The sequence below is a fragment of the Passer domesticus genome, chromosome W, assembly GCF_036417665.1.
Source record: "Passer domesticus isolate bPasDom1 chromosome W, bPasDom1.hap1, whole genome shotgun sequence".
Classification (NCBI taxonomy): Eukaryota; Metazoa; Chordata; class Aves; order Passeriformes; family Passeridae; genus Passer; species Passer domesticus.
The window spans coordinates 31,546,064-31,617,483 of record NC_087511.1 but is presented as its reverse complement, the minus strand read 5'-3'; positions in this window follow the sequence as shown (position 1 = coordinate 31,617,483).

Below are 71,420 nucleotides of genomic sequence, written 5' to 3'. Positions count from 1 at the left end.
CTGGACATGAACCATCGCCTTTCCCCAGAGAAAGAAAACTCATCAGGCCAGGTTCCTGATGTCAGTTTGCAGGAGGCACTTGGCACTGTCAAACCAGCCAGAGTTGCCTGTGGTGGTACCTTCGGCCCGGGAGGCATCCTGATCGGTGCGGAATTTCAGCAGGCAGCCGGCCACTCCGGGCCACCGGGCCCTGGACACCAAGAATGGCCTTTCCACAGAGAAAGAAAACTCACCAGGCCAGGTTCCTGATGTCAGTTTGCAGGAGGCACGTGGCACTGTCAAACCAGCCACAGTTGCCTGTGGGGTCACCTTGCATCTGGGACATATCCTGATCTGTGCGGAATTTCAGCAGGCAGCCGGCCACTCCAGGCCACCGGGCCCTGTCTAGGAAACATTCCCTTACCCCAGAGAAACAAAAGTCACCAGGCCAGGTTCCTCATGACTGTTTGCAGGTGGCACCGGCACTGCCAAACCAGCCACAGTTGCCTGTGGGGGCACCTTGCATCTGGGAGGTATCCTGATCCGTGCGGAATTTCAGCAGGCAGGCGGCCACTCCGGGCCACCGGGCCCTGGACATGAACCAACGCCTTTCCCCAGAGAAACGAAAGTCACCAGGCCAGGTTCCTCATGTCTGTTTGCAGGAGGCACTTGGCACTGTCAAACCAGCCACAGTTGCCTGTGGTGGTACCTACGGTCCGGGAGGCATCCTGATCGGTGCGGAATTTCAGCAGGCAGCCGGCCACTCCGGGCCACCGGGCCCTGTCTCGGAAACATTCCCTTACCCCAGAGAAAGAAAATGAACCAGGCCAGGTTCCTGATGTCAGTTTGCAGGAGGCACTTGGCACTGTCAAACCAGCCACAGTTGCCTGTGGTGGTACCTACGGTCCGGGAGGCATCCTGATCGGTGCGGAATTTCAGCATGCAGCCGGCCACTCCGGGCCTCCGGGCCCTGGACACGAACGATGGCTTTTCCACAGAGAAACAAAAGTCACCAGGCCAGGTTCCTGATGTCAGTTTGCAGGAGGCACGTGGCACTGTCAAACCAGCCACAGTTGCCTGTGGGGGCACCTTGCATCTGGGAGGTATCTTGATCCGTGCGGAATTTCAGCAGGCCGCCGGCCACTCCAGGCCACCGGGCCCTTGATAAGAACTATGGCCTTTCCCCAGAGAAACAAAAGTCACCAGGCCAGGATCCTGATGTCAGTTTGCAGGAGGCACTTGGCCCTGTCAAACCAGCCAGAGTTGCCTGTGGGGTCACCTTGCATCTGGGACATATCCTGATCTGTGCGGAATTTCAGCAGGCAGCCGGCCACTCTAGGACACCGGGCCCTGTCTAGGAAACATTCCCTTACCCCAGAGAAACAAAAGTCACCAGGCCAGGTTCCTCATGTCTGTTTGCAGGAGGCACTTGGCACTGTCAAACCAGCCACAGTTGCCTGTGGGGGCACCTTGCATCTGGGACATATCCTGATCTGTGCGGAATTTCAGCAGGCAGCCGGCCACTCCAGGCCACCGGGCCCTGTCTAGGAAACATTCCCTTACCCCAGAGAAACAAAAGTCACCAGGCCAGGTTCCTCATTTCTGTTTGCAGGAGGCACTGGCACTGTCAAACCAGCCACAGTTGCCTGTGGGGGCACCTTGCATCTGGGAGGTATCCTGATCCGTGCGGAATTTCAGCAGGCAGTCGGCCACTCCAGGCCACCGGGCCCTGGACATGAACCAACGCCTTTCCCCAGAGAAACAAAACTCACCAGGCCAGGTTCCTGATTTCAGTTTGTAGGAGGCACGTGGCACTGTCAAACCAGCCAGAGTTGCCTGTGGGGTCACCTTGCATCTGGGACATATCCTGATCTGTGCGGAATTTCAGCAGGCAGCCGGCCACTCCAGGCCACCGGGCCCTGCACATTAACCATCGCCTTTACCCAGAGAAACAAAAGTCACCAGGCCAGGTTCCTCATGACTGTTTGCAGGAGGCACTGGCACTGCCAAACCAGCCACAGTTGCCTGTGGGGGCACCTTGCATCTGGGAGGTATCCTGATCCGTGCGGAATTTCAGCAGGCAGGCGGCCACTCCGGGCCACCGGGCCCTGGACACGAACGATGGCCTTTCCACAGAGAAACAAAACTCAGCAGGCCAAGTTCCTGATGTCAGTTTCCAGGAGGCACATGGCACTGTTGGACCAGCCACAGTTGCCTGTGGTGGTACCTTCGTCCCGGGAGGCATCCTGATCGGTGCGGAATTTCAGCAGGCAGCCGGCCACTCCGGGCCACCGGGCCCTCTCTCGGAAACATTCCCTTTCCCCAGAGAAAGAAAATGAACCAGGCCAGGTTCCTGATGTCAGTTTGCAGGAGGCACTTGGCACTGTCAAACCAGCCACAGTTGCCTGTGGTGGTACCTACGGTCCAGGAGGCATCCTGATCGGTGCGGAATTTCAGCAGGCAGCCGGCCACTCCGGGCCTCCGGGCCCTGGACACGAACGATGGCCTTTCCACAGAGAAACAAAAGTCACCAGGCCAGGTTCCTGATTTCAGTTTGTAGGAGGCACTTGGCACTGTCAAACCAGCCACAGTTGCCTGTGGGGGCACCTTGCATCTGGGAGGTATCCTGATCCGTGCGGAATTTCAGCAGGCAGCCGGCCACTCCAGGCCACCGGGCCCTGGACATGAACGATGGCCTTTCCCCAGAGAAACAAAACTCACCAAGCCAGATTCCCGATGTCAGTTTGCAGGAGGCACGTGGCACTGTCAAACCAGCCACAGTTGCCTGTGGGGGCACCTTGCATCTGGGAGGTATCCTGGTCCGTGCGGAATTTCAGCAGGCAGCCGGCCACTCCGGGCCACCGGGCCCTGGACACGAACGATGGCCTTTCCACAGAGAAACAAAACTCAGCAGGCCAAGTTCCTGATGTCAGTTTGCAGGAGGCACATGGCACTGTTGAACCAGCCAGAGTTGCCTGTGGTGGTACCTTCGTCCCGGGAGGCATCCTGATCGGTGCGGAATTTCAGCAGGCAGCCGGCCACTCCGGGCCTCCGGGCCCTGGACACGAACGATGGCCTTTCCACAGAGAAACAAAACTCACCAGGCCAGGTTCCTGATGTCAGTTTGCAGGAGGCACTTGGCACTGTCAAACCAGCCACAGTTGCCTGTGGGGGCACCTTGCATCTGGGAGGTATCCTGATCCGTGCGGAATTTCAGAAGGCAGCCGCCCACTCCAGGCCACCGGGCCCTGGACATTAACCATCGCCTTTCCCCAGAGAAACAAAACTCACCAGGCCAGGGTCCTGATGTCAGTTTGTAGGAGGCACTGGCACTGTCAAACCAGCCACAGTTGCCTGTGGGGTCACCTTGCATCTGGGACATATCCTGATCTGTGCGGAATTTCAGCAGGCAGCCGGCCATTGCGGGCCACTCCGGGCCCTGGACAGGAACGATGGCCTTTCACCTGAGAAACAAAAGTCAACAGGCCAGGATCCTCATGTCTGTTTGCAGGAGGCACTTGGCACTGTCAAACCAGCCACAGTTACCTGTGGTGATATCTTCGGCCCGGGAGGCATCCTGATCGGTGCGGAATTTCAGCAGGCAGCCTGCCACTCCAGGCCATCGGGCCCTGGACATGAACTATGGCCTTTCCCCAGAGAAACAAAACTCACCATCCAGATTCCTGATGTCAGTTTGCAGGAGGCACATGGCACTGTCAAACCAGCCACAGTTGCCTGTGGGGTCACCTTGCATTTGGGACATATCCTGATCTGTGCGGAATTTCAGCAGGCAGCCGGCCACTCCAGGCCACCGGGCCCTGTCTAGGAAACATTCCCTTACCCCAGAGAAACAAAAGTCACCAGGCCAGGTTCCTCATGACTGTTTGCAGGAGGCACTGGCACTGCCAAACCAGCCACAGTTGCCTGTGGGGGCACCTTGCATCTGGGAGGTATCCTGATCCGTGCGGAATTTCAGCAGGCAGGCGGCCACTCCGGGCCACCGGGCCCTGGACACGAACGATGGCCTTTCCACAGAGAAACAAAACTCAGCTGGCCAAGTTCCTGATGTCAGTTTGCAGGAGGCACTTGGCACTGTCAAACCAGCCACAGTTGCCTGTGGGGGCACCTTGCATCTGGGAGGTATCCTGATCCGTGCGGAATTTCAGCAGGCAGGCGGCCACTCCGGGCCACCGGGCCCTGGACACGAACGATGGCCTTTCCACAGAGAAACAAAACTCAGCAGGCCAAGTTCCTGATGTCAGTTTGCAGGAGGCACATGGCACTGTTGAACCAGCCACAGTTGCCTGTGGTGGTACCTTCGTCCCGGGAGGCATCCTGATCGGTGCGGAATTTCAGCAGGCAGCCGGCCACTCCGGGCCACCGGGCCCTCTCTCGGAAACATTCCCTTACCCCAGAGAAAGAAAATAAACCAGGCCAGGTTCCTGATGTCAGTTTGCAGGAGGTACTTGGCACTGTCAAACCAGCCACAGTTGCCTGTGGTGGTACCTACGGTCCGGGAGGCATCCTGATCGGTGCGGAATTTCAGCAGGCAGCCGGCCACTCCGGGCCTCCGGGCCCTGGACACGAACGATGGCTTTTCCACAGAGAAACAAAAGTCACCAGGCCAGGTTCCTGATGTCAGTTTGCAGGAGGCACGTGGCACTGTCAAACCAGCCACAGTTGCCTGTGGGGGCACCTTGCATCTGGGAGGTATCTTGATCCGTGCGGAATTTCAGCAGGCCGCCGGCCACTCCAGGCCACCGGGCCCTTGATAAGAACTATGGCCTTTCCCCAGAGAAACAAAAGTCACCAGGCCAGGATCCTGATGTCAGTTTGCAGGAGGCACTTGGCACTGTCAAACCAGCCAGAGTTGCCTGTGGGGTCACCTTGCATCTGGGACATATCCTGATCTGTGCGGAATTTCAGCAGGCAGCCGGCCACTCTAGGACACCGGGCCCTGTCTAGGAAACATTCCCTTACCCCAGAGAAACAAAAGTCACCAGGCCAGGTTCCTCATGTCTGTTTGCAGGAGGCACTTGGCACTGTCAAACCAGCCACAGTTGCCTGTGGGGGCACCTTGCATCTGGGACATATCCTGATCTGTGCGGAATTTCAGCAGGCAGCCGGCCACTCCAGGCCACCGGGCCCTGTCTAGGAAACATTCCCTTACCCCAGAGAAACAAAAGTCACCAGGCCAGGTTCCTCATTTCTGTTTGCAGGAGGCACTGGCACTGTCAAACCAGCCACAGTTGCCTGTGGGGGCACCTTGCATCTGGGAGGTATCCTGATCCGTGCGGAATTTCAGCAGGCAGTCGGCCACTCCAGGCCACCGGGCCCTGGACATGAACCAACGCCTTTCCCCAGAGAAACAAAACTCACCAGGCCAGGTTCCTGATTTCAGTTTGTAGGAGGCACGTGGCACTGTCAAACCAGCCAGAGTTGCCTGTGGGGTCACCTTGCATCTGGGACATATCCTGATCTGTGCGGAATTTCAGCAGGCAGCCGGCCACTCCAGGCCACCGGGCCCTGTCTAGGAAACATTCCCTTACCCCAGGGAAACAAAAGTCACCAGGCCAGGTTCCTCATGACTGTTTGCAGGAGGCACTGGCACTGCCAAACCAGCCACAGTTGCCTGTGGGGGCACCTTGCATCTGGGAGGTATCCTGATCCGTGCGGAATTTCAGCAGGCAGCCTGCCACTCCAGGCCATCGGGCCCTGGACATGAACGATGGCCTTTCCCCAGAGAAACAAAACTCACCATCCAGGTTCCTGATGTCAGTTTGCAGGAGGCACATGGCACTGTCAAACCAGCCACATTTGCCTGTGGGGCCACCTTGCATATAGGAGGTATCCTGATCCGTCCGGAATTTCAGCAGGCAGCCAGCCACTCCGGGCCACCGGGCCCTGTCTAGGAAACATTCCCTTACCCCAGAGAAAGAAAATGAACCGGGCCAGGTTCCTGATGTCAGTTTGCAGGAGGCACTTGGCACTGTCAAACCAGCCACAGTTTCCTGTGGTGGTACCTTCGGTCTGGGAGGCATCCTCATCCGTGTGGAATTTCAGCAGGCAGCCGGCCACTCCGGGACACCGGGCCCAGGACACGAACGATGGCCTTTCCCCAGAGAAACAAAACTCACCAAGCCAGGTTCCCGATGTCAGTTTGCAGGGGGCACGTGGCACTGTCAAACCAGCCACAGTTGCCTGTGGGGGCACCTTGCATCTGGGAGGTATCCTGATCCGTGCGGAATTTCAGCAGGCAGCCGGCCACTCCAGGCCACCGGGCCCTGTCTAGGAAACATTCCCTTACCCCAGAGAAACAAAAGTCACCAGGCCAGGTTCCTCATGTCTGTTTGCAGGAGGCACTGGCACTGTCAAACCAGCCACAGTTGCCTGTGGGGGCACCTTGCATCTTGGAGGTATCCTGATCCGTGCGGAATTTCAGCAGGCAGGCGGCCACTCCGGGCCACCGGGTCCTGGACACGAACGATGGTCTTTCACCTGAGAAACAAAACTCACCAGGCCAGGTTCCTCATGTCTGTTTGCAGGAGGCACTTGGCACTGTCAAACCAGCCACAGTTGCCTGTGGTGATATCTTCGGCCCGGGAGGCATCCTGATCGGTGCGGAATTTCAGCAGGCAGCCTGCCACTCCAGGCCATCGGGCCCTGGACATGAACGATGGCCTTTCCCCAGAGAAACAAAACTCACCAAGCCAGGTTCCTTATGTCAGTTTGCAGGAGGCACGTGGCACTGTCAAACCAGCCACAGTTGCCTGTGGGGGCGCCTTGCATATAGGAGGTATCCTGATCGGTGCGAAATTTCAGCAGACAGCCGGCCACTCCGGGCCACTGGGCCCTGTCTAGGAAACATTCCCTTACCCCAGAGTAAGAAAATGAACCAGGCCAGGTTCCTGATGTCAGTTTGCAGGAGGTACTTGGCGCTGTCAAACTAGCCACCGTTGCCTGTGGTGGTACCTTCGTCCCGGGAGGCATCCTGATCGGTGCGGAATTTCAGCAGGCAGCCTGCCACTCCAGGCCATCGGGCCCTGGACATGAACGATGGCCTTTCCCCAGAGAAACAAAACTCACCAAGCCAGGTTCCTGATGTCAGTTTGCAGGAGGCACGTGGCACTGTCAAACCAGCCACAGTTGCCTGTGGGGGCACCTTTCATCTGGGAGGTATCCTGATCCGTGCGGAATTTCAGCAGGCAGCCGGCCACTCCAGGCCACCGGGCCCTGGACACGAAAGATGGCCTTTCCACAGAGAAACAAAACTCACCAGTCCAGGTTCCTGATGTCAGTTTGCAGGACGCACTTGGCACTGTCAAACCAGCCAGAGTTGCCTGTGGGGTCACCTTGCATCTGGGACATATCCTGATCTGTGCGGAATTTCAGCAGGCAGCCGGCCACTCCAGGCCACCGGGCCCTGTCTAGGAAACATTCCCTTACCCCAGGGAAACAAAAGTCACCAGGCCAGGTTCCTCATGACTGTTTGCAGGAGGCACTGGCACTGCCAAACCAGCCACAGTTGCCTGTGGGGGCACCTTGCATCTGGGAGGTATCCTGATCCGTGCGGAATTTCAGCAGGCAGCCTGCCACTCCAGGCCATCGGGCCCTGGACATGAACGATGGCCTTTCCCCAGAGAAACAAAACTCACCATCCAGGTTCCTGATGTCAGTTTGCAGGAGGCACATGGCACTGTCAAACCAGCCACATTTGCCTGTGGGGCCACCTTGCATATAGGAGGTATCCTGATCCGTCCGGAATTTCAGCAGGCAGCCGGCCACTCCGGGCCACCGGGCCCTGTCTAGGAAACATTCCCTTACCCCAGAGAAAGAAAATGAACCGGGCCAGGTTCCTGATGTCAGTTTGCAGGAGGCACTTGGCACTGTCAAACCAGCCACAGTTTCCTGTGGTGGTACCTTCGGTCTGGGAGGCATCCTCATCCGTGTGGAATTTCAGCAGGCAGCCGGCCACTCCGGGACACCGGGCCCAGGACACGAACGATGGCCTTTCCCCAGAGAAACAAAACTCACCAAGCCAGGTTCCCGATGTCAGTTTGCAGGGGGCACGTGGCACTGTCAAACCAGCCACAGTTGCCTGTGGGGGCACCTTGCATCTGGGAGGTATCCTGATCCGTGCGGAATTTCAGCAGGCAGCCGGCCACTCCAGGCCACCGGGCCCTGTCTAGGAAACATTCCCTTACCCCAGAGAAACAAAAGTCACCAGGCCAGGTTCCTCATGTCTGTTTGCAGGAGGCACTGGCACTGTCAAACCAGCCACAGTTGCCTGTGGGGGCACCTTGCATCTTGGAGGTATCCTGATCCGTGCGGAATTTCAGCAGGCAGGCGGCCACTCCGGGCCACCGGGTCCTGGACACGAACGATGGTCTTTCACCTGAGAAACAAAACTCACCAGGCTAGGTTCCTCATGTCTGTTTGCAGGAGGCACTTGGCACTGTCAAACCAGCCACAGTTGCCTGTGGTGATATCTTCGGCCCGGGAGGCATCCTGATCGGTGCGAAATTTCAGCAGACAGCCGGCCACTCCGGGCCACTGGGCCCTGTCTAGGAAACATTCCCTTACCCCAGAGTAAGAAAATGAACCAGGCCAGGTTCCTGATGTCAGTTTGCAGGAGGTACTTGGCGCTGTCAAACTAGCCACCGTTGCCTGTGGTGGTACCTTCGTCCCGGGAGGCATCCTGATCGGTGCGGAATTTCAGCAGGCAGCCTGCCACTCCAGGCCATCGGGCCCTGGACATGAACGATGGCCTTTCCCCAGAGAAACAAAACTCACCAAGCCAGGTTCCTGATGTCAGTTTGCAGGAGGCACGTGGCACTGTCAAACCAGCCACAGTTGCCTGTGGGGGCACCTTTCATCTGGGAGGTATCCTGATCCGTGCGGAATTTCAGCAGGCAGCCGGCCACTCCAGGCCACCGGGCCCTGGACACGAAAGATGGCCTTTCCACAGAGAAACAAAACTCACCAGTCCAGGTTCCTGATGTCAGTTTGCAGGACGCACTTGGCACTGTCAAACCAGCCAGAGTTGCCTGTGGGGTCACCTTTCATCTGGGAGGTATCCTGATCCGTGCGTAATTTCAGCAGGCAGCCGGCCACGCCAGGCCACCGGGCCCTGTCTAGGAATCATTCCCTTACCCCAGAGAAACAAAACTCACCAGGCCAGGTTCCTCATGTCTGTTTGCAGGAGGCACTGGCACTGCCAAACCAGCCACAGTTGCCTGTGGGGGCACCTTGCATCTGGGAGGTATCCTGATCCGTGTGGAATTTCAGCAGGCAGCCGGCCACTCCGGGCCACACCGGGCCCTGGACAGGAACGATGGCCTTTCACCTGAGAAACAAAAGTCAACAGGCCAGGTTTCTCATGTCTGTTTGCAGGAGGCACTTGGCACTGTCAAACCAGCCACAGTTACCTGTGGTGATATCTTCGGCCCGGGAGGCATCCTGATCGGTGCGGAATTTCAGCAGGCAGCCTGCCACTCCAAGCCATCGGGCCCTGGGCATGAACAATGGCCTTTCCCCAGGGAAACAAAACTCACCAAGCCAGGTTCCTGATGTCAGTTTGCAGGAGGCACATGGCACTGTCAAACCAGCCATAGTTGCCTGTGGGGTCACCTTGCATCTGGGAGGTATCCTGATCCGTGCGGAATTTCAGCAGGCAGCCGCCCACTGAGGGCCACCGGGCCCTGGACATGAACCATGGCTTTTCCCCAGAGAAACAAAAGTCACCAGGCCAGGATCCTGATGTCAGTTTGCAGGAGGCACTTGGCACTGTCAAACCAGCCACAGTTGCCTGTGGGGGCACCTTTCATCTGGGAGGTATCCTGATCCGTGCGGAATTTCAGCAGGCAGCCGGCCACTCCAGGCCACCGGGCCCTGGACATGAACCATGGCTTTTCCCCAGAGAAACAAAACTCACCAGGCCAGGTTCCTCATGTCTGTTTGCAGGAGGCACTTGGCACTGTCAAACCAGCCACAGTTGCCTGTGGTGGTACCTTCGTCCCGGGAGGCATCCTGATCGGTGCGTAATTTCAGCAGGCAGCCAGCCACTCCGGGCCACCGGGACCTGGACACGAACAATGGCCTTTCCACAGAGAAACAAAACTCACCAGGCCAGGTTCCTGATGTCAGTTTGCAGGAGGCACTTGGCACTGTCAAACTAGCCACAGTTGCCTGTGGGGGCACCTTTCATCTGGGAGGTATCCTGATCCGTGCGGAATTTCAGCAGGCAGCCGGCCACTCCGGGCCTCCGGGCCCTGGACACGAACGATGGCCTTTCCACAGAGAAACAAAACTCACCAGGCCAGGTTCCTGATGTCAGTTTTCAGGAGGCACTTGGCACTGTCAAACTAGCCACAGTTGCCTGTGGGGTCACCTTGCATCTGGGAGGTATCCTGATCCGTGCGGAATTTCAGCAGGCAGCCGCCCACTGCGGGCCACCGGGCCCTGGACATGAACCATGGCTTTTCCCCAGAGAAACAAAACTCACCAGGCCAGGATCCTGATGTCAGTTTGCAGGAGGCACTTGGCACTGTCAAACCAGCCACAGTTGCCTGTGGGGGCACCTTTCATCTGGGAGGTATCCTGATCCGTGCGGAATTTCAGCAGGCAGCCGCCCACTGCGGGCTACCGGGCCCTGGACATGAAAGATGGCCTTTCCCCTGAGAAAGAAAACTCACCAGGCCAGGTTCCTGATGTCAGATTGCAGGAGGCACTTGGCACTGTCAAACCAGCCACAGTTGCCTGTGGTGGTACCTTCGTCCCGGGAGGCATCCTGATCGGTGCGTAATTTCAGCAGGCAGCCAGCCACTCCGGGCCACCGGGACCTGGACACGAACAATGGCCTTTCCACAGAGAAAGAAAACTCACCAGGCCAGGTTCCTGATGTCAGTTTGCAGGAGGCACGTGGCACTGTCAAACCAGCCACAGTTGCCTGTGGGGGCACCTTGCATATAGGAGGTATCCTGATCGGTGCGGAATTTCAGCAGGCAGCCGGCCACTCCGGGCCACCGGGCCCTGTCTAGGAAACATTCCCTTACCCCAGAGAAAGAAAACTCACCAGGCCAGGTTCCTGATGTCAGTTTGCAGGAGGCACTTGGCACTGTCAAACCAGCCCCAGTTGCCTGTAGTGGTACCTTCGTCCCGGGAGGTATCCTGATCGGTGCGGAATTTCAGCAGGCAGCCGGCCACTCCGGGCCTCCGGGCCCTGGACACGAACGATGGCCTTTCCACAGAGAAACAAAACTCACCAGGCCAGGCTCCTGATGTCAGTTTTCAGGAGGCACTTGGCAATGTCAAACTAGCCACAGTTGCCTGTGGTGGCACCTTTCATCTGGGAGGTATCCTGATCCGTGCGGAATTTCAGCAGGCAGCCGCCCACTGCGGGCCACCGGGCCCTGGACATGAACCATGGCTTTTCCCCAGAGAAACAAAACTCACCAGGCCAGGTTCCTCATGTCTGTTTGCAGGAGGCACTTGGCACTGTCAAACCAGCCACAGTTGCCTGTGGTGGTACCTTCGTCCCGGGAGGCATCCTGATCCGTGCGGAATTTCAGCAGCCAGCCGGCCACTCCAGGCCACCGGGCCCGGACTAGGATCCATCCCCTTTCCCCAGAGAAAGAAAATGAACCAGGCCAGGTTCCTGATGTCAGTTTGCAGGAGGCACTTGGCACTGTCAAACCAGCCACAGTTGCCTGTGGTGGTACCTTCGTTCCGGGAGGCATCCTGATCGGTGCGGAATTTCAGCAGGCAGCCGGCCACTTGAGGCCACCGGGCCCTGGACACGAACGATGGCCTTTCCCCAGAGAAACAAAACTCACCAGCCCAGGCAACTGATGTCAGTTTGCAGGTGGCACTTGGCACTGTCAATCCAGCCACAGTTGCCTGTGGTGGTACCTTCGGCCCGGGAGGTATCCTGATCGGTGCGGAATTTCAGCAGGCAGCCGGCCACTCCGGGCCTCCGGGCCCTGGACGCGAACGATGGCCTTTCCACAGAGAAACAAAACTCACCAGGCCAGGTTCCTGATGTCAGTTTTCAGGAGGCACTTGGCAATGTCAAACTAGCCACAGTTGCCTGTGGTGGCACCTTTCATCTGGGAGGTATCCTGATCTGTGCGGAATTTCAGCAGGCAGCCGGCCACTCCGGGCCTCCGGGCCCTGGACACGAACGATGGCCTTTCCACAGAGAAACAAAACTCACCAGGCCAGGTTCCTGATGTCAGTTTTCAGGAGGCACTTGGCACTGTCAAACTAGCCACAGTTGCCTGTGGGGTCACCTTGCATCTGGGAGGTATCCTGATCCGTGCGGAATTTCAGCAGGCAGCCGCCCACTGCGGGCCACCGGGCCCTGGACATGAACCATGGCTTTTCCCCAGAGAAACAAAACTCACCAGGCCAGGATCCTGATGTCAGTTTGCAGGAGGCACTTGGCACTGTCAAACCAGCCACAGTTGCCTGTGGGGGCACCTTTCATCTGGGAGGTATCCTGATCCGTGCGGAATTTCAGCAGGCAGCCGCCCACTGCGGGCCACCGGGCCCTGGACATGAACCATGGCTTTTCCCCAGAGAAACAAAACTCACCAGGCCAGGTTCCTCATGTCACTTTGCAGGAGGCACTTGGCACTGTCAAACCAGCCACAGTTGCCTGTGGTGGTACCTTCGTCCCGGGAGGCATCCTGATCGGTGCGTAATTTCAGCAGGCAGCCGGCCACTCCGGGCCACCGGGACCTGGACACGAACAATGGCCTTCCCACAGAGAAAGAAAACTCACCAGGCCAGGTTCCTGATGTCAGTTTGCAGGAGGCACGTGGCACTGTCAAACCAGCCACAGTTGCCTGTGGGGGCACCTTGCATATAGGAGGTATCCTGATCGGTGCGGAATTTCAGCAGGCAGCCGGCCACTCCGGGCCACCGGGCCCTGTCTAGGAAACATTCCCTTACCCCAGAGAAAGAAAACTCACCAGGCCAGGTTCCTGATGTCAGTTTGCAGGAGGCACTTGGCACTGTCAAACCAGCCCCAGTTGCCTGTAGTGGTACCTTCGTCCCGGGAGGTATCCTGATCGGTGCGGAATTTCAGCAGGCAGCCGGCCACTCCGGGCCTCCGGGCCCTGGACACGAACGATGGCCTTTCCACAGAGAAACAAAACTCACCAGGCCAGGCTCCTGATGTCAGTTTTCAGGAGGCACTTGGCAATGTCAAACTAGCCACAGTTGCCTGTGGTGGCACCTTTCATCTGGGAGGTATCCTGATCCGTGCGGAATTTCAGCAGGCAGCCGCCCACTGCGGGCCACCGGGCCCTGGACATGAACCATGGCTTTTCCCCAGAGAAACAAAACTCACCAGGCCAGGTTCCTCATGTCTGTTTGCAGGAGGCACTTGGCACTGTCAAACCAGCCACAGTTGCCTGTGGTGGTACCTTCGTCCCGGGAGGCATCCTGATCCGTGCGGAATTTCAGCAGCCAGCCGGCCACTCCAGGCCACCGGGCCCGGACTAGGATCCATCCCCTTTCCCCAGAGAAAGAAAATGAACCAGGCCAGGTTCCTGATGTCAGTTTGCAGGAGGCACTTGGCACTGTCAAACCAGCCACAGTTGCCTGTGGTGGTACCTTCGTTCCGGGAGGCATCCTGATCGGTGCGGAATTTCAGCAGGCAGCCGGCCACTTGAGGCCACCGGGCCCTGGACACGAACGATGGCCTTTCCCCAGAGAAACAAAACTCACCAGCCCAGGCAACTGATGTCAGTTTGCAGGTGGCACTTGGCACTGTCAATCCAGCCACAGTTGCCTGTGGTGGTACCTTCGGCCCGGGAGGTATCCTGATCGGTGCGGAATTTCAGCAGGCAGCCGGCCACTCCGGGCCTCCGGGCCCTGGACGCGAACGATGGCCTTTCCACAGAGAAACAAAACTCACCAGGCCAGGTTCCTGATGTCAGTTTTCAGGAGGCACTTGGCACTGTCAAACTAGCCACAGTTGCCTGTGGGGGCACCTTTCATCTGGGAGGTATCCTGATCCGTGCGGAATTTCAGCAGGCAGCCGCCCACTGCGGGCCACCGGGCCCCGGTCAGGAACGATGGCCTTTCCCCAGAGAAACAAAACTCACCAGGCCAGGTTCCTGATGTCAGTTTGCAGGAGGCACTAGGCACTGTCAAACCACCCACAGTTGCCTGTGGGGGCACCTTGCCTCTGGGAGGTATCCTGATCCGTGCGGAATTTCAGCAGGCAGCCGCCCACTGCGGGCCACCGGGCCCTGGACATGAACCATGGCTTTTCCCCAGAGAAACAAAACTCACCAGGCCAGGTTCCTGATGTCAGTTTGCAGGAGGCACGTGGCACTGTCAAACCAGCCACAGTTGCCTGTGGGGGCACCTTTCATCTGGGAGGTATCCTGATCCGTGCGGAACTTCAGCAGGCAGCCGACCACTCCAGGCCACCGGGCCCCGGTCAGGAACGATGGCCTTTCCCCAGAGAAACAAAACTCACCAGGCCAGGTTCCTGATGTCAGTTTGCAGGAGGCACGTGGCACTGTCAAACCAGCCACAGTTGCCTGTGGGGGCACCTTTCATCTGGGAGGTATCCTGATCCGTGCGTAATTTCAGCAGGCAGCCGGCCACTCCGGGCCACCGGGCCCTTGATAAGAACTATGGACTTTCCCCAGAGAAACAAAAGTCACCAGGCCAGGATCCTGATGTCAGTTTGCAGGAGGCACTTGGCACGGTCAAACCAGCCCCAGTTGCCTGTGGGGGCACCTTTCATCTGGGAGGTATCCTGATCCGTGCGTAATTTCAGCAGGCAGCCGGCCACTCCGGGCCATCGGGCCCTGGACATGAACGATGGCCTTTCCCCGGAGAAACAAAACTCACCAAGCCAGGTTCCTGATGTCAGTTTGCAGGAGTCACTTGGCACTGTCAAACCAGCCACAGTTGTCTGGGGGGGCACCATGCATCTGGGATGTATCCTAATCGGTGCGGAATTTCAGCAGGCAGCCGGCCACTCCGGGCGACCGGGCCCTGGACACGAACGATGGCCTTTCCCCAGAGAAACAAAAGTCACCAGGCCAGGTTCCTGATGTCAGTTTGCAGGAGGCACTTGGCACTGTCAAACCAGCCACAGTTGCCTGTGGGGGCACCTTGCATCTAGGACGTATCCTGATCCGTACGGAATTTCAGCAGGCAATCGCCCACTCCGGGCCACCGGGCCTCTCCCCTGAGGAACCATGGCCTTTCCCTTAGAAACAAAAGTCACCAGGCCAGGTTCTTGCTGTCAGTTTGCAGGCGGCACTTGGCACTGTCAAACCAGCCACAGTTGCCTGTCGTGGTTCCTTCAGTCCGGGAGCCATCCTGATCGGTGCGGAATTTCAGCAGGCAGCCGGCCACTCCAGGCCCTCGGGCCCTGGACACGAAAGATGGCCTTTCCCCTGAGAAAGAAAACTCACCAGGCCAGGTTCCTGATGTCAGTTTGCAGGAGGCACTTGGCACTGTCAAACCAGCCACAGTTGCCTGTGGGGGCACCTTGCATATAGAACGTATCCTGATCCGGGCGGAATTTCAGCAGGCAGCTGGCCACTCCCGGCCACCGGGCCCTGGACAAGAACCATGGCTTTTCCCCAGAGAAATAAAACTCACCAGGCCAGGTTCCTGATGTCAGTTTGCAGGAGGCACTTGGCTCTGTCAAACCAGCCACAGTTGCCTGTGGGGGCACCTTGCATGTAGGAGGTATCCTGATCCGTGCGCAATTTCAGCAGGCAGCCGGCCACTCTGGGCCACCGGGACCTGGATATCAGCCATGGCCTTTCCCTTAGAAACTAAAGCCACCAGGCCAGGTACCTGATGTCAGTTTGCTGGAGGCACTTGGCTCTGTCAAACCAGCCACAGTTGCCTGTGGGGGCACCTTGCATCTGGGATGTATCCTAATCGGTGCGTAATTTCAGCAGGCAGCCGGCCACTCCGGGCCACCGGGCCCTGGACATGAAAGATGGCCTTTCCCCTGAGAAAGAAAACTCACCAGGCCAGGTTCCTGATGTCAGTTTGCAGGAGGCACTTGGCACTGTCAAACCAGTCACAGTTTTCTGTGGGGGCACCTTGCATCTAGGACGTGTCCTGATCCGGGCGGAATTTCAGCACGCAGCCGGCCACTCCGGGCCACCGGGCCCTGGACACGAACGATGGCCTTTCACCTAAGAAACAGAACTCACCAGGCCAGGTTCCTCATCTCTGTTTGCAGGTGGCTCTTGGCACGGTCAAACCAGCCACAGTTGCCTGCGGTGCTACCTTCGGCCCCGGAGGCATCCTGATCGGTGCGGAATTTCAGCAGGCAGCCAGCCACTCTAGGCCACCGGGCCCTGGATACGAACGATGGCCTTTCCCCTGAGAAACAAAAGTCACCAGGCCAGGTTCCTGATGTCAGTTTGCAGGAGGCACTTGGCACTGTCAAACCAGCCACAGTTGCCTGTGGGGGCACCCTGCATCTAGGACGTATCCTGATCGGTGTGGAATTTCAGCAGGCAGCCGGCCACTCCAGGCCACCGGGCCCTGGCTATGAAACATCGCCTTTCCCCTGAGAAACAAAACTCACCAGGCAAGGTTCCTGATGTCAGTGTGCAGGAGGCACTTGGCACTGTCAAACCAGCCACAGTTGCCTGTGGGGGTACCTTGCATGTAGGAGGTATCCTGATCCCTGCGCAATTTCAGCAGGCAGCCGGCCACTCCGGGCCACCGGGCCCTGGATTTAAACCATGGCCTTTCCCTTAGAAACTAAAGTCACCAGGCCAGGTTCCTGCTGTAAGTTTGCAGGAGGCACTTGGCACTGTCAAACCAGCCACAGTTGCCTGTGGGGGCACCTTCGGTCCGGGAGGCATCCTGATCGGTGCGGAATTTAAGAAGGCAGCCGGCCACTCCAGGACATCGGGCCCTGGACAAGAACGATGGCCTTTCCCCTGAGAAACAAAACACACCAGGCCAGGTTCCTGATGTCAGTTTGCAGGAGGCACTTGGCACTGTCAAACCAGCCACAGTTGCCTGTGGGGGCACCCTGCATCTAGGACGTATCCTGATCCGTACGGAATTTCAGCCGGCAGCCGGCCACTCCCGGCCACCGGGCCCTGGACATGAACCATGGCCTCTCCCCAGAGAAACAAAACTCACCAAGCCTGGTTCCTGATGCCAGTTTGCAGGAGTCACTTGGCACTGTCAAACCAGCCACAGTTGCCTGTGGGGGCACCTGGCATCTGGGATGTATCCTAATCGGTGCGGAATTTCAGCAGGCAGCCGGCCACTCCGGGCCACCGGGCCCTGGACATGAACGATGGCCTTTCCCCAGAGAAACAAAACTCACCAGGCCAGGTTCCTGATGTCAGTTTGCAGGAGGCACTTGGCACTGTCAAACCAGCCACAGTTGCCTGTGGGGGCACCTTGCATCTAGGACGTATCCTGATCCCTACGGAATTTCAGCAGGCAGCCGCCCACTCCGGGCCACCGGGCCTTTCCCCTGAGGAACCATGGCCTTTCCCTCAGAAACAAAAGTCACCAGGCCAGGTTAAAGATGTCAATTTGCAGGAGGCACTTGGCACTGTCAAACCAGCCACAGTTGCCTGTGGTGGTACCTTCGGTCTGGGAGGGATCCTGATCGGTGCGGAATTTCAGCAGGCAGCCGGCCACTCCAGGCCATCGGGCCCTGGACAAGAACGATGGCCTTTCCCCTGAGAAACAAAACTCACCAGGCCAGGTTCCTCATGTCTGTTTGCAGGAGTCACTTGGCACTGTCAAACCAGCCACAGTTGCCTGTGGGGGCACCTTGCATCTCGGACGTATCCTGATCCGTGTGGAATTTCAGCAGGCAGCCGGCCACACCCGGCCACCAGGCCCTGGACATGAACCATGGCCTTTCCCCAGAGAAACAAAACTCACCAGGCCAGGTTCCTGATGTCAGTTTGCAGGAGGCACTTGGCGCTGTCAAAGCAGCCACAGTTGCCTGTGGGGGCACCTTGCATCTAGGACGTATCCTGATCCGTACGGAATTTCAGCAGGCAGCCGCCCACTCCGGGCCACCGGGCCTTTCCCCTGAGGAACCATGGCCTTTCCCTCAGAAACAAAAGTCGCCAGGCCAGGTTCCTGCTGTCAGTTTGCAGGCGGCACTTGGCACTGTCAAACCAGCCACAGTTGCCTGTCGTGGTTCCTTCAGTCTGGGAGGCATCCTGATCCGTGCGGAATTTCAGCAGCCAGCCGGCCACTCCAGGCCATCGGGCCCTGGATATCAATAATGGCCTTTCCCTTAGAAACTAAAGCCACCAGGCCAGGTTCCAGATGTCAATTTGCAGGAGGCACTTGGCACTGTCAAACCAGCCACAGTTGCCTGTGGTGGCACCTTCGGTGCGGGAGGCATCCTGATCCGGCCGGAATTTCAGCAGGCAGCCGGCCACTTTGGGCCAGTGGGCCGTAAACACGAACGATGGCCTTTCCCCAGAGAAACAAAAGTCACCAGGCCAGGTTCCTGATGTCAGTTTGCAGGAGGCACTTGGCACTGTCAAACCAGCCACAGTTGCCTGTGGGGGCACCTTGCATGTAGGAGGTATCCTGATCCGTAAGGAATTTCAGCAGGCAGCCGCCCACTCCAGGCCACCGGGCCCGGGATCTAAACCATGGCCTTTCCCTTAGAAACTAAAGTCACCAGGCCAGGTTCCAGATGTCAATTTGAAGGAGGCACTTGGCGCTGTCAAACCAGCCACAGTTGCCTGTGGTGGTACCTTCGGCCCGGGAGGCATCCTGATCGGTCTGGAATTTCAGCAGGCAGCCGGCCACTCCGGGCCACCGGGCCCTGGACAGGAACGATGGCCTTTCCCCTGACCAGCAAAATTCAGCAGGCCAGGTTCCTGATGTCAGTTTGCAGGAGGCACTTGGCACTGTCAAACCAGCCACAGTTGCCTGTGGGGGCACCTTGCATGTAGGAGGTATCCTGATCCCTGCGCAATTTCAGCAGGCAGCCGGCCACTCCGGGCCACCGGGCCCTGGATCTAAACCATGGCCTTTCCCTTACAGACTAAAGTCACCAGGCCAGGTTAAAGATGTCAATTTGCAGGAGGCACTTGGCGCTGTCAAACCAGCCACAGTTGCCTGTGGTGGTACCTTCGGTCTGGGAGGGATCCTGATCGGTGCGGAATTTCAGCAGGCAGCCGGCCACTCCAGGCCATCGGGCCCTGGACAAGAACGATGGCCTTTCCCCTGAGAAACAAAACTCACCAGGCCAGGTTCCTCATGTCTGTTTGCAGGAGTCACTTGGCACTGTCAAACCAGCCACAGTTGCCTGTGGGGGCACCTTGCATCTCGGACGTATCCTGATCCGTGTGGAATTTCAGCAGGCAGCCGGCCACACCCGGCCACCAGGCCCTGGACATGAACCATGGCCTTTCCCCAGAGAAACAAAACTCACCAGGCCAGGTTCCTGATCTCAGTTTGCAGGAGGCACTTGGCGCTGTCAAACCAGCCACAGTTGCCTGTGGGGGCACCTTGCATCTAGGACGTATCCTTATCCGTACGGAATTTCAGCAGGCAGCCGCCCACTCCGGGCCACCGGGCCTTTCCCCTGAGGAACCATGGCCTTTCCCTCAGAAACAAAAGTCGCCAGGCCAGGTTCCTGCTGTCAGTTTGCAGGCGGCACTTGGCACTGTCAAACCAGCCACAGTTGCCTGTCGTGGTTCCTTCAGTCTGGGAGGCATCCTGATCCGTGCGGAATTTCAGCAGCCAGCCGGCCACTCCAGGCCATCGGGCCCTGGATATCAATAATGGCCTTTCCCTTAGAAACTAAAGCCACCAGGCCAGGTTCCAGATGTCAATTTGCAGGAGGCACTTGGCACTGTCAAACCAGCCACAGTTGCCTGTGGTGGTACCTTCGGTGCGGGAGGCATCCTGATCCGGCCGGAATTTCAGCAGGCAGCCGGCCACTTTGGGCCAGTGGGCCGTAAACAAGAACGATGGCCTTTCCCCAGAGAAACAAAAGTCACCAGGCCAGGTTCCTGATGTCAGTTTGCAGGAGGCACTTGGCACTGTCAAACCAGCCACAGTTGCCTGTGGGGGTACCTTGCATGTAGGAGGTATCCTGATCCGTAAGGAATTTCAGCAGGCAGCCGCCCACTCCAGGCCACCGGGCCCGGGATCTAAACCATGGCCTTTCCCTTAGAAACTAAAGTCACCAGGCCAGGTTCCAGATGTCAATTTGAAGGAGGCACTTGGCGCTGTCAAACCAGCCACAGTTGCCTGTGGTGGTACCTGCGGCCCGGGAGGCATCCTGATCGGTCTGGAATTTCAGCAGGCAGCCGGCCACTCCGGGCCACCGGGCCCTGGACAGGAACGATGGCCTTTCCCCTGAGAAAGATAACTCACCAGGCCAGGTTAGTGATGTCAGTTTGCAGGAGGCACTTGGCACTGTCAAACCAGCCACAGTTGCCTGTGGGGGCACCTTGCATCTAGGACGTATCCTGATCCGTACGGAATTTCAGCAGGCAGCCGCCCACTCCGGGCCACCGGGCCTTTCCCCTGAGGAACCATGGCCTTTCCCTTAGAAACAAAAGTCACCAGTCCAGGTTCCTGATGTCAGTTTGCAGGAGGCACTTGGCACTGTCAAACCAGCCACAGTTGCCGGTCGTGGTTCCTTCGGTCCGGGAGGCATCCTGATCGGTGTGGAGTTTCAGCAGGCAGCCGGCCACTCCGGGCCACCAGGCCCTGGACACGAACGATGGCCTTTCACCTAAGAAACAGAACTCACCAGGCCAGGTTCCTGATGTCAGTTTGCAGGAGGCACTTGGCACTGTCAAACCAGCCACAGTTGCCTGTGGGGGCACCTTGCATATAGGACGTATCCTGATCCGGGCGGAATTTCAGCAGGCAGCCGGCCACTCCGGGCCACCGGGCCCTATCTAGGAACCTTCCCCTTTCCCCAGAGAAACAAAAGACACCAGGCCAGGTTCCTGCTGCCAGTTTGCAGGCGGCACATGGCACTGTCAAACCAGCCCCAGTTGCCTGTGGGGGCACCTTGCATATAGGACGTATCCTGATCCGTGCGGAATTTCAGCAGGCAGCCGGCCACTCGAGGCCATCGGGCCCTGGACACGAACGATGGCCTTTCCCCAGAGAAACAAAACTCACCAGGCCAGGTTCCTGATGTCAGTTTGCAGGAGGCACTTGGCACTGTCAAACCAGCCACAGTTGCCTGTGGGGGCACCTTGCATCTGGGAGGTATCCTGATCGGTGCGGAATTTCAGCAGGCAGCCGGCCACTCCGGGCCACCGGGCCCTGGACACGAACGATGGCCTTTCCCCTGAGAAACAAAACTCACCAGGCCAGGTTCCTCATGTCTGTTTGCAGGAGGCACTTGGCACTGTCAAACCAGCCACAGTTGCCTCTGGGGGCACCTTTCATCTGGGCGGCATCCTGATCCGTGCGGAATTTCAGCAGGCAGCCGGCCACTCTGGGCCACCGGGCGCTAAACACGAACGATGGCCTTTCCCCAGAGAAACAAAACTCAACAAGCCAGGATCCTGATGTCAATTTGCTGGAGGCACTTGGCACTGTCAAACCAGCCACAGTTGCCTGTGGGGGCACCTTGCATATAGGAGGTATCCTGATCCATAGGGAATTTCAGCAGGCAGCCGGCCACTCCAGGCCACCGGGCCCTGGCTATGAAACATCGCCTTTCCCCCGAGAAACAAAAGTCACCAGGCCAGGTTCCTCATGTCTGTTTGCAGGAGGCACTTGGCACTGCCAAACCAGCCACAGTTGCCTGTGGGGGCACCTTTCATCTGGGCGGCATCCTGATCCGTGCGGAATTTCAGCAGGCAGCCGGCCACTCCAGGCCACCGGGCGCTAAACACGAACGATGGCCTTTCCCCAGAGAAACAAAAGTCACCAGGCCAGGATCCTGCTGTCAGTTTGCAGGCGGCACTTGGCACTGTCAAACCAGCCACAGCTGCCTGTGGTGGCACCTTGCATCTGGGACATATCCTGATCTGCGTGGAAGTTCAGCAGGCAGCCGGCCACTCGGGGCCACCCGGCCCCGGACAGGAACGATGGCCTTTCCCCAGAGAAACAAAACTCACCAGGCCAGGTTCCTGATGTCTGTTTGCAGGAGGCACGTGGCACTGTCAAACCAGCCACAGTTGCCTGTGGTGGTACCTTCGGTGCGGCAGGCATCCTGATCCGGGCGGAATTTCAGCAGGCAGCCTGCCACTTTGGGCCGCTGTGCCCTAAACACGAACGATGGCCTTTCCCCTGAGAAAGAAAACTCACCAGGCCAGGTTCCTGATGTCTGTTTGCAGGAGGCACTTGGCACTGTCAAACCAGCCACAGTTGCCTGTGGGGGCACCTTGCATCTAGGACGTATCCTGATCCATGCGGAATTTCAGCAGGCAGCCGGCCACTCCCGGCCACCGGGCCCTGGATATCAACCATGGCCTTTCCCTTAGAAACTAAAGCCACCAGGCCACGTTCCAGATGTCAATTTGCAGGAGGCACTTGGCACTGTCAAACCAGCCGCAGTTGCCTGTGGTGGTACCTTCGGTGCGGCAGGCATCCTGATCCGGGCGGAATTTCAGCAGGCAGCCTGCCACTTTGGGCCGCTGTGCCCTAAACACGAACGATGGCCTTTCCCCTGAGAAAGAAAACTCACCAGGCCAGGTTCCTGATGTCAGTTTGCAGGAGGCACTTGGCACTGTCAAACCAGCCACAGTTGCCTGTGGGGGTACCTTGCATCTAGGACGTATCCTGATCTGGGCGGAATTTCAGCAGGCAGCTGGCCACTCCCGGCCACCGGGCCCTGGACAAGAACCATGGCTTTTCCCCAGAGAAATAAAACTCACTAGGCCAGGTTCCTGATGTCAGTTTGCTGAAGGCACTTGGCACTGTAAAACCCGCCACAGTTGCCTGTGGGGGCACCTTGCATGTAGGAGGTATCCTGATCCATGCGCAATTTCAGCAGGCAGCCGGCCACTCCGGGCCACCGGGCCCTGGATCTAAACCATGGCCTTTCCCGTAGAAACTAAAGTCACCAGGCTAGGTTCCAGATGTCAATTTGCAGGAGGCACTTGGCGCTGTCAAACCAGCCACAGTTGCCTGTGGTGGTACCTTCGGTCCGGGAGGGATCCAGATCGGTGTGGAATTTCAGCAGGCAGCCGGCCACTCCGGGCCACCGGGCCCTGGACACGAACGATGGCCTTTCCCCTGAGAAACAAAATTCAGCAGGCCTGGTTCCTGATGTCAGTTTGCAGGAGGCACTTGGCACTGTCAAACCAGCCACAGTTGCCTGTGGGGGCACCTTGCATCTGGGAGGTATCCTGATCCGTGCGGAATTTCAGCAGGCAGCCGGCCACTCCGGGCCACCTGGCCCTGGACACGAACGATGGCCTTTCCCCTGAGAAACAAAACTCACCAGGCCAGGTTCCTCATGTCTGTTTGCAGGAGGCACTTGGCGCTGTCAAACCAGCCACAGTTGCCTGTGGGGGCACCTTTCATCTGGGCGGCATCCTGATCCGTGCGGAATTTCAGCAGGCAGCCGGCCACTCCAGGCCACCGGGCGGTAAACACGAACGATGGCCTTTCCCCAGAGAAACAAATCTCAACAGGCCAGGATCCTGATGTCAATTTGCTGGAGGCACTTGGCACTGTCAAACCAGCCACAGTTGCCTGTAGTGGTACCTTCGCTCTGGGAGGCATCCTGATCCGTGCGGAATTTAAGCAGGCAGCCGGCCACTCCGGGGCACCGGGCCCTGGCTAGGAAACATTCCCTTACCCCAGAGAAACAAAACTCACCAGGCCAGGTTCCTGATGTCAGTTTGCAGGAGGCACTTGGCACTGTCAAACCAGCCACAGTTGCCTGTGGGGACGCCTTTCATCTGGGAGGTATCCTGATCCATACGGAATTTCAGCAGGCAGCCGGCCACTCCGGGACACCGGGCCCTGGCTATGAAACATCGCCTTTCCCCAGAGAAACAAAAGTCACCAGGCCAGGTCCCTGATGTCAGTTTGCAGGAGGCACTTGGCACTGTCAAACCAGCCACAGTTGCCTGTGGGGGCACCTTCAGACCGGGAGGCATCCTGATCGGTGCGGAATATCATCAGGCAGCCCGCCACTCCAGGCCACCGGGCCCTGGACACGAGCGATGGCCTTTCCCCTGAGAAACAAAACTCACCAGGCCAGGTTCCTGATGTCTGTTTGCAGGAGGCACGTGGCACTGTCAAACCAGCCACAGTTGCCTGTGGTGGTTCCTTCGGCCCGGGAGGCATCCTGATCCATGCGGAATTTCAGCAGGCAGCCGGCCACTCCGGGCCACCGGACCCTGGCTAGGAACCATCCCCTTTCCCCAGAGAAACAAAAGTCACCAGGCCAGGTTCCTGCTGTCAGTTTGCAGGCGGCACTTGGCACTGTCAAACCAGCCACAGTTGCCTGTCGTGGTACCTTCGGTCCGGGAGGCATCCTGATCGGTGCAGAATTTCAGCAGGCAGCCGGCCACTCCAGGCCACCGGGCCCTGGACACGAACGATGCCCTTTCCCCTGAGAAACAAAAATCACCAGGCCAGGTTCCTCATGTCTGTTTGCAGGAGGCACTTGGCACTGTCAAACCAGCCCCAGTTGCCTGTGGGGGCACCTTGCATCTAGGACGTATCCTGATCCGGGCGGAATTTCAGCAGGCAGCTGGCCACTCCCGGCCACCGGGCCCTGGACAAGAACCATGACTTTTCCCCAGAGAAATAAAACTCACTAGGCCAGGTTCCTGATGTCAGTTTGCAGGAGGCACTTGGCACTGTCAAACCAGCCACAGTTGCCTGTGGGGGCACCTTGCATGTAGGAGGTATCCTGATCCGTGCGCAATTTCAGCAGGCGGCCGGCCACTCCAGGCCACCGGGCCCTGGATATAAACCATGGCCTTTCCCTTACAAACTAAAGTCACGAGGCCAGGTTCCAGATGTCAATTTGCAGGAGGCACTTGGCGCTGTCAAACCAGCCACAGTTGCCTGTGGTGGTACCTTCGGTCCGGGAGGGATCCATATCGGTGTGGAATTTCAGCAGGCAGCCGGCCACTCCAGGCCACCGGGCCCTGGACAGGAACGATGGCCTTTCCCCTGAGAAACAAAACTCACCAGGCCAGGTTCCTGATGTCAGTTTGCAGGAGGCACTTGGCACTGTCAAACCAGCCACAGTTGCCTGTGGGGGCACCTTGCATATAGGACGTGTCCTGATCCGTGCGGAATTTCAGCAGGCAGCCGGCCACTCCGGGACACCGGGCCCTGGCTAGGAACCATCCCCTTTCCCCAGAGAAACAAAAGTCACCAGGCCAGGTTCCTGCTGTCTGTTTGCAGGCGGCACTTGGCACTGTCAAACCAGCCACAGTTGCCTGTCGTGGTACCTTCAGTCCGGGAGGTATCCTGATCGGTGCGGAATTTCAGCAGGCAGCCGGCCGCTCCCGGACACCGGGCCCTGGACATGAACGATGGCCTTTCCCCTGAGAAAGAAAACTCACCAGGCCAGGTTCCTGATGTCAGTTTGCAGGAGGCACTTGGCACTGTCAAACCAGCCACATTTGCCTGTGGGGGCACCTTGCATCTAGGACGTATCCTGATCCGAGCGGAATTTCAGCAGGCAGCTGGCCACTCCCGGCCACCGGGCCCTGGACAAGAACCATGGCCTTTCCCCAGAGAAATAAAACTCACTAGGCCAGGTTCCTGATGTCAGTTTGCAGGAGGCACTTGGCACTGTCAAACCAGCCACAGTTGCCTGTGGGGGCACCTTGCATGTAGGAGGTATCCTGATCCGTGCGCAATTTCAGCAGGCAGCCGGCCACTCCGGGCCACCGGGCCCTGGATCTAAACCATGGCCTTTCCCTTACAGACTAAAGTCACCAGGCCAGGTTCCAGATGTCAATTTGCAGGAGGCACTTGGCGCTGTCAAACCAGCCACAGTTGCCTGTGGTGGTACCTTCGGTCCGGGAGGGATCCAGATCGGTGTGGAATTTCAGCAGGCAGCCGGCCACTCCGGGCCACCGGGCCCTGGACACGAACGATGGCCTTTCCCCTGAGAAACAAAATTCAGCAGGCCTGGTTCCTGATGTCAGTTTGCAGGAGGCACTTGGCACTGTCAAACCAGCCACAGTTGTCTGTGGGGGCACCTTGCATCTGGCAGGTATCCTGATCCGTGCGGAATTTCAGCAGGCAGCCGGCCACTCCGGGCCACCTGGCCCTGGACACGAACGATGGCCTTTCCCCAGAGAAACAAAACTCACCAGGCCAGGTTCCTCATGTCTGTTTGCAGGAGGCACTTGGCGCTGTCAAACCAGCCACAGTTGCCTGTGGGGGCACCTTTCATCTGGGCGGCATCCTGATCCGTGCGGAATTTCAGCAGGCAGCCGGCCACTCCAGGCCACCGGGCGGTAAACACGATCGATGGCCTTTCCCCAGAGAAACAAATCTCAACAGGCCAGGATCCTGATGTCAATTTGCTGGAGGCACTTGGCACTGTCAAACCAGCCACAGTTGCCTGTAGTGGTACCTTCGCTCTGGGAGGCATCCTGATCCGTGCGGAATTTAAGCAGGCAGCCGGCCACTCCGGGGCACCGGGCCCTGGCTACGAAACATTCCCTTACCCCAGAGAAACAAAACTCACCAGGCCAGGTTCCTGATGTCAGTTTGCAGGAGGCACTTGGCACTGTCAAACCAGCCACAGTTGCCTGTGGGGGCACCTTGCATATAGGACGTATCCTGATCCGGGCGGAATTTCAGCAGGCAGCTGCCACTCCCGGCCACCGGGCCCTGGACAAGAACCATGGCTTTTCCCCAGAGAAATAAAACTCACTAGGCCAGGTTCCTGATGTCAGTTTGCAGGAGGCACTTGGCACTGTCAAACCAGCCACAGTTGCCTGTGGGGGCACCTTGCATGTAGGAGGTATCCTGATCCGTGCGCAATTTCAGCAGGCAGCCGGCCACTCCAGGCCACCGGGCCCTGGATCTAAACCATGGCCTTTCCCTTACAAACTAAAGTCACCAGGCCAGGTTCCAGATGTCAATTTGCAGGAGGCACTTGGCGCTGTCAAACCAGCCACAGTTGCCTGTGGTGGTACCTTCGGTCCGGGAGGGATCCTGATCGGTGTGGAATTTCAGCAGGCAGCCGGCCACTCCGGGCCACCGGGCCCTGGACAGGAACGATGGCCTTTCCCCTGAGAAACAAAATTCAGCAGGCCAGGTTCCTGATGTCAGTTTGCAGGAGTCACTTGGCACTGTCAAACCAGCCACAGTTGCCTGTGGGGGCACCTTGCATATAGGACGTGTCCTGATCCGTACGGAATTTCAGCAGGCAGCCGGCCACTCCGGGACACCGGGCCCTGGCTAGGAACCATCCCCTTTCCCCAGAGAAACAAAAGTCACCAGGCCAGGTTCCTGCTGTCTGTTTGCAGGCGGCACTTGGCACTGTCAAACCAGCCACAGTTGCCTGTCGTGGTACCTTCAGTCCGGGAGGTATCCTGATCGGTGCGGAATTTCAGCAGGCAGCCGGCCGCTCCCGGACACCGGCCCCTGGACAAGAACCATGGCCTTTCCCCAGAGAAATAAAACTCACTAGGCCAGGTTCCTGATGTCAGTTTGCAGGAGGCACTTGGCACTGTCAAACCAGCCACAGTTGCCTGTGGGGGCACCTTGCATGTAGGAGGTATCCTGATCCGTGCGCAATTTCAGCAGGCAGCCGGCCACTCCAGGCCACCGGGCCCTGGACAAGAACCATGGCTTTTCCCCAGAGAAATAAAACTCACTAGGCCAGGTTCCTGATGTCAGTTTGCAGGAGGCACTTGGCACTGTCAAACCAGCCACAGTTGCCTGTGGGGGCACCTTGCATGTAGGAGGTATCCTGATCCGTGCGGAATTTCAGCAGGCAGCCGGCCACTCCGGGCCACCGGGCCCTGGACAAGAACCATGGCTTTTCCCCAGAGAAATGAAACTCACTAGGCCAGGTTCCTGATGTCAGTTTGCAGGAGGCACTTGGCACTGTCAAACCAGCCACAGTTGCCTGTGGGGGCACCTTGCATGTAGGAGGTATCCTGATCCGTGCGCAATTTCAGCAGGCAGCCGGCCACTCCGGGCCACCGGGCCCTGGACAAGAACCATGGCTTTTCCCCAGAGAAATAAAACTCACTAGGCCAGGTTCCTGATGTCAGTTTGCTGAAGGCACTTGGCACTGTCAAACCAGCCACAGTTGCCTGTGGGGGCACCTTGCATGTAGGAGGTATCCTGATCCATTCGCAATTTCAGCAGGCAGCCGGCCACTCCGGGCCACCGGGCCCTGGATCTAAACCATGGCCTTTCCCTTACAGACTAAAGTCACCAGGCCAGGTTCCAGATGTCAATTTGCAGGAGGCACTTGGCGCTGTCAAACCAGCCACAGTTGCCTGTGGTGGTACCTTCGGTCCGGGAGGGATCCAGATCGGTGTGGAATTTCAGCAGGCAGCCGGCCACTCCGGGCCACCGGGCCCTGGACACGAACGATGGCCTTTCCCCTGAGAAACAAAATTCAGCAGGCCTGGTTCCTGATGTCAGTTTGCAGGAGGCACTTGGCACTGTCAAACCAGCCACAGTTGCCTGTGGGGGCACCTTGCATCTGGCAGGTATCCTGATCCGTGCGGAATTTCAGCAGGCAGCCGGCCACTCCGGGCCACCTGGCCCTGGACACGAACGATGGCCTTTCCCCTGAGAAACAAAACTCACCAGGCCAGGTTCCTCATGTCTGTTTGCAGGAGGCACTTGGCGCTGTCAAACCAGCCACAGTTGCCTGTGGGGGCACCTTTCATCTGGGCGGCATCCTGATCCGTGCGGAATTTCAGCAGGCAGCCGGCCACTCCAGGCCACCGGGCGGTAAACACGATCGATGGCCTTTCCCCAGAGAAACAAATCTCAACAGGCCAGGATCCTGATGTCAATTTGCTGGAGGCACTTGGCACTGTCAAACCAGCCACAGTTGCCTGTAGTGGTACCTTCGCTCTGGGAGGCATCCTGATCCGTGCGGAATTTAAGCAGGCAACCGGCCACTCCGGGGCACCGGGCCCTGGCTACGAAACATTCCCTTACCCCAGAGAAACAAAACTCACCAGGCCAGGTTCCTGATGTCAGTTTGCAGGAGGCACTTGGCACTGTCAAACCAGCCACAGTTGCCTGTGGGGGCACCTTGCATATAGGACGTATCCTGATCCGGGCGGAATTTCAGCAGGCAGCTGCCACTCCCGGCCACCGGGCCCTGGGCAAGAACCATGGCTTTTCCCCAGAGAAATAAAACTCACTAGGCCAGGTTCCTGATGTCAGTTTGCAGGAGGCACTTGGCACTGTCAAACCAGCCACAGTTGCCTGTGGGGGCACCTTGCATGTAGGAGGTATCCTGATCCGTGCGCAATTTCAGCAGGCAGCCGGCCACTCCAGGCCACCGGGCCCTGGATCTAAACCATGGCCTTTCCCTTACAAACTAAAGTCACCAGGCCAGGTTCCAGATGTCAATTTGCAGGAGGCACTTGGCGCTGTCAAACCAGCCACAGTTGCCCGTGGTGGTACCTTCGGTCCGGGAGGGATCCTGATCGGTGTGGAATTTCAGCAGGCAGCCGGCCACTCCGGGCCACCGGGCCCTGGACAGGAACGATGGCCTTTCCCCTGAGAAACAAAATTCAGCAGGCCAGGTTCCTGATGTCAGTTTGCAGGAGTCACTTGGCACTGTCAAACCAGCCACAGTTGCCTGTGGGGGCACCTTGCATATAGGACGTGTCCTGATCCGTACGGAATTTCAGCAGGCAGCCGGCCACTCCGGGACACCGGGCCCTGGCTAGGAACCATCCCCTTTCCCCAGAGAAACAAAAGTCACCAGGCCAGGTTCCTGCTGTCAGTTTGCAGGCGGCACTTGGCACCGTCAAACCAGCCACAGCTGCCTGTGGGGGCACCTTGCATCTGGGATGTATCCTAATCGGTGCGGAATTTCAGCAGGCAGCCGGCCACTCCGGGCCACCGGGCCCTGGACACGAACGATGGCCTTTCCCCTGGGAAACAAAACTCACCCGGCCAGGTTCCTGATGTCAGTTTGCAGGAGGCACTTGGCACTGTCAAACCAGCCACAGTTGCCGGTGGGGGCACCTTGCATCTGGGATATATCCTAATCGGTGCGGAATTTCAGCAGGCAGCCGGCCACTCCGGGCCACAGGGCCCTGGACATGAACGATGGCCTTTCCCCTGAGAAAGAAAACTCACCAGGCCAGGTTCCTGATGTCAGTTTGCAGGAGGCACTTGGCACTGTCAAACCAGCCACAGTTGCCTGTGGGGGCACCTTGCATCTAGGACGTATCCTGATCCGGGCGGAATTTCAGCAGGCAGCTGGCCACTCCCGGCCACCGGGCCCTGGACAAGAACCTTGGCTTTTCCCCAGAGAAATAAAACTCACTAGGCCAGGTTCCTGATGTCAGTTTGCTGAAGGCACTTGGCACTGTCAAACCAGCCACAGTTGCCTGTGGGGGCACCTTGCATGTAGCAGGTATCCTGATCCATGCGCAATTTCAGCAGGCAGCCGGCCACTCCGGGCCACCGGGCCCTGGACACGAACGATGGCCTTTCCCCTGAGAAACAAAATTCAGCAGGCCTGGTTCCTGATGTCAGTTTGCAGGAGGCACTTGGCACTGTCAAACCAGCCACAGTTGCCTGTGGGGGCACCTTGCATCTGGCAGGTATCCTGATCCGTGCGGAATTTCAGCAGGCAGCCGGCCACTCCGGGCCACCTGGCCCTGGACACGAACGATGGCCTTTCCCCTGAGAAACAAAACTCACCAGGCCAGGTTCCTCATGTCTGTTTGCAGGAGGCACTTGGCGCTGTCAAACCAGCCACAGTTGCCTGTGGGGGCACCTTTCATCTGGGCGGCATCCTGATCCGTGCGGAATTTCAGCAGGCAGCCGGCCACTCCAGGCCACCGGGCGGTAAACACGAACGATGGCCTTTCCCCAGAGAAACAAATCTCAACAGGCCAGGATCCTGATGTCAATTTGCTGGAGGCACTTGGCACTGTCAAACCAGCCACAGTTGCCTGTAGTGGTACCTTCGCTCTGGGAGGCATCCTGATCCGTGCGGAATTTAAGCAGGCAGCCGGCCACTCCGGGGCACCGGGCCCTGGCTAGGAAACATTCCCTTACCCCAGAGAAACAAAACTCACCAGGCCAGGTTCCTGATGTCAGTTTGCAGGAGGCACTTGGCACTGTCAAACCAGCCACAGCTGCCTGTGGGGGCACCTTGCATCTGGGATGTATCCTAATCGGTGCGGAATTTCAGCAGGCAGCCGGCCACTCCGGGCCACCGGGCCCTGGACACGAACGATGGCCTTTCCCCTGGGAAACAAAACTCACCAGGCCAGGTTCCTGATGTCAGTTTGCAGGAGGCACTTGGCACTGTCAAACCAGCCACAGTTGCCGGTGGGGGCACCTTGCAGTTGGGATATATCCTAATCGGTGCGGAATTTCAGCAGGCAGCCGGCCACTCCGGGCCACAGGGCCCTGGACATGAACGATGGCCTTTCCCCTGAGAAAGAAAACTCACCAGGCCAGGTTCCTGATGTCAGTTTGCAGGAGGCACTTGGCACTGTCAAACCAGCCACAGTTGCCTGTGGGGGCACCTTGCATCTAGGACGTATCCTGATCCGGGCGGAATTTCAGAAGGCAGCTGGCCACTCCCGGCCACCGCGCCCTGGACAAAAACCATGGCTTTTCCCCAGAGAAATAAAACTCACTAGGCCAGGTTCCTGATGTCAGTTTGCTGAAGGCACTTGGCACTGTCAAACCAGCCACAGTTGCCTGTGGGGGCACCTTGCATGTAGGAGGTATCCTGATCCATGCGCAATTTCAGCAGGCAGCCGGCCACTCCGGGCCACCGGGCCCTGGATCTAAACCATGGCCTTTCCCTTACAAACTAAAGTCACCAGGCCAGGTTCCAGATGTCAATTTGCAGGAGGCACTTGGCGCTGTCAAACCAGCCACAGTTGCCTGTGGTGGTACCTTCGGTCCGGGAGGGATCCAGATCGGTGTGGAATTTCAGCAGGCAGCCGGCCACTCCGGGCCACCGGGCCCTGGACACGAACGATGGCCTTTCCCCTGAGAAACAAAATTCAGCAGGCCTGGTTCCTGATGTCAGTTTGCAGGAGGCACTTGGCACTGTCAAACCAGCCACAGTTGCCTGTGGGGGCACCTTGCATCTGGCAGGTATCCTGATCCGTGCGGAATTTCAGCAGGCAGCCGGCCACTCCGGGCCGCCTGGCCCTGGACACGAACGATGGCCTTTCCCCTGAGAAACAAAACTCACCAGGCCAGGTTCCTCATGTCTGTTTGCAGGAGGCACTTGGCGCTGTCAAACCAGCCACAGTTGCCTGTGGGGGCACCTTTCATCTGGGCGGCATCCTGATCCGTGCGGAATTTCAGCAGGCAGCCGGCCACTCCAGGCCACCGGGCGGTAAACACGAACGATGGCCTTTCCCCAGAGAAACAAATCTCAACAGGCCAGGATCCTGATGTCAATTTGCTGGAGGCACTTGGCACTGTCAAACCAGCCACAGTTGCCTGTAGTGGTACCTTCGCTCTGGGAGGCATCCTGATCCGTGCGGAATTTAAGCAGGCAGCCGGCCACTCCGGGGCACCGGGCCCTGGCTAGGAAACATTCCCTTACCCCAGAGAAACAAAACTCACCAGGCCAGGTTCCTGATGTCAGTTTGCAGGAGGCACTTGGCACTGTCAAACCAGCCACAGTTGCCTGTGGGGACGCCTTTCATCTGGGAGGTATCCTGATCCATACGGAATTTCAGCAGGCAGCCGGCCACTCCAGGCCACCGGGCCCTGGCTATGAAACATCGCCTTTCCCCAGAGAAACAAAACTCACCAGGCCAGGTTCCTGATGTCAGTTTGCAGGAGGCACTTGGCACTGTCAAACCAGCCACAGTTGCCTGTGGGGGCACCTTCAGACCGGGAGGCATCCTGATCGGTGCGGAATATCATCAGGCAGCCCGCCACTCCAGGCCACCGGGCCCTGGACACGAACGATGGCCTTTCCCCTGAGAAACAAAACTCAACAGGCCAGGATCCTGTTGTCAATTTGCTGGCGGCACTTGGCACTGTCAAACCAGCCACAGCTGCCTGTGGGGGCACCTTGCAGATGGGACATATCCTGATCTGTCTGGAAGTTCAGCAGGCAGCCGGCCACTCCGGGACACCGGGCCCTGGCTAGGAACCATCCCCTTTCCCCAGAGAAACAAAAGTCACCAGGCCAGGTTCCTGCTGTCTGTTTGCAAGCGGCACTTGGCACTGTCAAACCAGCCACAGTTGCCTGTCGTGGTACCTTCAGTCCGGGAGGTATCCTGATCGGTGCGGAATTTCAGCAGGCAGCCGGCCGCTCCCGGACACCGGGCCCTGGCTAGGAACCATCCCCTTTCCCCAGAGAAACAAAAGTCACCAGGCCAGGTTCCTGCTGTCAGTTTGCAGGCGGCACTTGGCACTGTCAAACCAGCCACAGCTGCCTGTGGGGGCACCTTGCATCTGGGATGTATCCTAATCGGTGCGGAATTTCAGCAGGCAGCCTGCCACTCCGGGCCACCGGGCCCTGGACACGAACGATGGCCTTTCCCCCGGGAAACAAAACTCACCAGGCCAGGTTCCTGATGTCAGTTTGCAGGAGGCACTTGGCACTGTCAAACCAGCCACAGTTGCCGGTGGGGGCACCTTGCATCTGGGATATATCCTAATCGGTGCGGAATTTCAGCAGGCAGCCGGCCACTCCGGGCCACCGGGCCCTGGATCTAAACCATGGCCTTTCCCTTACAGACTAAAGTCACCAGGCCAGGTTCCAGATGTCAATTTGCAGGAGGCACTTGGCGCTGTCAAACCAGCCACAGTTGCCTGTGGTGGTACCTTCGGTCCGGGAGGGATCCAGATCGGTGTGGAATTTCAGCAGGCAGCCGGCCACTCCGGGCCACCGGGCCCTGGACACGAACGATGGCCTTTCCCCTGAGAAACAAAATTCAGCAGGCCTGGTTCCTGATGTCAGTTTGCAGGAGGCACTTGGCACTGTCAAACCAGCCACAGTTGCCTGTGGGGGCACCTTGCATCTGGCAGGTATCCTGATCCGTGCGGAATTTCAGCAGGCAGCCGGGCACTCCGGGCCACCTGGCCCTGGACACGAACGATGGCCTTTCCCCTGAGAAACAAAACTCACCAGGCCAGGTTCCTCATGTCTGTTTGCAGGAGGCACTTGGCGCTGTCAAACCAGCCACAGTTGCCTGTGGGGGCACCTTTCATCTGGGCGGCATCCTGATCCGTGCGGAATTTCAGCAGGCAGCCGGCCACTCCAGGCCACCGGGCGGTAAACACGAACGATGGCCTTTCCCCTGAGAAACAAATCTCAACAGGCCAGGATCCTGATGTCAATTTGCTGGAGGCACTTGGCACTGTCAAACCAGCCACAGTTGCCTGTAGTGGTACCTTCGCTCTGGGAGGCATCCTGATCCGTGCGGAATTTAAGCAGGCAGCCGGCCACTCCGGGGCACCGGGCCCTGGCTAGGAAACATTCCCTTACCCCAGAGAAACAAAACTTACCAGGCCAGGTTCCTGATGTCAGTTTGCAGGAGGCACTTGGCACTGTCAAACCAGCCACAGTTGCCTGTGGGGGCACCTTGCATATAGGACGTGTCCTGATCCGTGCGGAATTTCAGCAGGCAGCCGGCCACTCCGGGACACCGGGCCCTGGCTAGGAACCATCCCCTTTCCCCAGAGAAACAAAAGTCACCAGGCCAGGTTCCTGCTGTCTGTTTGCAGGCGGCACTTGGCACTGTCAAACCAGCCACAGTTGCCTGTCGTGGTACCTTCAGTCCGGGAGGTATCCTGATCGGTGCGGAATTTCAGCAGGCAGCCGGCCGCTCCCGGACACCGGGCCCTGGCTAGGAACCATCCCCTTTCCCCAGAGAAACAAAAGTCACCAGGCCAGGTTCCTGCTGTCAGTTTGCAGGCGGCACTTGGCACTGTCAAACCAGCCACAGCTGCCTGTGGGGGCACCTTGCATCTGGGATGTATCCTAATCGGTGCGGAATTTCAGCAGGCAGCCGGCCACTCCGGGCCACAGGGCCCTGGACATGAACGATGGCCTTTCCCCAGAGAAACAAAAGTCACCAGGCCAGGTTCCTGCTGTCAGTTTGCAGGCGGTACTTGGCACTGTCAAACCAGCCACAGCTGCCTGTGGGGGCACCTTGCATCTGGGATGTATCCTAATCGGTGCGGAATTTCAGCAGGCAGCCGGCCACTCCGGGCCACCGGGCCCTGGACACGAACGATGGCCTTTCCCCTGGGAAACAAAACTCACCAGGCCAGGTTCCTGATGTCAGTTTGCAGGAGGCACTTGGCACTGTCAAACCAGCCACAGTTGCCGGTGGGGGCACCTTGCATCTGGGATATATCCTAATCGGTGCGGAATTTCAGCAGGCAGCCGGCCACTCCGGGCCACCGGGCCCTGGATCTAAACCATGGCCTTTCCCTTACAGACTAAAGTCACCAGGCCAGGTTCCAGATGTCAATTTGCAGGAGGCACTTGGCGCTGTCAAACCAGCCACAGTTGCCTGTGGTGGTACCTTCGGTCCGGGAGGGATCCAGATCGGTGTGGAATTTCAGCAGGCAGCCGGCCACTCCGGGCCACCGGGCCCTGGACATGAACGATGGCCTTTCCCCTGAGAAACAAAATTCAGCAGGCCTGGTTCCTGATGTCAGTTTGCAGGAGGCACTTGGCACTGTCAAACCAGCCACAGTTGCCTGTGGGGGCACCTTGCATCTGGCAGGTATCCTGATCCGTGCGGAATTTCAGCAGGCAGCCGGCCACTGCGGGCCACCTGGCCCTGGACACGAACGATGGCCTTTCCCCTGAGAAACAAAACTCACCAGGCCAGGTTACTCATGTCTGTTTGCAGGAGGCACTTGGCGCTGTCAAACCAGCCACAGTTGCCTGTGGGGGCACCTTTCATCTGGGCGGCATCCTGATCCGTGCGGACTTTCAGCAGGCAGCCGGCCACTCCAGGCCACCGGGCGGTAAACACGAACGATGGCCTTTCCCCAGAGAAACAAATCTCAACAGGCCAGGATCCTGATGTCAATTTGCTGGAGGCACTTGGCACTGTCAAACCAGCCAGAGTTGCCCGTGGTGGTTCCTTCGGCCCGGGAGGCATCCTGATCCGTGCGGAATTTCAGCAGGCAGCCGGCCACTCCGGGCCACCGTGCCCTGGCTAGGAACCATCCCCTTTCCCCAGAGAAACAAAAGTCACCAGGCCAGGTTCCTGATGTCAGTTTGCAGGAGGCACGTGGCACTGTCAAACCAGCCACAGTTGCCTGTGGTGGTACCTTCGGCCCGGGAGGCATCCTGATCGGTGCGAAATTTCAGCAGGCAGCCGGCCACTCCGGGCCACCAGGCCCTCTCTAGGAAACATTCCCTTACCCCAGAGAAAGAAAATGAACCAGGCCAGGTTCCTGATGTCAGTTTGCAGGCGGCACTTGGCACTGTCAAACCAGCCACAGTTGCCTGTTGTGGTTCCTTCAGTCCGGGAGCCATCCTGATCGGTGCGGAATTTCAGCAGGCAGCCGGCCACTCCAGGCCATCGGGCCCTGGACACGAAAGATGGCCTTTCCCCTGAGAAAGAAAACTCACCAGGCCAGGTTCCTGATGTCAGTTTGCTGGAGGCACTTGGCTCTGTCAAACCAGCCACAGTTGCCTGTGGGGGCACGTTGCATGTAGGAGGTATCCTGATCCGGGCGGAATTTCAGCAGGCAGCTGGCCACTCCCGGCCACCGGTCCCTGGACAAGAACCATGGCTTTTCCCCAGAGAAATAAAACTCACCAGGCCAGGTTCCTGATGTCAGTTTGCTGGAGGCACTTGGCTCTGTCAAACCAGCCACAGTTGCCTGTGGGGGCACCTTGCATGTAGGAGGTATCCTGATCCGTGCGCAATTTCAGCAGGCAGCCGGCCACTCTGGGCCACCGGGCCCTGGATATCAGCCATGGCCTTTCCCTTAGAAACTAAAGCCACCAGGCCAGGTTCCTGATGTCAGTTTGCAGGAGGCACTTGGCACTGTCAAACCAGCCACAGTTGCCTGTGGGGGCACCGTGCATGTAGGAGGTATCCTAATCGGTGCGGAATTTCAGCAGGCAGCCGGCCACTCCGGGCCACCGGGCCCTGGACATGAACGATGGACTTTCCCCTGAGAAACAAAAGTCACCAGGCCAGGTTCCTGATGTCAGTTTGCAGGAGGCACTTGGCACTGTCAAACCAGCCACAGTTGCCTGTGGGGGCACCTTGCATCTAGGACGTATCCTGATCCGGGCGGAATTTCAGCAGGCAGCCCGCCACTCTGGGCCACCGGGCCCTGGATATCAACCATGGCCTTTCCCTTAGAAACTAAAGCCACCAGGCCAGGTTCCTGATGTCAGTTTGCAGGAGGCACTTGGCACTGTCAAACCAGCCACAGTTGCCTGTGGGGGCACCTTGCATGTAGGAGGTATCCTGATCCGTGCGCAATTTCAGCAGGCAGCCGGCCACTCCAGGCCACCGGGCCCTGGATCTAAACCATGGCCTTTCCCCTGAGAAACAAAACTCACCAGGCCAGGTTCCTGATGTCAGTTTGCAGGAGGCACGTGGCACTGTCAAACCAGCCACAGTTGCCTGTGGGGGCACCTTGCATCTGGGATGTATCCTAATCGGTGCGGAATTTCAGCAGGCAGCCGGCCACTCCAGGCCATCGGGCCCTGGACACGAAAGATGGCCTTTCCCCTGAGAAAGAAAACTCACCATGCCAGGTTCCTGATGTCAGTTTGCAGGAGGCACTTGGCACTGTCAAACCAGCCCCAGTTGCCTGTGGGGGCACCTTGCATCTGGGAGGTATCCTGATCCGTGCGTAATTTCAGCAGGCAGCTGGCCACTCCCGGCCACCGGTCCCTGGACAAGAACCATGGCTTTTCCCCAGAGAAATAAAACTCACCAGGCCAGGTTCCTGATGTCAGTTTGCAGGAGGCACTTGGCACTGTCAAACCAGCCACAGTTGCCTGTGGGGGCACCTTGCATCTAGGACGTATCCTGATCCGGGCGGAATTTCAGCAGGCAGCCGGCCACGCCAGGCCACCGGGCCCTGGCTACGAAACATGGCCTTTCCCCTGAGAAACAAAAGTCACCAGGCCAGGTTCTTGCTGTCAGTTTGCAGGAGGCACTTGGCACTGTCAAACCAGCCACAGTTGCCTGTGGGGGCACCTTCGGTCCAGGAGGCATCCTGATCCATGCGCAATTTCAGCAGGCAGCCCGCCACTCTGGGCCACCGGGCCCTGGATATCAACCATGGCCTTTCCCTTAGAAACTAAAGGCACCAGGCCAGGTTCCTGATGTCAGTTTGCAGGAGGCACTTGGCACTGTCAAACCAGCCACAGTTGCCTGTGGGGGCACCTTGCATGTAGGAGGTATCCTGATCCGTGCAGAATTTCAGCAGGCAGCCGGCCACTCCGGGCCACCGGGCCCTGGACACGAACGATGGCCTTTAACCTAAGAAACAGAACTCACCAGGCCAGGTTCCTCATCTCTGTTTGCAGGTGGCACTTGGCACTGTCAAACCAGCCACAGTTGCCTGTGGGGGCACCTTTCATCTGGGAGGTATCCTGATCCATGCGGAATTTCAGCAGGCAGCTGGCCACTCCAGGCCACCGGGCCCTGGACATGAAACATCGCCTTTCCCCTGAGAAACAAAACTCACCAGGCCAGGTTCCTGATGTCAGTTTGCAGGAGGCACGTGGCACTGTCAAACCAGCCACAGTTGCCTGTGGGGGCACCTTGCATCTGGGATGTATCCTAATCGGTGCGGAATTTCAGCAGGCAGCCGGCCATTCCGGGCCAACGGGCCCTGGACATGAAAGATGGCCTTTCCCCTGAGAAAGAAAACTCACCAGGCCAGGTTCCTCATGTCTGTTTGCAGGAGGCACTTGGCACTGTCAAACCAGCCACAGTTTTCTGTGGGGGCACCTTGCATCTAGGACGTATCCTGATCCGGGCGGAATTTCAGCGGGCAGCCGGCCACTCCGGGCCACCGGGCCCTGGACACGAACGATGGCCTTTCACCTAAGAAACAGAACTCACGAGGCCAGGTTCCTCATCTCTGTTTGCAGGAGGCACTTGGTACTGTCAAACCAGCCACAGTTGCCGGTGGTGGTACCTACGGTCCGGGAGGCATCCTGATTGGTGCGGAATTTCAGCAGGCAGCCGGCCACTCCAGGCCATCGGGCCCTGGACACGAACGATGGCCTTCCCCTGAGAAACAAAACTCACCATGCCAGGTTCCTGATGTCAGTTTGCAGGAGGCACTTGGCACTGTCAAACCAGCCCCAGTTGCCTGTGGGGGCACCTTGCATCTGGGAGGTATCCTGATCCGTGCGTAATTTCAGCAGGCAGCCGGCCACTCCGGGCCACCGGGCCCTTGATAAGAACTATGGACTTTCCCCAGAGAAACAAAAGTCACCAGGCCAGGGTCCTGATGTCAGTTTGCAGGAGGCACTTGGCACTGTCAAACCAGCCCCAGTTGCCTGTGGGGGCACCATGCATCTGGGATGTATCCTAATCGGTGCGGAATTTCAGCAGGCAGCCGGCCACTCCGGGCCACCGGGCCCTGGACACGAAAGATGGCCTTTCCCCAGAGAAACAAAAGTCACCAGGCCAGGTTAGTGATGTCAGTTTGCAGGAGGCACTTGGCACTGTCAAACCAGCCACAGTTGCCTGTGGGGGCACCTTGCATCTAGGACGTATCCTGATCCCGACGGAATTTCAGCAGGCAGCCGCCCACTCCGGGCCACCGGGCCTTTCCCCTGAGGAACCATGGCCTTTCCCTTAGAAACAAGAGTCACCAGGCCAGGTTCTTGCTGTCAGTTTGCAGGCGGCACTTGGCACTGTCAAACCAGCCACAGTTGCCTGTTGTGGTTCCTTCAGTCCGGGAGCCATCCTGATCGGTGCGGAATTTCAGCAGGCAGCCGGCCACTCCAGGCCATCGGGCCCTGGACACGAAAGATGGCCTTTCCCCTGAGAAAGAAAACTCACCAGGCCAGGTTCCTGATGTCAGTTTGCAGGAGGCACTTGGCACTGTCAAACCAGCCACAGTTGCCTGTGGGGGCACCTTGCATATAGAACGTATCCTGATCCGGGCGGAATTTCAGCAGGCAGCTGGCCACTCCCGGCCACCGGTCCCTGGACAAGAACCATGGCTTTTCCCCAGAGAAATAAAACTCACCAGGCCAGGTTCCTGATGTCAGTTTGCTGGAGGCACTTGGCTCTGTCAAACCAGCCACAGTTGCCTGTGGGGGCACCTTGCATGTAGGAGGTATCCTGATCCGTGCGCAACTTCAGCAGGCAGCCGGCCACTCTGGGCCACCGGGCCCTGGATATCAGCCATGGCCTTTCCCATAGAAACTAAAGCCACCAGGCCAGGTTCCTGATGTCAGTTTGCAGGAGGCACTTGGCACTGTCAAACCAGCCACAGTTGCCTGTGGGGGCACCTTGCATGTAGGAGGTATCCTAATCGGTGCGGAATTTCAGCAGGCAGCCGGCCACTCCGGGCCACAGGGCCCTGGACATGAACGATGGACTTTCCCCTGAGAAACAAAAGTCACCAGGCCAGGTTCCTGATGTCAGTTTGCAGGAGGCACTTGGCACTGTCAAACCAGCCACAGTTGCCTGTGGGGGCACCTTGCATCTAGGACGTATCCTGATCCGGGCGGAATTTCAGCAGGCAGCCGGCCACTCCAGGCCACCGGGCCCTGGCTACGAAACATGGCCTTTCCCCAGAGAAACAAAAGTCACCAGGCCAGGTTCTTGCTGTCAGTTTGCAGGAGGCACTTGGCACTGTCAAACCAGCCACAGTTGCCTGTGGGGGCACCTTCGGTCCGGGAGGCATCCTGATCGGTGCGGAATTTCAGCAGGCAGCCCGCCACTCTGGGCCACCGGGCCCTGGATATCAACCATGGCCTTTCCCTTAGAAACTAAAGCCACCAGGCCAGGTTCCTGATGTCAGTTTGCAGGAGGCACTTGGCACTGTCAAACCAGCCACAGTTGCCTGTGGGGGCACCTTGCATGTAGGAGGTATCCTGATCCGTGCAGAATTTCAGCAGGCAGCCGGCCACTCCGGGCCACCGGGCCCTGGACACGAACGATGGCCTTTAACCTAAGAAACAGAACTCACCAGGCCAGGTTCCTCATCTCTGTTTGCAGGTGGCACTTGGCACTGTCAAACCAGCCACAGTTGCCTGTGGGGGCACCTTTCATCTGGGAGGTATCCTGATCCGGGCGGAATTTCAGCAGGCAGCTGGCCACTCCAGGCCACCGGGCCCTGGACATGAAACATCGCCTTTCCCCTGAGAAACAAAACTCACCAGGCCAGGTTCCTGATGTCAGTTTGCAGGAGGCACGTGGCACTGTCAAACCAGCCACAGTTGCCTGTGGGGGCACCTTGCATCTGGGATGTATCCTAATCGGTGCGGAATTTCAGCAGGCAGCCGGCCATTCCGGGCCAACGGGCCCTGGACATGAAAGATGGCCTTTCCCCTGAGAAAGAAAACTCACCAGGCCAGGTTCCTGATGTCAGTTTGCAGGAGGCACTTGGCACTGTCAAACCAGCCACAGTTTTCTGTGGGGGCACCTTGCATCTAGGACGTATCCTGATCCGGGCGGAATTTCAGCGGGCAGCCGGCCACTCCGGGCCACCGGGCCCTGGACACGAACGATGGCCTTTCACCAAAGAAACAGAACTCACCAGGCCAGGTTCCTCATCTCTGTTTGCAGGTGGCTCTTGGCACGGTCAAACCAGCCACAGTTGCCTGCGGTGCTACCTTCGGCCCGGGAGGCATCCTGATCGGTGCGGAATTTCAGCAGGCAGCCAGCCACTCTAGGCCACCGGGCCCTGGATAGGAACGATGGCCTTTCCACAGAGAAACAAAACTCACCAGGCCAGGTACCTGATGTCAGTTTGCAGGAGGCACTTGGTACTGTCAAACCAGCCACAGTTGCCTGTGGGGGCACCTTGCATATAGAACGTATCCTGATCCGGGCGGAAGTTCAGCAGGCAGCTGGCCACTCCCGGCCACCGGTCCCTGGACAAGAACCATGGCTTTTCCCCAGAGAAATAAAACTCACCAGGCCAGGTTCCTGATGTCAGTTTGCTGGAGGCACTTGGCTCTGTCAAACCAGCCACAGTTGCCTGTGGGGGCACCTTGCATGTAGGAGGTATCCTGATCCGGGCGGAATTTCAGCGGGCAGCCGGCCACTCCGGGCCACCGGGCCCTGGACACGAACGATGGCCTTTCACCAAAGAAACAGAACTCACCAGGCCAGGTTCCTCATCTCTGTTTGCAGGTGGCTCTTGGCACGGTCAAACCAGCCACAGTTGCCTGCGGTGCTACCTTCGGCCCGGGAGGCATCCTGATCGGTGCGGAATTTCAGCAGGCAGCCAGCCACTCTAGGCCACCGGGCCCTGGATAGGAACGATGGCCTTTCCACAGAGAAACAAAACTCACCAGGCCAGGTACCTGATGTCAGTTTGCAGGAGGCACTTGGTACTGTCAAACCAGCCACAGTTGCCTGTGGGGGCACCTTGCATATAGAACGTATCCTGATCCGGGCGGAATTTCAGCAGGCAGCTGGCCACTCCCGGCCACCGGTCCCTGGACAAGAACCATGGCTTTTCCCCAGAGAAATAAAACTCACCAGGCCAGGTTCCTGATGTCAGTTTGCTGGAGGCACTTGGCTCTGTCAAACCAGCCACAGTTGCCTGTGGGGGCACCTTGCATGTAGGAGGTATCCTGATCCGTGCGCAATTTCAGCAGGCAGCCGGCCACTCTGGGCCACCGGGCCCTGGATATCAGCCATGGCCTTTCCCTTAGAAACTAAAGCCACCAGGCCAGGTTCCTGATGTCAGTTTGCAGGAGGCACTTGGCACTGTCAAACAAGCCACAGTTGCCTGTGGGGGCACCGTGCATGTAGGAGGTATCCTAATCGGTGCGGAATTTCAGCAGGCAGCCGGCCACTCCGGGCCACCGGGCCCTGGACATGAACGATGGACTTTCCCCTGAGAAACAAAAGTCACCAGGCCAGGTTCCTGATGTCAGTTTGCAGGAGGCACTTGGCACTGTCAAACCAGCCACAGTTGCCTGTGGGGGCACCTTGCATCTAGGACGTATCCTGATCCGGGTGGAATTTCAGCAGGCAGCCCGCCACTCTGGGCCACCGGGCCCTGGATATCAACCATGGCCTTTCCATTAGAAACTAAAGCCACCAGGCCAGGTTCCTGATGTCAGTTTGCAGGAGGCACTTGGCACTGTCAAACCAGCCACAGTTGCCTGTGGGGGCACCTTGCATGTAGGAGGTATCCTGATCCGTGCAGAATTTCAGCAGGCAGCCGGCCACTCCGGGCCACCGGGCCGTGGACATGAAACATCGCCTTTCCCCTGAGAAACAAAACTCACCAGGCCAGGTTCCTGATGTCAGTTTGCAGGAGGCACGTGGCACTGTCAAACCAGCCACAGTTGCCTGTGGGGGCACCTTGCATCTGGGATGTATCCTAATCGGTGCGGAATTTCAGCAGGCAGCCGGCCATTCCGGGCCAACGGGCCCTGGACATGAAAGATGGCCTTTCCCCTGAGAAAGAAAACTCACCAGGCCAGGTTCCTCATGTCTGTTTGCAGGAGGCACTTGGCACTGGCAAAACAGCCAAAGTTTTCTGTGGGGGCACCTTGCATCTAGGACGTATCCTGATCCGGGCGGAATTTCAGCGGGCAGCCGGCCACTCCGGGCCACCGGGCCCTGGACATGAACGATGGCCTTTCACCTAAGAAACAGAACTCACGAGGCCAGGTTCCTCATCTCTGTTTGCAGGAGGCACTTGGCACTGTCAAACCAGCCACAGTTGCCTGCGGTGCTACCTTCGGTCCGGGAGGGATCCTGATCGGTGTGGAATTTCAGCAGGCAGCCGGCCACTCCGGGCCACCGGGCCCTGGACAGGAACGATGGCCTTTCCCCTGAGAAACAAAATTCAGCAGGCCAGGTTCCTGATGTCAGTTTGCAGGAGTCACTTGGCACTGTCAAACCAGCCACAGTTGCCTGTGGGGGCACCTTGCATATAGGACGTGTCCTGATCCGTACGGAATTTCAGCAGGCAGCCGGCCACTCCGGGACACCGGGCCCTGGCTAGGAACCATCCCCTTTCCCCAGAGAAACAAAAGTCACCAGGCCAGGTTCCTGCTGTCAGTTTGCAGGCGGCACTTGGCACCGTCAAACCAGCCACAGCTGCCTGTGGGGGCACCTTGCATCTGGGATGTATCCTAATCGGTGCGGAATTTCAGCAGGCAGCCGGCCACTCCGGGCCACCGGGCCCTGGACACGAACGATGGCCTTTCCCCTGGGAAACAAAACTCACCCGGCCAGGTTCCTGATGTCAGTTTGCAGGAGGCACTTGGCACTGTCAAACCAGCCACAGTTGCCGGTGGGGGCACCTTGCATCTGGGATATATCCTAATCGGTGCGGAATTTCAGCAGGCAGCCGGCCACTCCGGGCCACAGGGCCCTGGACATGAACGATGGCCTTTCCCCTGAGAAAGAAAACTCACCAGGCCAGGTTCCTGATGTCAGTTTGCAGGAGGCACTTGGCACTGTCAAACCAGCCACAGTTGCCTGTGGGGGCACCTTGCATCTAGGACGTATCCTGATCCGGGCGGAATTTCAGCAGGCAGCTGGCCACTCCCGGCCACCGGGCCCTGGACAAGAACCTTGGCTTTTCCCCAGAGAAATAAAACTCACTAGGCCAGGTTCCTGATGTCAGTTTGCTGAAGGCACTTGGCACTGTCAAACCAGCCACAGTTGCCTGTGGGGGCACCTTGCATGTAGCAGGTATCCTGATCCATGCGCAATTTCAGCAGGCAGCCGGCCACTCCGGGCCACCGGGCCCTGGACACGAACGATGGCCTTTCCCCTGAGAAACAAAATTCAGCAGGCCTGGTTCCTGATGTCAGTTTGCAGGAGGCACTTGGCACTGTCAAACCAGCCACAGTTGCCTGTGGGGGCACCTTGCATCTGGCAGGTATCCTGATCCGTGCGGAATTTCAGCAGGCAGCCGGCCACTCCGGGCCACCTGGCCCTGGACACGAACGATGGCCTTTCCCCTGAGAAACAAAACTCACCAGGCCAGGTTCCTCATGTCTGTTTGCAGGAGGCACTTGGCGCTGTCAAACCAGCCACAGTTGCCTGTGGGGGCACCTTTCATCTGGGCGGCATCCTGATCCGTGCGGAATTTCAGCAGGCAGCCGGCCACTCCAGGCCACCGGGCGGTAAACACGAACGATGGCCTTTCCCCAGAGAAACAAATCTCAACAGGCCAGGATCCTGATGTCAATTTGCTGGAGGCACTTGGCACTGTCAAACCAGCCACAGTTGCCTGTAGTGGTACCTTCGCTCTGGGAGGCATCCTGATCCGTGCGGAATTTAAGCAGGCAGCCGGCCACTCCGGGGCACCGGGCCCTGGCTAGGAAACATTCCCTTACCCCAGAGAAACAAAACTCACCAGGCCAGGTTCCTGATGTCAGTTTGCAGGAGGCACTTGGCACTGTCAAACCAGCCACAGCTGCCTGTGGGGGCACCTTGCATCTGGGATGTATCCTAATCGGTGCGGAATTTCAGCAGGCAGCCGGCCACTCCGGGCCACCGGGCCCTGGACACGAACGATGGCCTTTCCCCTGGGAAACAAAACTCACCAGGCCAGGTTCCTGATGTCAGTTTGCAGGAGGCACTTGGCACTGTCAAACCAGCCACAGTTGCCGGTGGGGGCACCTTGCAGTTGGGATATATCCTAATCGGTGCGGAATTTCAGCAGGCAGCCGGCCACTCCGGGCCACAGGGCCCTGGACATGAACGATGGCCTTTCCCCTGAGAAAGAAAACTCACCAGGCCAGGTTCCTGATGTCAGTTTGCAGGAGGCACTTGGCACTGTCAAACCAGCCACAGTTGCCTGTGGGGGCACCTTGCATCTAGGACGTATCCTGATCCGGGCGGAATTTCAGAAGGCAGCTGGCCACTCCCGGCCACCGCGCCCTGGACAAAAACCATGGCTTTTCCCCAGAGAAATAAAACTCACTAGGCCAGGTTCCTGATGTCAGTTTGCTGAAGGCACTTGGCACTGTCAAACCAGCCACAGTTGCCTGTGGGGGCACCTTGCATGTAGGAGGTATCCTGATCCATGCGCAATTTCAGCAGGCAGCCGGCCACTCCGGGCCACCGGGCCCTGGATCTAAACCATGGCCTTTCCCTTACAAACTAAAGTCACCAGGCCAGGTTCCAGATGTCAATTTGCAGGAGGCACTTGGCGCTGTCAAACCAGCCACAGTTGCCTGTGGTGGTACCTTCGGTCCGGGAGGGATCCAGATCGGTGTGGAATTTCAGCAGGCAGCCGGCCACTCCGGGCCACCGGGCCCTGGACACGAACGATGGCCTTTCCCCTGAGAAACAAAATTCAGCAGGCCTGGTTCCTGATGTCAGTTTGCAGGAGGCACTTGGCACTGTCAAACCAGCCACAGTTGCCTGTGGGGGCACCTTGCATCTGGCAGGTATCCTGATCCGTGCGGAATTTCAGCAGGCAGCCGGCCACTCCGGGCCGCCTGGCCCTGGACACGAACGATGGCCTTTCCCCTGAGAAACAAAACTCACCAGGCCAGGTTCCTCATGTCTGTTTGCAGGAGGCACTTGGCGCTGTCAAACCAGCCACAGTTGCCTGTGGGGGCACCTTTCATCTGGGCGGCATCCTGATCCGTGCGGAATTTCAGCAGGCAGCCGGCCACTCCAGGCCACCGGGCGGTAAACACGAACGATGGCCTTTCCCCAGAGAAACAAATCTCAACAGGCCAGGATCCTGATGTCAATTTGCTGGAGGCACTTGGCACTGTCAAACCAGCCACAGTTGCCTGTAGTGGTACCTTCGCTCTGGGAGGCATCCTGATCCGTGCGGAATTTAAGCAGGCAGCCGGCCACTCCGGGGCACCGGGCCCTGGCTAGGAAACATTCCCTTACCCCAGAGAAACAAAACTCACCAGGCCAGGTTCCTGATGTCAGTTTGCAGGAGGCACTTGGCACTGTCAAACCAGCCACAGTTGCCTGTGGGGACGCCTTTCATCTGGGAGGTATCCTGATCCATACGGAATTTCAGCAGGCAGCCGGCCACTCCAGGCCACCGGGCCCTGGCTATGAAACATCGCCTTTCCCCAGAGAAACAAAACTCACCAGGCCAGGTTCCTGATGTCAGTTTGCAGGAGGCACTTGGCACTGTCAAACCAGCCACAGTTGCCTGTGGGGGCACCTTCAGACCGGGAGGCATCCTGATCGGTGCGGAATATCATCAGGCAGCCCGCCACTCCAGGCCACCGGGCCCTGGACACGAACGATGGCCTTTCCCCTGAGAAACAAAACTCAACAGGCCAGGATCCTGTTGTCAATTTGCTGGCGGCACTTGGCACTGTCAAACCAGCCACAGCTGCCTGTGGGGGCACCTTGCAGATGGGACATATCCTGATCTGTCTGGAAGTTCAGCAGGCAGCCGGCCACTCCGGGACACCGGGCCCTGGCTAGGAACCATCCCCTTTCCCCAGAGAAACAAAAGTCACCAGGCCAGGTTCCTGCTGTCTGTTTGCAAGCGGCACTTGGCACTGTCAAACCAGCCACAGTTGCCTGTCGTGGTACCTTCAGTCCGGGAGGTATCCTGATCGGTGCGGAATTTCAGCAGGCAGCCGGCCGCTCCCGGACACCGGGCCCTGGCTAGGAACCATCCCCTTTCCCCAGAGAAACAAAAGTCACCAGGCCAGGTTCCTGCTGTCAGTTTGCAGGCGGCACTTGGCACTGTCAAACCAGCCACAGCTGCCTGTGGGGGCACCTTGCATCTGGGATGTATCCTAATCGGTGCGGAATTTCAGCAGGCAGCCTGCCACTCCGGGCCACCGGGCCCTGGACACGAACGATGGCCTTTCCCCCGGGAAACAAAACTCACCAGGCCAGGTTCCTGATGTCAGTTTGCAGGAGGCACTTGGCACTGTCAAACCAGCCACAGTTGCCGGTGGGGGCACCTTGCATCTGGGATATATCCTAATCGGTGCGGAATTTCAGCAGGCAGCCGGCCACTCCGGGCCACCGGGCCCTGGATCTAAACCATGGCCTTTCCCTTACAGACTAAAGTCACCAGGCCAGGTTCCAGATGTCAATTTGCAGGAGGCACTTGGCGCTGTCAAACCAGCCACAGTTGCCTGTGGTGGTACCTTCGGTCCGGGAGGGATCCAGATCGGTGTGGAATTTCAGCAGGCAGCCGGCCACTCCGGGCCACCGGGCCCTGGACACGAACGATGGCCTTTCCCCTGAGAAACAAAATTCAGCAGGCCTGGTTCCTGATGTCAGTTTGCAGGAGGCACTTGGCACTGTCAAACCAGCCACAGTTGCCTGTGGGGGCACCTTGCATCTGGCAGGTATCCTGATCCGTGCGGAATTTCAGCAGGCAGCCGGGCACTCCGGGCCACCTGGCCCTGGACACGAACGATGGCCTTTCCCCTGAGAAACAAAACTCACCAGGCCAGGTTCCTCATGTCTGTTTGCAGGAGGCACTTGGCGCTGTCAAACCAGCCACAGTTGCCTGTGGGGGCACCTTTCATCTGGGCGGCATCCTGATCCGTGCGGAATTTCAGCAGGCAGCCGGCCACTCCAGGCCACCGGGCGGTAAACACGAACGATGGCCTTTCCCCTGAGAAACAAATCTCAACAGGCCAGGATCCTGATGTCAATTTGCTGGAGGCACTTGGCACTGTCAAACCAGCCACAGTTGCCTGTAGTGGTACCTTCGCTCTGGGAGGCATCCTGATCCGTGCGGAATTTAAGCAGGCAGCCGGCCACTCCGGGGCACCGGGCCCTGGCTAGGAAACATTCCCTTACCCCAGAGAAACAAAACTTACCAGGCCAGGTTCCTGATGTCAGTTTGCAGGAGGCACTTGGCACTGTCAAACCAGCCACAGTTGCCTGTGGGGGCACCTTGCATATAGGACGTGTCCTGATCCGTGCGGAATTTCAGCAGGCAGCCGGCCACTCCGGGACACCGGGCCCTGGCTAGGAACCATCCCCTTTCCCCAGAGAAACAAAAGTCACCAGGCCAGGTTCCTGCTGTCTGTTTGCAGGCGGCACTTGGCACTGTCAAACCAGCCACAGTTGCCTGTCGTGGTACCTTCAGTCCGGGAGGTATCCTGATCGGTGCGGAATTTCAGCAGGCAGCCGGCCGCTCCCGGACACCGGGCCCTGGCTAGGAACCATCCCCTTTCCCCAGAGAAACAAAAGTCACCAGGCCAGGTTCCTGCTGTCAGTTTGCAGGCGGCACTTGGCACTGTCAAACCAGCCACAGCTGCCTGTGGGGGCACCTTGCATCTGGGATGTATCCTAATCGGTGCGGAATTTCAGCAGGCAGCCGGCCACTCCGGGCCACAGGGCCCTGGACATGAACGATGGCCTTTCCCCAGAGAAACAAAAGTCACCAGGCCAGGTTCCTGCTGTCAGTTTGCAGGCGGTACTTGGCACTGTCAAACCAGCCACAGCTGCCTGTGGGGGCACCTTGCATCTGGGATGTATCCTAATCGGTGCGGAATTTCAGCAGGCAGCCGGCCACTCCGGGCCACCGGGCCCTGGACACGAACGATGGCCTTTCCCCTGGGAAACAAAACTCACCAGGCCAGGTTCCTGATGTCAGTTTGCAGGAGGCACTTGGCACTGTCAAACCAGCCACAGTTGCCGGTGGGGGCACCTTGCATCTGGGATATATCCTAATCGGTGCGGAATTTCAGCAGGCAGCCGGCCACTCCGGGCCACCGGGCCCTGGATCTAAACCATGGCCTTTCCCTTACAGACTAAAGTCACCAGGCCAGGTTCCAGATGTCAATTTGCAGGAGGCACTTGGCGCTGTCAAACCAGCCACAGTTGCCTGTGGTGGTACCTTCGGTCCGGGAGGGATCCAGATCGGTGTGGAATTTCAGCAGGCAGCCGGCCACTCCGGGCCACCGGGCCCTGGACATGAACGATGGCCTTTCCCCTGAGAAACAAAATTCAGCAGGCCTGGTTCCTGATGTCAGTTTGCAGGAGGCACTTGGCACTGTCAAACCAGCCACAGTTGCCTGTGGGGGCACCTTGCATCTGGCAGGTATCCTGATCCGTGCGGAATTTCAGCAGGCAGCCGGCCACTGCGGGCCACCTGGCCCTGGACACGAACGATGGCCTTTCCCCTGAGAAACAAAACTCACCAGGCCAGGTTACTCATGTCTGTTTGCAGGAGGCACTTGGCGCTGTCAAACCAGCCACAGTTGCCTGTGGGGGCACCTTTCATCTGGGCGGCATCCTGATCCGTGCGGACTTTCAGCAGGCAGCCGGCCACTCCAGGCCACCGGGCGGTAAACACGAACGATGGCCTTTCCCCAGAGAAACAAATCTCAACAGGCCAGGATCCTGATGTCAATTTGCTGGAGGCACTTGGCACTGTCAAACCAGCCACAGTTGCCCGTGGTGGTTCCTTCGGCCCGGGAGGCATCCTGATCCGTGCGGAATTTCAGCAGGCAGCCGGCCACTCCGGGCCACCGTGCCCTGGCTAGGAACCATCCCCTTTCCCCAGAGAAACAAAAGTCACCAGGCCAGGTTCCTGATGTCAGTTTGCAGGAGGCACGTGGCACTGTCAAACCAGCCACAGTTGCCTGTGGTGGTACCTTCGGCCCGGGAGGCATCCTGATCGGTGCGAAATTTCAGCAGGCAGCCGGCCACTCCGGGCCACCAGGCCCTCTCTAGGAAACATTCCCTTACCCCAGAGAAAGAAAATGAACCAGGCCAGGTTCCTGATGTCAGTTTGCAGGCGGCACTTGGCACTGTCAAACCAGCCACAGTTGCCTGTTGTGGTTCCTTCAGTCCGGGAGCCATCCTGATCGGTGCGGAATTTCAGCAGGCAGCCGGCCACTCCAGGCCATCGGGCCCTGGACACGAAAGATGGCCTTTCCCCTGAGAAAGAAAACTCACCAGGCCAGGTTCCTGATGTCAGTTTGCTGGAGGCACTTGGCTCTGTCAAACCAGCCACAGTTGCCTGTGGGGGCACGTTGCATGTAGGAGGTATCCTGATCCGGGCGGAATTTCAGCAGGCAGCTGGCCACTCCCGGCCACCGGTCCCTGGACAAGAACCATGGCTTTTCCCCAGAGAAATAAAACTCACCAGGCCAGGTTCCTGATGTCAGTTTGCTGGAGGCACTTGGCTCTGTCAAACCAGCCACAGTTGCCTGTGGGGGCACCTTGCATGTAGGAGGTATCCTGATCCGTGCGCAATTTCAGCAGGCAGCCGGCCACTCTGGGCCACCGGGCCCTGGATATCAGCCATGGCCTTTCCCTTAGAAACTAAAGCCACCAGGCCAGGTTCCTGATGTCAGTTTGCAGGAGGCACTTGGCACTGTCAAACCAGCCACAGTTGCCTGTGGGGGCACCGTGCATGTAGGAGGTATCCTAATCGGTGCGGAATTTCAGCAGGCAGCCGGCCACTCCGGGCCACCGGGCCCTGGACATGAACGATGGACTTTCCCCTGAGAAACAAAAGTCACCAGGCCAGGTTCCTGATGTCAGTTTGCAGGAGGCACTTGGCACTGTCAAACCAGCCACAGTTGCCTGTGGGGGCACCTTGCATCTAGGACGTATCCTGATCCGGGCGGAATTTCAGCAGGCAGCCCGCCACTCTGGGCCACCGGGCCCTGGATATCAACCATGGCCTTTCCCTTAGAAACTAAAGCCACCAGGCCAGGTTCCTGATGTCAGTTTGCAGGAGGCACTTGGCACTGTCAAACCAGCCACAGTTGCCTGTGGGGGCACCTTGCATGTAGGAGGTATCCTGATCCGTGCGCAATTTCAGCAGGCAGCCGGCCACTCCAGGCCACCGGGCCCTGGATCTAAACCATGGCCTTTCCCCTGAGAAACAAAACTCACCAGGCCAGGTTCCTGATGTCAGTTTGCAGGAGGCACGTGGCACTGTCAAACCAGCCACAGTTGCCTGTGGGGGCACCTTGCATCTGGGATGTATCCTAATCGGTGCGGAATTTCAGCAGGCAGCCGGCCACTCCAGGCCATCGGGCCCTGGACACGAAAGATGGCCTTTCCCCTGAGAAAGAAAACTCACCATGCCAGGTTCCTGATGTCAGTTTGCAGGAGGCACTTGGCACTGTCAAACCAGCCCCAGTTGCCTGTGGGGGCACCTTGCATCTGGGAGGTATCCTGATCCGTGCGTAATTTCAGCAGGCAGCTGGCCACTCCCGGCCACCGGTCCCTGGACAAGAACCATGGCTTTTCCCCAGAGAAATAAAACTCACCAGGCCAGGTTCCTGATGTCAGTTTGCAGGAGGCACTTGGCACTGTCAAACCAGCCACAGTTGCCTGTGGGGGCACCTTGCATCTAGGACGTATCCTGATCCGGGCGGAATTTCAGCAGGCAGCCGGCCACGCCAGGCCACCGGGCCCTGGCTACGAAACATGGCCTTTCCCCTGAGAAACAAAAGTCACCAGGCCAGGTTCTTGCTGTCAGTTTGCAGGAGGCACTTGGCACTGTCAAACCAGCCACAGTTGCCTGTGGGGGCACCTTCGGTCCAGGAGGCATCCTGATCCATGCGCAATTTCAGCAGGCAGCCCGCCACTCTGGGCCACCGGGCCCTGGATATCAACCATGGCCTTTCCCTTAGAAACTAAAGGCACCAGGCCAGGTTCCTGATGTCAGTTTGCAGGAGGCACTTGGCACTGTCAAACCAGCCACAGTTGCCTGTGGGGGCACCTTGCATGTAGGAGGTATCCTGATCCGTGCAGAATTTCAGCAGGCAGCCGGCCACTCCGGGCCACCGGGCCCTGGACACGAACGATGGCCTTTAACCTAAGAAACAGAACTCACCAGGCCAGGTTCCTCATCTCTGTTTGCAGGTGGCACTTGGCACTGTCAAACCAGCCACAGTTGCCTGTGGGGGCACCTTTCATCTGGGAGGTATCCTGATCCATGCGGAATTTCAGCAGGCAGCTGGCCACTCCAGGCCACCGGGCCCTGGACATGAAACATCGCCTTTCCCCTGAGAAACAAAACTCACCAGGCCAGGTTCCTGATGTCAGTTTGCAGGAGGCACGTGGCACTGTCAAACCAGCCACAGTTGCCTGTGGGGGCACCTTGCATCTGGGATGTATCCTAATCGGTGCGGAATTTCAGCAGGCAGCCGGCCATTCCGGGCCAACGGGCCCTGGACATGAAAGATGGCCTTTCCCCTGAGAAAGAAAACTCACCAGGCCAGGTTCCTCATGTCTGTTTGCAGGAGGCACTTGGCACTGTCAAACCAGCCACAGTTTTCTGTGGGGGCACCTTGCATCTAGGACGTATCCTGATCCGGGCGGAATTTCAGCGGGCAGCCGGCCACTCCGGGCCACCGGGCCCTGGACACGAACGATGGCCTTTCACCTAAGAAACAGAACTCACGAGGCCAGGTTCCTCATCTCTGTTTGCAGGAGGCACTTGGTACTGTCAAACCAGCCACAGTTGCCGGTGGTGGTACCTACGGTCCGGGAGGCATCCTGATCGGTGCGGAATTTCAGCAGGCAGCCGGCCACTCCAGGCCATCGGGCCCTGGACACGAACGATGGCCTTCCCCTGAGAAACAAAACTCACCATGCCAGGTTCCTGATGTCAGTTTGCAGGAGGCACTTGGCACTGTCAAACCAGCCCCAGTTGCCTGTGGGGGCACCTTGCATCTGGGAGGTATCCTGATCCGTGCGTAATTTCAGCAGGCAGCCGGCCACTCCGGGCCACCGGGCCCTTGATAAGAACTATGGACTTTCCCCAGAGAAACAAAAGTCACCAGGCCAGGGTCCTGATGTCAGTTTGCAGGAGGCACTTGGCACTGTCAAACCAGCCCCAGTTGCCTGTGGGGGCACCATGCATCTGGGATGTATCCTAATCGGTGCGGAATTTCAGCAGGCAGCCGGCCACTCCGGGCCACCGGGCCCTGGACACGAAAGATGGCCTTTCCCCAGAGAAACAAAAGTCACCAGGCCAGGTTAGTGATGTCAGTTTGCAGGAGGCACTTGGCACTGTCAAACCAGCCACAGTTGCCTGTGGGGGCACCTTGCATCTAGGACGTATCCTGATCCCGACGGAATTTCAGCAGGCAGCCGCCCACTCCGGGCCACCGGGCCTTTCCCCTGAGGAACCATGGCCTTTCCCTTAGAAACAAGAGTCACCAGGCCAGGTTCTTGCTGTCAGTTTGCAGGCGGCACTTGGCACTGTCAAACCAGCCACAGTTGCCTGTTGTGGTTCCTTCAGTCCGGGAGCCATCCTGATCGGTGCGGAATTTCAGCAGGCAGCCGGCCACTCCAGGCCATCGGGCCCTGGACACGAAAGATGGCCTTTCCCCTGAGAAAGAAAACTCACCAGGCCAGGTTCCTGATGTCAGTTTGCAGGAGGCACTTGGCACTGTCAAACCAGCCACAGTTGCCTGTGGGGGCACCTTGCATATAGAACGTATCCTGATCCGGGCGGAATTTCAGCAGGCAGCTGGCCACTCCCGGCCACCGGTCCCTGGACAAGAACCATGGCTTTTCCCCAGAGAAATAAAACTCACCAGGCCAGGTTCCTGATGTCAGTTTGCTGGAGGCACTTGGCTCTGTCAAACCAGCCACAGTTGCCTGTGGGGGCACCTTGCATGTAGGAGGTATCCTGATCCGTGCGCAACTTCAGCAGGCAGCCGGCCACTCTGGGCCACCGGGCCCTGGATATCAGCCATGGCCTTTCCCATAGAAACTAAAGCCACCAGGCCAGGTTCCTGATGTCAGTTTGCAGGAGGCACTTGGCACTGTCAAACCAGCCACAGTTGCCTGTGGGGGCACCTTGCATGTAGGAGGTATCCTAATCGGTGCGGAATTTCAGCAGGCAGCCGGCCACTCCGGGCCACAGGGCCCTGGACATGAACGATGGACTTTCCCCTGAGAAACAAAAGTCACCAGGCCAGGTTCCTGATGTCAGTTTGCAGGAGGCACTTGGCACTGTCAAACCAGCCACAGTTGCCTGTGGGGGCACCTTGCATCTAGGACGTATCCTGATCCGGGCGGAATTTCAGCAGGCAGCCGGCCACTCCAGGCCACCGGGCCCTGGCTACGAAACATGGCCTTTCCCCAGAGAAACAAAAGTCACCAGGCCAGGTTCTTGCTGTCAGTTTGCAGGAGGCACTTGGCACTGTCAAACCAGCCACAGTTGCCTGTGGGGGCACCTTCGGTCCGGGAGGCATCCTGATCGGTGCGGAATTTCAGCAGGCAGCCCGCCACTCTGGGCCACCGGGCCCTGGATATCAACCATGGCCTTTCCCTTAGAAACTAAAGCCACCAGGCCAGGTTCCTGATGTCAGTTTGCAGGAGGCACTTGGCACTGTCAAACCAGCCACAGTTGCCTGTGGGGGCACCTTGCATGTAGGAGGTATCCTGATCCGTGCAGAATTTCAGCAGGCAGCCGGCCACTCCGGGCCACCGGGCCCTGGACACGAACGATGGCCTTTAACCTAAGAAACAGAACTCACCAGGCCAGGTTCCTCATCTCTGTTTGCAGGTGGCACTTGGCACTGTCAAACCAGCCACAGTTGCCTGTGGGGGCACCTTTCATCTGGGAGGTATCCTGATCCGGGCGGAATTTCAGCAGGCAGCTGGCCACTGCAGGCCACCGGGCCCTGGACATGAAACATCGCCTTTCCCCTGAGAAACAAAACTCACCAGGCCAGGTTCCTGATGTCAGTTTGCAGGAGGCACGTGGCACTGTCAAACCAGCCACAGTTGCCTGTGGGGGCACCTTGCATCTGGGATGTATCCTAATCGGTGCGGAATTTCAGCAGGCAGCCGGCCATTCCGGGCCAACGGGCCCTGGACATGAAAGATGGCCTTTCCCCTGAGAAAGAAAACTCACCAGGCCAGGTTCCTGATGTCAGTTTGCAGGAGGCACTTGGCACTGTCAAACCAGCCACAGTTTTCTGTGGGGGCACCTTGCATCTAGGACGTATCCTGATCCGGGCGGAATTTCAGCGGGCAGCCGGCCACTCCGGGCCACCGGGCCCTGGACACGAACGATGGCCTTTCACCAAAGAAACAGAACTCACCAGGCCAGGTTCCTCATCTCTGTTTGCAGGTGGCTCTTGGCACGGTCAAACCAGCCACAGTTGCCTGCGGTGCTACCTTCGGCCCGGGAGGCATCCTGATCGGTGCGGAATTTCAGCAGGCAGCCAGCCACTCTAGGCCACCGGGCCCTGGATAGGAACGATGGCCTTTCCACAGAGAAACAAAACTCACCAGGCCAGGTACCTGATGTCAGTTTGCAGGAGGCACTTGGTACTGTCAAACCAGCCACAGTTGCCTGTGGGGGCACCTTGCATATAGAACGTATCCTGATCCGGGCGGAAGTTCAGCAGGCAGCTGGCCACTCCCGGCCACCGGTCCCTGGACAAGAACCATGGCTTTTCCCCAGAGAAATAAAACTCACCAGGCCAGGTTCCTGATGTCAGTTTGCTGGAGGCACTTGGCTCTGTCAAACCAGCCACAGTTGCCTGTGGGGGCACCTTGCATGTAGGAGGTATCCTGATCCGGGCGGAATTTCAGCGGGCAGCCGGCCACTCCGGGCCACCGGGCCCTGGACACGAACGATGGCCTTTCACCAAAGAAACAGAACTCACCAGGCCAGGTTCCTCATCTCTGTTTGCAGGTGGCTCTTGGCACGGTCAAACCAGCCACAGTTGCCTGCGGTGCTACCTTCGGCCCGGGAGGCATCCTGATCGGTGCGGAATTTCAGCAGGCAGCCAGCCACTCTAGGCCACCGGGCCCTGGATAGGAACGATGGCCTTTCCACAGAGAAACAAAACTCACCAGGCCAGGTACCTGATGTCAGTTTGCAGGAGGCACTTGGTACTGTCAAACCAGCCACAGTTGCCTGTGGGGGCACCTTGCATATAGAACGTATCCTGATCCGGGCGGAATTTCAGCAGGCAGCTGGCCACTCCCGGCCACCGGTCCCTGGACAAGAACCATGGCTTTTCCCCAGAGAAATAAAACTCACCAGGCCAGGTTCCTGATGTCAGTTTGCTGGAGGCACTTGGCTCTGTCAAACCAGCCACAGTTGCCTGTGGGGGCACCTTGCATGTAGGAGGTATCCTGATCCGTGCGCAATTTCAGCAGGCAGCCGGCCACTCTGGGCCACCGGGCCCTGGATATCAGCCATGGCCTTTCCCTTAGAAACTAAAGCCACCAGGCCAGGTTCCTGATGTCAGTTTGCAGGAGGCACTTGGCACTGTCAAACAAGCCACAGTTGCCTGTGGGGGCACCGTGCATGTAGGAGGTATCCTAATCGGTGCGGAATTTCAGCAGGCAGCCGGCCACTCCGGGCCACCGGGCCCTGGACATGAACGATGGACTTTCCCCTGAGAAACAAAAGTCACCAGGCCAGGTTCCTGATGTCAGTTTGCAGGAGGCACTTGGCACTGTCAAACCAGCCACAGTTGCCTGTGGGGGCACCTTGCATCTAGGACGTATCCTGATCCGGGTGGAATTTCAGCAGGCAGCCCGCCACTCTGGGCCACCGGGCCCTGGATATCAACCATGGCCTTTCCATTAGAAACTAAAGCCACCAGGCCAGGTTCCTGATGTCAGTTTGCAGGAGGCACTTGGCACTGTCAAACCAGCCACAGTTGCCTGTGGGGGCACCTTGCATGTAGGAGGTATCCTGATCCGTGCAGAATTTCAGCAGGCAGCCGGCCACTCCGGGCCACCGGGCCGTGGACATGAAACATCGCCTTTCCCCTGAGAAACAAAACTCACCAGGCCAGGTTCCTGATGTCAGTTTGCAGGAGGCACGTGGCACTGTCAAACCAGCCACAGTTGCCTGTGGGGGCACCTTGCATCTGGGATGTATCCTAATCGGTGCGGAATTTCAGCAGGCAGCCGGCCATTCCGGGCCAACGGGCCCTGGACATGAAAGATGGCCTTTCCCCTGAGAAAGAAAACTCACCAGGCCAGGTTCCTCATGTCTGTTTGCAGGAGGCACTTGGCACTGGCAAAACAGCCAAAGTTTTCTGTGGGGGCACCTTGCATCTAGGACGTATCCTGATCCGGGCGGAATTTCAGCGGGCAGCCGGCCACTCCGGGCCACCGGGCCCTGGACATGAACGATGGCCTTTCACCTAAGAAACAGAACTCACGAGGCCAGGTTCCTCATCTCTGTTTGCAGGAGGCACTTGGCACTGTCAAACCAGCCACAGTTGCCTGCGGTGCTACCTTCGGCCCGGGAGGCATCCTGATCGGTGCGGAATTTCAGCAGGCAGCCAGCCACTCTAGGCCACCGGGCCCTGGATACGAACGATGGCCTTTCCACAGAGAAACAAAACTCACCAGGCCAGGTTCCTGATGTCAGTTTGCAGGAGGCACTTGGTACTGTCAAACCAGCCACAGTTGCCTGTGGTGGTACCTACGGTCCGGGAGGCATCCTGATCGGTGCGGAATTTCAGCAGGCAGCCGGCCACTCCAGGCCATCGGGCCCTGGACACGAACGATGGCCTTTCCCCTGAGAAACAAAACTCACCATGCCAGGTTCCTGATGTCAGTTTGCAGGAGGCACTTGGCACTGTCAAACCAGCCCCAGTTGCCTGTGGGGGCACCTTGCATCTGGGAGGTATCCTGATCCGTGCGTAATTTCAGCAGGCAGCTGGCCACTCCCGGACACCGGTCCCTGGACAAGAACCATGGCTTTTCCCCAGAGAAATAAAACTCACCAGGCCAGGTTCCTGATGTCAGTTTGCAGGAGGCACTTGGCACTGTCAAACCAGCCACAGTTGCCTGTGGGGGCACCTTGCATCTAGGACGTATCCTGATCCGGGCGGAATTTCAGCAGGCAGCCGGCCACTCCAGGCCACCGGGCCCTGGCTACGAAACATGGCCTTTCCCCTGAGAAACAAAAGTCACCAGGCCAGGTTCTTGCTGTCAGTTTGCAGGAGGCACTTGGCACTGTCAAACCAGCCACAGTTGCCTGTGGGGGCACCTTCGGTCCGGGAGGCATCCTGATCCATGCGCAATTTCAGCAGGCAGCCCGCCACTCTGGGCCACCGGGCCCTGGATATCAACCATGGCCTTTCCCTTAGAAACTAAAGCCACCAGGCCAGGTTCCTGATGTCAGTTTGCAGGAGGCACTTGGCACTGTCAAACCAGCCACAGTTGCCTGTGGGGGCACCTTGCATGTAGGAGGTATCCTGATCCGTGCAGAATTTCAGCAGGCAGCCGGCCACTCCGGGCCACCGGGCCCTGGACACGAACGATGGCCTTTAACCTAAGAAACAGAACTCACCAGGCCAGGTTCCTCATCTCTGTTTGCAGGTGGCACTTGGCACTGTCAAACCAGCCACAGTTGCCTGTGGGGGCACCTTTCATCTGGGAGGTATCCTGATCCATGCGGAATTTCAGCAGGCAGCTGGCCACTCCAGGCCACCGGGCCCTGGACATGAAACATCGCCTTTCCCCTGAGAAACAAAACTCACCAGGCCAGGTTCCTGATGTCAGTTTGCAGGAGGCACGTGGCACTGTCAAACCAGCCACAGTTGCCTGTGGGGGCACCTTGCATCTGGGATGTATCCTAATCGGTGCGGAATTTCAGCAGGCAGCCAGCCATTCCGGGCCAACGGGCCCTGGACATGAAAGATGGCCTTTCCCCTGAGAAAGAAAACTCACCAGGCCAGGTTCCTCATGTCTGTTTGCAGGAGGCACTTGGCACTGTCAAACCAGCCACAGTTTTCTGTGGGGGCACCTTGCATCTAGGACGTATCCTGATCCGGGCGGAATTTCAGCGGGCAGCCGGCCACTCCGGGCCACCGGGCCCTGGACACGAACGATGGCCTTTCACCTAAGAAACAGAACTCACGAGGCCAGGTTCCTCATCTCTGTTTACAGGAGGCACTTGGCACTGTCAAACCAGCCACAGTTGCCTGCGGTGCTACCTTCGGCCCGGGAGGCATACTGATCGGTGCGGAATTTCAGCTGGCAGCCAGCCACTCTAGGCCACCGGGCCCTGGATACGAACGATGGCCTTTCCACAGAGAAACAAAACTCACCAGGCCAGGTTCCTGATGTCAGTTTGCAGGAGGCACTTGGTACTGTCAAACCAGCCACAGTTGCCTGTGGTGGTACCTACGGTCCGGGAGGCATCCTGATCGGTGCGGAATTTCAGCAGGCAGCCGGCCACTCCAGGCCATCGGGCCCTGGACACGAACGATGGCCTTTCCCCTGAGAAACAAAACTCACCATGCCAGGTTCCTGATGTCAGTTTGCAGGAGGCACTTGGCACTGTCAAACCAGACCCAGTTGCCTGTGGGGGCACCTTGCATCTGGGAGGTATCCTGATCCGTGCGTAATTTCAGCAGGCAGCCGGCCACTCCGGGCCACCGGGCCCTTGATAAGAACTATGGACTTTCCCCAGAGAAACAAAAGTCACCAGGCCAGGTTAGTGATGTCAGTTTGCAGGAGGCACTTGGCACTGTCAAACCAGCCACAGTTGCCTGTGGGGGCACCTTGCATCTAGGACGTATCCTGATCCGTACGGAATTTCAGCAGGCAGCCGCCCACTCCGGGCCACCGGGCCTTTCCCCTGAGGAACCATGGCCTTTCCCTTAGAAACAAAAGTCACCAGGCCAGGTTCTTGCTGTCAGTTTGCAGGCGGCACTTGGCACTGTCAAACCAGCCACAGTTGCCTGTCGTGGTTCCTTCAGTCCGGGAGCCATCCTGATCGGTGCGGAATTTCAGCAGGCAGCCGGCCACTCCAGGCCATCGGGCCCTGGACACGAAAGATGGCCTTTCCCCTGAGAAAGAAAACTCACCAGGCCAGGTTCCTGATGTCAGTTTGCAGGAGGCACTTGGCACTGTCAAACCAGCCACAGTTGCCTGTGGGGGCACCTTGCATATAGAACGTATCCTGATCCGGGCGGAATTTCAGCAGGCAGCTGGCCACTCCCGGCCACCGGTCCCTGGACAAGAACCATGGCTTTTCCCCAGAGAAATAAAACTCACCAGGCCAGGTTCCTGATGTCAGTTTGCTGGAGGCACTTGGCTCTGTCAAACCAGCCACAGTTGCCTGTGGGGGCACCTTGCATGTAGGAGGTATCCTAATCGGTGCGGAATTTCAGCAGGCAGCCGGCCACTCCGGGCCACCGGGCCCTGGACATGAACGATGGACTTTCCCCTGAGAAACAAAAGTCACCAGGCCAGGTTCCTGATGTCAGTTTGCAGGAGGCACTTGGCACTGTCAAACCAGCCACAGTTGCCTGTGGGGGCACCTTGCATCTAGGACGTATCCTGATCCGGGCGGAATTTCAGCAGGCAGCCGGCCACTCCAGGCCACCGGGCCCTGGCTACGAAACATGGCCTTTCCCCAGAGAAACAAAAGTCACCAGGCCAGGTTCTTGCTGTCAGTTTGCAGGAGGCACTTGGCACTGTCAAACCAGCCACAGTTGCCTGTGGGGGCACCTTCGGTCCGGGAGGCATCCTGATCCATGCGCAATTTCAGCAGGCAGCCCGCCACTCTGGGCCACCGGGCCCTGGATATCAACCATGGCCTTTCCCTTAGAAACTAAAGCCACCAGGCCAGGTTCCTGATGTCAGTTTGCAGGAGGCACTTGGCACTGTCAAACCAGCCACAGTTGCCTGTGGGGGCACCTTGCATGTAGGAGGTGTCCTGATCCGTGCAGAATTTCAGCAGGCAGCCGGCCACTCCGGGCCACCGGGCCCTGGACACGAACGATGGCCTTTAACCTAAGAAACAGAACTCACCAGGCCAGGTTCCTCATCTCTGTTTGCAGGTGGCACTTGGCACTGTCAAACCAGCCACAGTTGCCTGTGGGGGCACCTTTCATCTGGGAGGTATCCTGATCCATGCGGAATTTCAGCAGGCAGCTGGCCACTCCAGGCCACCGGGCCCTGGACATGAAACATCGCCTTTCCCCTGAGAAACAAAACTCACCAGGCCAGGTTCCTGATGTCAGTTTGCAGGAGGCACGTGGCACTGTCAAACCAGCCACAGTTGCCTGTGGGGGCACCTTGCATCTGGGATGTATCCTAATCGGTGCGGAATTTCAGCAGGCAGCCGGCCATTCCGGGCCAACGGGCCCTGGACATGAAAGATGGCCTTTCCCCTGAGAAAGAAAACTCACCAGGCCAGGTTCCTGATGTCAGTTTGCAGGAGGCACTTGGCACTGTCAAACCAGCCACAGTTTTCTGTGGGGGCACCTTGCATCTAGGACGTATCCTGATCCGGGCGGAATTTCAGCGGGCAGCCGGCCACTCCGGGCCACCGGGCCCTGGACACGAACGATGGCCTTTCACCAAAGAAACAGAACTCACCAGGCCAGGTTCCTCATCTCTGTTTGCAGGTGGCTCTTGGCACGGTCAAACCAGCCACAGTTGCCTGCGGTGCTACCTTCGGCCCGGGAGGCATCCTGATCGGTGCGGAATTTCAGCAGGCAGCCAGCCACTCTAGGCCACCGGGCCCTGGATACGAACGATGGCCTTTCCACAGAGAAACAAAACTCACCAGGCCAGGTACATGATGTCAGTTTGCAGGAGGCACTTGGTACTGTCAAACCAGCCACAGTTGCCTGTGGGGGCACCTTGCATATAGAACGTATCCTGATCCGGGCGGAATTTCAGCAGGCAGCTGGCCACTCCCGGCCACCGGTCCCTGGACAAGAACCATGGCTTTTCCCCAGAGAAATAAAACTCACCAGGCCAGGTTCCTGATGTCAGTTTGCTGGAGGCACTTGGCTCTGTCAAACCAGCCACAGTTGCCTGTGGGGGCACCTTGCATGTAGGAGGTATCCTGATCCGTGCGCAATTTCAGCGGGCAGCCGGCCACTCCGGGCCACCGGGCCCTGGACACGAACGATGGCCTTTCACCAAAGAAACAGAACTCACCAGGCCAGGTTCCTCATCTCTGTTTGCAGGTGGCTCTTGGCACGGTCAAACCAGCCACAGTTGCCTGCGGTGCTACCTTCGGCCCGGGAGGCATCCTGATCGGTGCGGAATTTCAGCAGGCAGCCAGCCACTCTAGGCCACCGGGCCCTGGATACGAACGATGGCCTTTCCACAGAGAAACAAAACTCACCAGGCCAGGTACCTGATGTCAGTTTGCAGGAGGCACTTGGTACTGTCAAACCAGCCACAGTTGCCTGTGGGGGCACCTTGCATATAGAACGTATCCTGATCCGGGCGGAATTTCAGCAGGCAGCTGGCCACTCCCGGCCACCGGTCCCTGGACAAGAACCATGGCTTTTCCCCAGAGAAATAAAACTCACCAGGCCAGGTTCCTGATGTCAGTTTGCTGGAGGCACTTGGCTCTGTCAAACCAGCCACAGTTGCCTGTGGGGGCACCTTGCATGTAGGAGGTATCCTGATCCGTGCGCAATTTCAGCAGGCAGCCGGCCACTCTGGGCCACCGGGCCCTGGATATCAGCCATGGCCTTTCCCTTAGAAACTAAAGCCACCAGGCCAGGTTCCTGATGTCAGTTTGCAGGAGGCACTTGGCACTGTCAAACCAGCCACAGTTGCCTGTGGGGGCACCGTGCATGTAGGAGGTATCCTAATCGGTGCGGAATTTCAGCAGGCAGCCGGCCACTCCGGGCCACCGGGCCCTGGACATGAACGATGGACTTTCCCCTGAGAAACAAAAGTCACCAGGCCAGGTTCCTGATGTCAGTTTGCAGGAGGCACTTGGCACTGTCAAACCAGCCACAGTTGCCTGTGGGGGCACCTTGCATCTAGGACGTATCCTGATCCGGGCGGAATTTCAGCAGGCAGCCGGCCACTCCAGGCCACCGGGCCCTGGCTACGAAACATGGCCGTTCCCCAGAGAAACAAAAGTCACCAGGCCAGGTTCTTGCTGTCAGTTTGCAGGAGGCACTTGGCACTGTCAAACCAGCCACAGTTGCCTGTGGGGGCACCTTCGGTCCGGGAGGCATCCTGATCGGTGCGGAATTTCAGCAGGCAGCCCGCCACTCTGGGCCACCGGGCCCTGGATATCAACCATGGCCTTTCCCTTAGAAACTAAAGCCACCAGGCCAGGTTCCTGATGTCAGTTTGCAGGAGGCACTTGGCACTGTCAAACCAGCCACAGTTGCCTGTGGGGGCACCTTGCATGTAGGAGGTATCCTGATCCGTGCAGAATTTCAGCAGGCAGCCGGCCACTCCGGGCCACCGGGCCCTGGACACGAACGATGGCCTTTAACCTAAGAAACAGAACTCACCAGGCCAGGTTCCTCATCTCTGTTTGCAGGTGGCACTTGGCACTGTCAAACCAGCCACAGTTGCCTGTGGGGGCACCTTTCATCTGGGAGGTATCCTGATCCGGGCGGAATTTCAGCAGGCAGCTGGCCACTCCAGGCCACCGGGCCCTGGACATGAAACATCGCCTTTCCCCTGAGAAACAAAACTCACCAGGCCAGGTTCCTGATGTCAGTTTGCAGGAGGCACGTGGCACTGTCAAACCAGCCACAGTTGCCTGTGGGGGCACCTTGCATCTGGGATGTATCCTAATCGGTGCGGAATTTCAGCAGGCAGCCGGCCATTCCGGGCCAACGGGCCCTGGACATGAAAGATGGCCTTTCCCCTGAGAAAGAAAACTCACCAGGCCAGGTTCCTCACGTCTGTTTGCAGGAGGCACTTGGCACTGTCAAACCAGCCACAGTTTTCTGTGGGGGCACCTTGCATCTAGGACGTATCCTGATCCGGGCGGAATTTCAGCGGGCAGCCGGCCACTCCGGGCCACCGGGCCCTGGACACGAACGATGGCCTTTCACCTAAGAAACAGAACTCACGAGGCCAGGTTCCTCATCTCTGTTTGCAGGAGGCACTTGGCACTGTCAAACCAGCCACAGTTGCCTGCGGTGCTACCTTCGGCCCGGGAGGCATCCTGATCGGTGCGGAATTTCAGCAGGCAGCCAGCCACTCTAGGCCACCGGGCCCTGGATACGAACGATGGCCTTTCCACAGAGAAACAAAACTCACCAGGCCAGGTTCCTGATGTCAGTTTGCAGGAGGCACTTGGTACTGTCAAACCAGCCACAGTTGCCTGTGGTGGTACCTACGGTCCGGGAGGCATCCTGATCGGTGCGGAATTTCAGCAGGCAGCCGGCCACTCCGGGCCATCGGGCCCTGGACACGAACGATGGCCTTTCCCCTGAGAAACAAAACTCACCATGCCAGGTTCCTGATGTCAGTTTGCAGGAGGCACTTGGCACTGTCAAACCAGCCCCAGTTGCCTGTGGGGGCACCTTGCATCTGGGAGGTATCCTGATCCGTGCGTAATTTCTGCAGGCAGCCGGCCACTCCGGGCCACCGGGCCCTTGATAAGAACTATGGACTTTCCCCAGAGAAACAAAAGTCACCAGGCCAGGATCCTGATGTCAGTTTGCAGGAGGCACTTGGCACTGTCAAACCAGCCCCAGTTGCCTGTGGGGGCACCATGCATCTGGGATGTATCCTAATCGGTGCGGAATTTCAGCAGGCAGCCGGCCACTCCGGGCCACCGGGCCCTGGACACGAACGATGGCCTTTCCCCAGAGAAACAAAAGTCACCAGGCCAGGTTAGTGATGTCAGTTTGCAGGAGGCACTTGGCACTGTCAAACCAGCCACAGTTGCCTGTGGGGGCACCTTGCATCTAGGACGTATCCTGATCCGTACGGAATTTCAGCAGGCAGCCGCCCACTCCGGGCCACCGGGCCTTTCCCCTGAGGAACCATGGCCTTTCCCTTAGAAACAAAAGTCACCAGGCCAGGTTCTTGCTGTCAGTTTGCAGGCGGCACTTGGCACTGTCAAACCAGCCACAGTTGCCTGTCGTGGTTCCTTCAGTCCGGGAGCCATCCTGATCGGTGCGGAATTTCAGCAGGCAGCCGGCCACTCCTGGCCATCGGGCCCTGGACACGAAAGATGGCCTTTCCCCTGAGAAAGAAAACTCACCAGGCCAGGTTCCTGATGACAGTTTGCAGGAGGCACTTGGCACTGTCAAACCAGCCACAGTTGCCTGTGGGGGCACCTTGCATGTAGGAGGTATCCTGATACGTGCGCAATTTCAGCAGGCAGCCGGCCACTCTGGGCCACCGGGCCCTGGATATCAGCCATGGCCTTTCCCTTAGAAACTAAAGCCACCAGGCCAGGTTCCTGATGTCAGTTTGCAGGAGGCACTTGGCACTGTCAAACCAGCCACAGTTGCCTGTGGGGGCACCTTGCATGTAGGAGGTATCCTAATCGGTGCGGAATTTCAGCAGGCAGCCGGCCACTCCGGGCCACCGGGCCCTGGACATGAACGATGGACTTTCCCCTGAGAAACAAAAGTCACCAGGCCAGGTTCCTGATGTCAGTTTGCAGGAGGCACTTGGCACTGTCAAACCAGCCACAGTTGCCTGTGGGGGCACCTTCGGTCCGGGAGGCATCCTGATCCATGCGCAATTTCAGCAGGCAGCCCGCCACTCTGGGCCACCGGGCCCTGGATATCAACCATGGCCTTTCCCTTAGAAACTAAAGCCACCAGGCCAGGTTCCTGATGTCAGTTTGCAGGAGGCACTTGGCACTGTCAAACCAGCCACAGTTGCCTGTGGGGGCACCTTGCATGTAGGAGGTATCCTGATCCGTGCAGAATTTCAGCAGGCAGCCGGCCACTCCGGGCCATCGGGCCCTGGACACGAACGATGGCCTTTAACCTAAGAAACAGAACTCACCAGGCCAGGTTCCTCATCTCTGTTTGCAGGTGGCGCTTGGCACTGTCAAACCAGCCACAGTTGCCTGTGGGGGCACCTTTCATCTGGGAGGTATCCTGATCCATGCGGAATTTCAGCAGGCAGCTGGCCACTCCAGGCCACCGGGCCCTGGGTATGAAACGTCGCCTTTCCCCAGAGAAACAAAAGTCACCAGGCCAGGTTCCTGATGTCAGTTTGCAGGAGGCACTTGGCACTGTCAAACCAGCCACAGTTGCCTGTGGGGGCACCTTCGGTCCGGGAGGCATCCTGATCGGTGCGGAATTTCAGAAGGCAGCCGGCCACTCCAGGACATCGGGCCCTGGACAAGAACGATGGCCTTTTCCCTGAGAAAAAAAACTCAACAGGCCAGGATCCTGATGTCAGTTTGCAGGAGGCACGTGGCACTGTCAAACCAGCCACAGTTGCCTGTGGGGGCACCCTGCATCTAGGACGTATCCTCATCCGTACGGAATTTCAGCAGGCAGCCGGCCACTCCAGGCCACCGGGCCCTGGCTATGAAACATCGCCTTTCCCCTGAGAAACAAAACTCACCAGGCAAGGTTCCTGATGTCAGTGTGCAGGAGACACTTGGCACTGTCAAACAAGCCACAGTTGCCTGTGGGGGCACCTTGCATCTCGGACGTATCCTGATCCGTGCGGAATTTCAGCAGGCAGCCGGCCACTCCCGGCCACCGGGCCCTGGATACGAACGATGGCCTTTCCACAGAGAAACAAAACTCACCAGGCCAGGTACCTGATGTCAGTTTGCAGGAGGCACTTGGTACTGTCAAACCAGCCACAGTTGCCTGTGGGGGCACCTTGCATATAGAACGTATCCTGATCCGGGCGGAATTTCAGCAGGCAGCTGGCCACTCCCGGCCACCGGTCCCTGGACAAGAACCATGGCTTTTCCCCAGAGAAATAAAACTCACCAGGCCAGGTTCCTGATGTCAGTTTGCTGGAGGCACTTGGCTCTGTCAAACCAGCCACAGTTGCCTGTGGGGGCACCTTGCATGTAGGAGGTATCCTGATCCGTGCGCAATTTCAGCAGGCAGCCGGCCACTCTGGGCCACCGGGCCCTGGATATCAGCCATGGCCTTTCCCTTAGAAACTAAAGCCACCAGGCCAGGTTCCTGATGTCAGTTTGCAGGAGGCACTTGGCACTGTCAAACCAGCCACAGTTGCCTGTGGGGGCACCGTGCATGTAGGAGGTATCCTAATCGGTGCGGAATTTCAGCAGGCAGCCGGCCACTCCGGGCCACCGGGCCCTGGACATGAACGATGGACTTTCCCCTGAGAAACAAAAGTCACCAGGCCAGGTTCCTGATGTCAGTTTGCAGGAGGCACTTGGCACTGTCAAACCAGCCACAGTTGCCTGTGGGGGCACCTTGCATCTAGGACGTATCCTGATCCGGGCGGAATTTCAGCAGGCAGCCGGCCACTCCAGGCCACCGGGCCCTGGCTACGAAACATGGCCTTTCCCCAGAGAAACAAAAGTCACCAGGCCAGGTTCTTGCTGTCAGTTTGCAGGAGGCACTTGGCACTGTCAAACCAGCCACAGTTGCCTGTGGGGGCACCTTCGGTCCGGGAGGCATCCTGATCGGTGCGGAATTTCAGCAGGCAGCCCGCCACTCTGGGCCACCGGGCCCTGGATATCAACCATGGCCTTTCCCTTAGAAACTAAAGCCACCAGGCCAGGTTCCTGATGTCAGTTTGCAGGAGGCACTTGGCACTGTCAAACCAGCCACAGTTGCCTGTGGGGGCACCTTGCATGTAGGAGGTATCCTGATCCGTGCAGAATTTCAGCAGGCAGCCGGCCACTCCGGGCCACCGGGCCCTGGACACGAACGATGGCCTTTAACCTAAGAAACAGAACTCACCAGGCCAGGTTCCTCATCTCTGTTTGCAGGTGGCACTTGGCACTGTCAAACCAGCCACAGTTGCCTGTGGGGGCACCTTTCATCTGGGAGGTATCCTGATCCGGGCGGAATTTCAGCAGGCAGCTGGCCACTCCAGGCCACCGGGCCCTGGACATGAAACATCGCCTTTCCCCTGAGAAACAAAACTCACCAGGCCAGGTTCCTGATGTCAGTTTGCAGGAGGCACGTGGCACTGTCAAACCAGCCACAGTTGCCTGTGGGGGCACCTTGCATCTGGGATGTATCCTAATCGGTGCGGAATTTCAGCAGGCAGCCGGCCATTCCGGGCCAACGGGCCCTGGACATGAAAGATGGCCTTTCCCCTGAGAAAGAAAACTCACCAGGCCAGGTTCCTCATGTCTGTTTGCAGGAGGCACTTGGCACTGTCAAACCAGCCACAGTTTTCTGTGGGGGCACCTTGCATCTAGGACGTATCCTGATCCGGGCGGAATTTCAGCGGGCAGCCGGCCACTCCGGGCCACCGGGCCCTGGACACGAACGATGGCCTTTCACCTAAGAAACAGAACTCACGAGGCCAGGTTCCTCATCTCTGTTTGCAGGAGGCACTTGGCACTGTCAAACCAGCCACAGTTGCCTGCGGTGCTACCTTCGGCCCGGGAGGCATCCTGATCGGTGCGGAATTTCAGCAGGCAGCCAGCCACTCTAGGCCACCGGGCCCTGGATACGAACGATGGCCTTTCCACAGAGAAACAAAACTCACCTGGCCAGGTTCCTGATGTCAGTTTGCAGGAGGCACTTGGTACTGTCAAACCAGCCACAGTTGCCTGTGGTGGTACCTACGGTCCGGGAGGCATCCTGATCGGTGCGGAATTTCAGCAGGCAGCCGGCCACTCCGGGCCATCGGGCCCTGGACACGAACGATGGCCTTTCCCCTGAGAAACAAAACTCACCATGCCAGGTTCCTGATGTCAGTTTGCAGGAGGCACTTGGCACTGTCAAACCAGCCCCAGTTGCCTGTGGGGGCACCTTGCATCTGGGAGGTATCCTGATCCGTGCGTAATTTCTGCAGGCAGCCGGCCACTCCGGGCCACCGGGCCCTTGATAAGAACTATGGACTTTCCCCAGAGAAACAAAAGTCACCAGGCCAGGATCCTGATGTCAGTTTGCAGGAGGCACTTGGCACTGTCAAACCAGCCCCAGTTGCCTGTGGGGGCACCATGCATCTGGGATGTATCCTAATCGGTGCGGAATTTCAGCAGGCAGCCGGCCACTCCGGGCCACCGGGCCCTGGACACGAACGATGGCCTTTCCCCAGAGAAACAAAAGTCACCAGGCCAGGTTAGTGATGTCAGTTTGCAGGAGGCACTTGGCACTGTCAAACCAGCCACAGTTGCCTGTGGGGGCACCTTGCATCTAGGACGTATCCTGATCCGTACGGAATTTCAGCAGGCAGCCGCCCACTCCGGGCCACCGGGCCTTTCCCCTGAGGAACCATGGCCTTTCCCTTAGAAACAAAAGTCACCAGGCCAGGTTCTTGCTGTCAGTTTGCAGGCGGCACTTGGCACTGTCAAACCAGCCACAGTTGCCTGTCGTGGTTCCTTCAGTCCGGGAGCCATCCTGATCGGTGCGGAATTTCAGCAGGCAGCCGGCCACTCCTGGCCATCGGGCCCTGGACACGAAAGATGGCCTTTCCCCTGAGAAAGAAAACTCACCAGGCCAGGTTCCTGATGACAGTTTGCAGGAGGCACTTGGCACTGTCAAACCAGCCACAGTTGCCTGTGGGGGCACCTTGCATATAGAACGTATCCTGATCCGGGCGGAATTTCAGCAGGCAGCTGGCCACTCCCGGCCACCGGGCCCTGGACAAGAACCATGCCTTTTCCCCAGAGAAATAAAACTCACCAGGCCAGGTTCCTGATGTCAGTTTCCTGGAGGCACTTGGCTCTGTCAAACCAGCCACAGTTGCCTGTGGGGGCACCTTGCATGTAGGAGGTATCCTGATACGTGCGCAATTTCAGCAGGCAGCCGGCCACTCTGGGCCACCGGGCCCTGGATATCAGCCATGGCCTTTCCCTTAGAAACTAAAGCCACCAGGCCAGGTTCCTGATGTCAGTTTGCAGGAGGCACTTGGCACTGTCAAACCAGCCACAGTTGCCTGTGGGGGCACCTTGCATGTAGGAGGTATCCTAATCGGTGCGGAATTTCAGCAGGCAGCCGGCCACTCCGGGCCACCGGGCCCTGGACATGAACGATGGACTTTCCCCTGAGAAACAAAAGTCACCAGGCCAGGTTCCTGATGTCAGTTTGCAGGAGGCACTTGGCACTGTCAAACCAGCCACAGTTGCCTGTGGGGGCACCTTCGGTCCGGGAGGCATCCTGATCCATGCGCAATTTCAGCAGGCAGCCCGCCACTCTGGGCCACCGGGCCCTGGATATCAACCATGGCCTTTCCCTTAGAAACTAAAGCCACCAGGCCAGGTTCCTGATGTCAGTTTGCAGGAGGCACTTGGCACTGTCAAACCAGCCACAGTTGCCTGTGGGGGCACCTTGCATGTAGGAGGTATCCTGATCCGTGCAGAATTTCAGCAGGCAGCCGGCCACTCCGGGCCATCGGGCCCTGGACACGAACGATGGC